The sequence below is a fragment of the Vanellus vanellus genome (assembly GCF_965231255.1).
Source record: "Vanellus vanellus genome assembly, contig: HAP1_SCAFFOLD_47, whole genome shotgun sequence".
Classification (NCBI taxonomy): domain Eukaryota; kingdom Metazoa; phylum Chordata; class Aves; order Charadriiformes; family Charadriidae; genus Vanellus; species Vanellus vanellus.
The window spans coordinates 284935-356012 of NW_028127064.1; the positions used below are offsets into that span (position 1 = coordinate 284935).

At 47.5% G+C, this 71078-nt stretch overlaps 2 protein-coding genes across 3 annotated transcripts; both read right to left on the reverse strand.

Moving 5' to 3' along the window:
* Positions 1-11455: 11455 nt before the first annotated feature.
* LOC309685546 (E3 ubiquitin-protein ligase RBBP6-like) lies at positions 11456-23013 on the reverse strand (the record flags this gene model as incomplete). Its single annotated transcript, XM_082501293.1, has 8 exons — positions 11456-11596; positions 13083-13196; positions 13628-13731; positions 14430-14602; positions 15515-15654; positions 16413-16509; positions 16629-16711; positions 22966-23013. 8 exons carry the CDS (start codon positions 23011-23013, stop codon positions 11456-11458), a joined length of 900 nt encoding a protein of 299 aa, XP_082357419.1.
* Positions 23014-32719: 9706 nt separating this feature from the next.
* On the reverse strand, positions 32720-33997 carry LOC309685544 (tubulin beta-5 chain-like; the record flags this gene model as incomplete). Of its 2 annotated transcripts, XM_082501291.1 has the most annotated exons (2): positions 32720-33713; positions 33825-33997. In XM_082501291.1, 2 exons carry the CDS (start codon positions 33995-33997, stop codon positions 32720-32722), a joined length of 1167 nt encoding a protein of 388 aa, XP_082357417.1. The 2 variants fall into 2 exon arrangements, with proteins under 2 accessions (XP_082357417.1, XP_082357416.1); XM_082501290.1 differs by having other exon boundaries at positions 32720-33997.
* Between the last annotated feature and the right edge of the window lie 37081 nt (positions 33998-71078).

The following is a 71078-nucleotide window of genomic DNA, read 5'->3' on the forward strand; positions in this document are numbered from 1 at the left end:
TATGCGTCTGGCAAGATCGAGGACAGTGGTGCCAGCACGTACTAGAGGGAGAGCCGCAAGACTCCCTTCAGACATTGGAGCTCTCTGCAGTAGTGTGGGCCTTAACTATATGGTTGACAGTACTTTTAAATGTAGTGACAGATTCCCTGTATGTAGCCGGAGTAGTTCCACGACTAGAAGATGCCCTAATAAGTCATTACTGGGCCGCTCTCCATCATCTTTGAAAGGTCCTGGAGAACAGGTGAGGTGTCTGAGGACTGGAGGAGAGCCAATGTCACTCCAGTCTTCAAAAAGGGCAAGAAGGGTGACCCAGGAAATTACAGGCTGGTCAGCCTCACCTCCATCCCTGATGATGGAACAGAAGTCATTACTGGGCTGCTCTCCATCATCTTTGAAAGGTCCTGGAGAACAGGTGAGGTGCCTGAGGACTGGAGGAGAGCCAATGTCACTCCAGTCTTCAAAAAGGGCAAGAAGGGTGACCCAGGAAATTACAGGCTGGTCAGCTTCACCTCCATCCCTGATGATGGAACAGCTTGTTCCGGGCATCATCTCCAAGTATCTGTAGGAAAAGAAGGTTATCAGAAGTAGTCAACATGGATTCACCAAGAGGAAGTCACATCTGACTAATCTGATAGCCTTCTACGATGGTGTGACTGGATGGGTGGATGAGGGGGAGGGCAGTGGATGTTGTCTACCTTGACTTCGGCAAGGCTTTTGACACTGTCTCCTACATCATCCTCACAGGCAAGCTTAGGAAGTGTGGGTTAGACGAATGGACAGTGGGGTGGATTGAACAGTGGCTGGCAGGTAGAGCTCAGAGGGTTGGGGTTAGTGGTGTGCAGAGTCTGGTTGGAGGTCGGTAACGAGTGGTGTCCTTCAGGGGTCAGTACTGGGTCCAGTCCTGTTCAATATATTTATCAATGACCTGGATGAAGGGATAGAGTGTACCATCAGCAAGTTTGCTGATGACATAAAACTGGGAGGGGTGGCTGACACGCTGGAAGGCTGTGCCACCATACAGTGTGACCTGGCCAGGCTGGAGAGTTGGGCAAAGAAACCTTATGAAATTCAACAAGGGCAAGTGTGGGGTACTGCATCTGGGGAGGAATAACCCCCTGCACCAGTACAGGTTGGGGGCTGACCTCCTGGAGAGCAGCTCTGTGGAAAGGGATCTGGGAGTCCTGGGGAACAATGGGATCACCATGAGGCAGCAATGTGCCCTGGTGGCCAAGAAGGTCAATGGCATCCTGGGGGGCATCAGGAAGAGTGTGGCCAGCAGGTGGAGGGAGGTCATCCTCCCCCTCTGCTCTGCCCTGGTGAGGCCACATCAGGAGCGCTGGGTCAAGAAGGGCAGGGAACTGCTGGAGAGGTTCCAGCAAAGGGCTACGGAGATGATGAGGGGACTGGAGCATCTTTCTCATGAGGAAAGACTGAGGGACTTGGGGCTTTTTAGTCTAGAGAAAAGAAGATTCAGGGCGGATCTCATTAATGCTTACAAACACTTAAAGGGAGGGTGCCAGGGGGATGGGAACAGTCTTTTTTTTCAGTGGTGCCCAGGGATAGGACAAGAGGGAACGAGCACAAACTTGAACATAGGAAGTTCCATCTCAACATGAAGAGGGACTTCTTTCCTTTGTGGGTGGCAGAGCGCTGGCACAGGCTGCCCAGAGAGGTGGGGGAGTCTCCCACTCTGGAGCCATTCCAAACCCACCTGGACGTGTCCTGTGCCACTGCTGTAAGTGCCCCTGCTCTGTCACAGGGGTTGGAACTGGATAGATGATCTCCAGAGGTCCCTTCCAGCCCCGACCATTCTGTGATTCTGTGAAATGAATAAACTTCAGACTCAGTGTTCCTCTTTTAACAGATGCCACCCAAATGGGAGGCCTGAGTATGCTGCTTTGAGCAGGGGAACGTGCCCTGGCTGCGTAAGAGGTGAGGAACTCTCTGCTCTCCCTTACCGGCAGACCTCCATTTAAAGAGAGCTCTGGAGAGGAATATTTGACCAGTGGGAAATGAAATTACAGTCACTTACCTCAGGTGGGACTGAAGTGAGAGCCCTGTGGTATGGGTCCTGTATCCCAAGAGTGAACATAGAGGTTGGGCTCCGTTTTTATATTGGTTCAGGATTGACTCGGCTGAAGGAACCTTTGATGAGAACAGGCAAGTCTGCCCCGAGAGGAGATTGTCACAGGGGGAAGGGTTGCAATCCAGGGACTGTGTAAAGGAACAGGTGGTTTGCAAACTCTTTTGGGCAAGGATTTCAGATGCTTTTGCAATGCCTCACACAACTGTGGCCTGGACACTCATGGAAAACAGATACCTGATCATTTCCATCCCATCAGTGTCAGTGTGTGTGCCTTCTGAAACCATGCACGTGCCAACAAGCAATCGGATTTGGGTGAGTGACGTGTACATGGAGTGAATATGAACGACAAATTCATACCATTGAGATGGCAGGATGTCAAAAGTTTCAAGCAAAGTCCTTACTGTCACCAATGCTGAGTTTATTTTTTCTAAACTAAGAATAACCTAGAGCTTCCTTGTTTTAAATACATCCCCTCTGTCCCCCCTTCCACTCTTCCTTGCCCAGCAAGACTGCAACCTGCTGCCTCCTGTTCTGCGGGTCGTGAGCCATCCATTGCAGAACGGCCTCGAACACGGCCTCTTCTCTCCCGTGGAGCTCCTCCTTCTGCAGGACACGCTGGAGCTCGTTGACAGAGAGCTCCAGAAACTCTCTCGACACCCTGATCATCTCCTCCAAGTGATGGAGGACGAACGCATGGGCTGTTTCTCGCAGGTCAGGGCAGCAGTAATACTCGGTGAATTTCCAGATGCCGATGCAGTTCTCCAAGCACAGCTGGGACTTTAAGAACTCGCAGCACAGTCTGACGATGCCCATGACGTTGAACTGGTCGGCCGCTATCAGCAAATGTTCAACGTTGTCGGCTGTGACTGGTACTGTGCCGGTGTAGGCATACTCGATAATGAGCCGCATCATTTTGGGTGACGTGCCGGGGATTTTATAGATGACCTTTCCGGCGTTGCTCCAGCTGGTGGAAAACAAAGCCCTGGAAAAAGCAAAGCAGTGCTGGGGGAAAAGCAGCTTTGCTGCGTTAAACCCAGATCCCGTTATCCCGTGCCTCCTTCCCGGGGCACCAATTTGGGCACGCACAGTAGCCACGCTAGGAGGCCGTGGGGTTTATTAATTCATGTGTTACGAGCCGGTTGTATAACAAGGAGTCACTGCCTCCGGCTGTGCACAGAGAGCCACATGGCCAGTGCCCCCCTTGCTTCAACAAGACCACCAGAGAATGGCGGTGTGTGGGGAAGGAACACCTCCCGCCCCACGGCAGACAAGCCCGGCTGGCCACGCTCCAGCCCTGCACCGCATCTGGGGGTTCGTCAGACACCGCTTCCAGCGCTGCTGTGAGATCTTGGGTTGGGGATGAATTCTGGTGTCCAGGGAGGCCCAGGACTATGGGGAAGTGCTGGAGGAGAGTTTTCGGGCTGAGGGAAGTGCTGGAGAGACACCAAGGCAGCGTGACACAGCCTGGGAAATGCTGTGTGTCCCCATCCCCTCTTGTTCCAAGCACTGACCTGAAGTATTGACTGCAGCTACAGAGGATGTTCTTGTGAGCACTGAACTCAATGCCACCCACGCTGATAACCACATCGCAGAGTCTCTCCTCCAGGCAAAGCTCACTGCAGGTGGTGCAAAGCACAGCACTCATCTTCCTCTCCCTGGGTGAGGATGAGTGTCGCTGGGAGCCAAGCTATCGCCCACGTCAGAGCCTGCGGCAGTGGAAGGTGCTTCTCTCGGAGGTGCTACAGCTTTTTGTCCGTGCCCTCCCTCCAACACCGTCTCCCAACCCCTGCCTGGCTGGTGGCTCTGGAACGTGCTGCATAATGACATCACATCCCTGTAATGACATCACGGATGCAGGGGTGACCCAGGACCGGCTGTGCACCCCTTCACAGCCACTGGGGTCATGGTCCTCCTGGCTCTCTTGCCTCGGGGATGCTCTCAGCCTTCGCTTCACCACAGCTCAGAGTGCATTTCCAAAGGGAGTTCTGTCTTACCCCGTCCTTGTTCGCCATGGGGTACAGACGCTGTGTAACGCACATTACTGCTGTTATCGAGAGCACATTGGCTGCTTTTGCATTAATTGCAGACTGTTATGCTGCAGCCTTCAAACCAGGGTTAGCAAGAACTTGAGTTGCAGCTAAGCCAGTTTCTCATCTGCTCTGTCAGCCTTGTGTTCTGTTCAATGGCATCGTGCGCTGTACGCTTGGTTCCTTCTTCCGTTGTGGGTGGGGGGAAGTAGGACTACATGTGCTCTGCAGGCGTGCAGAGTCGGGTACGGTGTCTGCGTGAGTCAGCACAGGCAGGAGGCAGGAGCGACCACAAAACCACAGATAAAATGCAACGAGTAAATTTATTGTCATTAACTCGCCAACCGGGGATTGCTGAAGCAGGACCTGGGCAGAGGCACACAAGCGGGGGTGCGGGCACCGCGCAGCTCGGGCCGTGCTCAAGCGTCACCAAACCTGCTGTTTTCGCCTGTTTTCAGGGATTCACGCAGGAGTAGTTTACCACTGTGGCTGGACCTTCCCCGTAGCAGGGCAGGAATCTCAAGCACGTTGCATAGGGGGCCTCTAAGTCTATCACAGGCTGATGTTATCTAAGCACAGATGTTCTCCTTGTCAAGCACACAGCAATTAACAACAATTAGAATGTTATATTTATTTTTCTACCCCCCAGCTGCAAGTCACTCAAACACATTCACAAACCTCCTCGCCGATCTTCTGCTATTTTCCCTCAAGAAACATCTTGTTTTATACGTATTTTATTTATAGGTATTGTTTTATTTCTATGTATTTTATTAGACCACAGGCCATACTCTCCAAAGTAGTTTGGGAAGTGTGAGAATTTGATCTTATTCTCCTTGCTATCAGACCAAAACAAGTTTTCAATGATGATGGAAACATGGATTCAGAGCACAATCCCGCAAATGCAGACTCCTCCCTCCCGGCTACCTACTGCAGCAGCTTGCAGGAATTAAGTCCTCAAGCCACCAGTTAGGAATGGACGGCAGCGTTTATTGAGAAGGAATTCTGAAGGGTGGTTGGTCCACAAGTAACAGGAGTAACTCTTATCTTGGTCCTTTTTTGGGATATGGAATTATATTATGCCACAAGCAGCAGTTAAGCTTCCACCAGTGAAACATTCTCAGAAAGACACTGGAATCAGTGCTTATTCCATCTTCAGTTGTTCAAAAATGGAGAGTAAAATTTCACAATGCCAACTGAACAGCTCTCCTCGCAAGGTCACTAAACGGATCGGAAGAGATATTAAAACCCTTCCTTGGAAAAAGCTCTTCTCCTTTATTACTGAATGTAGTGGAAGAAGCCAAGGGAGTAGTTTTAGCAGACTCGGGGAAAAATATCTCCATGCAGAAGATGTATGTAGATTGCAACCTCCCTTCAGTGAATCATTCCTTCTCTCTGTGTTTAGGAAAGCACACACAACATTACGGTATTAAGAACTATAAAGTTCTTGAGAATGTGCCTTTGGAGAGGAACACCCAGGTCTGGGAACAGAGAACTTCCTTTCATTGCAAGTCTCACCAGAATATTCAAGTTTCCCTCTCCTCAGAACATTTTGTGCCGAGTTCTGTGGAAAAGAAAGCCTGATCAAGTATTTTGAAGCTTCATGCTCCATAGGCCACTCTTTTTCACATGTGGAAAACCAGTCCTATGTTCTCTCGTGGCAGGCACAGCCTTTCCCATTTTGTGGTTTCTCAGGCACAAACCAGACATCAGGAAAGCTCTCGATTGGAGTATTATTCAGTAATACTGAAGTATACTGAAGTATTCCCTCCAGTCAGTCAAGCAGAAACAACATGTCCATGACACTTGTATAGAACCCTAAGATAATACTGCAGAATAATAATAAAATAAAATCAAAACCAAACCAAAAACCAAACAACCCCAAAACCCCAAAAGCCCCCCAAAACCAGAATCAACAGTCAGTGTATTAAATCCCATTTAAACAGAAGACTAAACAGAAACTGGCACAAAGTAAGGGGGAAAGGGGACAGAAAAGAGGAGGGGAAGGGGAAGGTCACTGCTGGGTGCTACAGTTACTTCACGGTGGTTTCCTAAAACCCAATAACTTGACTAAACTACAGATTCAGCCAGGAAAGATGACAGTTGTGCTTGATGGCGATGCAGCAATGGGCACGGCTCTCTGCATTTCTGCAGCCTCTCAGGACACAGACCAACTAGAGGTCCGTGCAGTTACTGCCGTGGTTACACTAAAACAAAACGCATCCGCTTTCTTGCTTTGGTGGTAGTAATCGCAGGAGAGCAGCGCAGATTTGCAAGCGTGCAATGACAGCTAACGTAAGAGCAGCAAGACAATGAAGAAATAGTCAAATGATGAGTTTTTGTGCATCCTCTTGAAAAAATTCTGAACTGATTTTAATTTTGCTGCTTTCCTGTTCAACAATACTTGGCAAGCTTCCCCGTGATTTATTCCTGCCACACGAAGATCCAGGTTCTGCTTTGAAACAGGTACAGAAATGAGTGGATTTAAAACAAAAAAAAAAAAGGCGAAGAGAAGAAACCCCCCCCACTTCAGACCAAGCCCTGAGCTAGCTTTAAGAATTAAGCGGATTGTGTCTCCACCACGAGAAGCACCTGCAGCCGCAGTGCTTTTACAGGGGGGGAGAGAGAGAGGAACGTACAGAGTGACGCAAGGCTTCCGCCCTCCCTGTGGCTGCCCACAGCCCACACCAGGTGCTGTCACAGCAAACAAGAAGGGAATGGGTTTGCTTTGTCTTTCATTTACTTTGATTAGTTCTCACTAACACTAAGTCTTCTCTCCCACTCCAGCATTTCTCCCTTTTTCTTTTTTTTTGAGACACCTGTCAGCTGATGGTAAGGTGCTGCTTAGAAATGTAATATGGACACAACAGGGAACACACGAGGCTACAAGACCGTTAACTTTATTGATGAACATGGGATTTGTGCTTACGCACGTGGTAGCAAACAAGAGAAAATTAACTGTTTTCAAGAAATAAAAATTCATCTGAACTAGGTCAAGCGCTTCTGCTATGTTACCTGAAGACGAGTAATATGTTACAACATTACGCCGAGGCTGATAAGGTAATGCTCTTCTGTCTTCCCACACTGGGGACTACTCTTTAAATGATGGTATCAAAATAGCTTCATCCTTTCAAGAGGAAGATGTTTTAACACTGCCTGTCTTTGGCAACTCCTTTTTCACCTTTTTCACAGGAGGTTCCTTTCGCGGAGATTATTCAGGATCAGTGTCGACCTTCTCTTGGGAAGCCTTTGATGGTTTTATAATACTGTCTTTCTTAGGAGGAACGGCTGCTTCTACTTTCCGCTTTTCAATTTTTGCTTTGGGCTTATACTCCTCTTTTTTCTCCTTTTCAGACACCAGTTTGAAAGCAATTGAATGTTTTTGATGTTTATGTCCTTTGTTATCTCCCACTTGATTGTCTTTCAATTTTGTAGGCTCTCTGATGCCATGGCTCTCCCTTCCAGAAGGTTTTTCAGGGTAATTTCCAGCTCTATGATGACTTCGGTGGCTCTGCCCACCAGGGTAGTCCTCCCTATGTCCTCGAGCATATGGTGAATGTTCTCGTCTGCTCCCAGGTGGACCAAACCTCTCTGGAGAATATGTGTCTCTGCTTGCTGGAGGTCGAGGATGAGCACCACCAGCACAGTCCTTGTAATACTTTCCACACCGTCCTCTATAGTCCCTTTCACTTTCTCTGTGTCTTTCCTTTTCAAATGGATCTCGAAAGTCAACCGATCTGCCGTAGTAAGCTTCCCTGTCATATGCTGGAACTTCCCTTTGCCCCTTCCCTTTGTCTCTTCTTGGACACGGTGGTGATCGCGAATAGGCACGAGAATGGGAACGACTAAATGATGGAGAGCGGGAGAGGGAGCGAGAGCGGCAAGAACCTGGTCTTGATGTGGAGTAGGTATATGAACGGCGGTAAGATAAAGCACTATAGGGAGTCTTGGACCTTTAAAAAAACACAACACAAAAGCAATAAATGAAAGTAATTTTGTTTCCTCACCAATTTGGTTTGTTCCTTTTTCCCTCTCCGTATGCTTATGTCAAAACTCCTTTTGGCTGCTGACAGCACTACTGCCAATTGAAGAACTTGATGGCATGTAAAAGTTTCTGCTTCCAAGACAGAACAGCTGCTGCTTTGTTAGGGTAAAAGCATACGGGAAGGGGAAGTCTGTTTCCACTCACTTCTAGCACATCAACTACCACAGCCATTGATTGCTATAAGGTGGTGTATACTGGCCTCTACTGGTGCGCGAACGCACACGTTTCACTACTCGGCAACTCCATGCAGTGCAAACCATTTTTGTTGCAGTAAGATGCAAAAAGAGCAAGTCTTAATGTCTACAGCACACCGTGAAACATCGGGAAAACACGATTCAGACAGTAAAGCTCAGTTTTAAAATGCCAGCTTTGTCATTTTAACTTCACAAATTTGGCAATTTGTACAGGATGCAAACTACATGTCCTGCAGTCCTACACACAGGACTGTTTAACCAACACTTCTGGCCTGATGGCCTACCAAAATTTTGCCCATAATAGCTCTCACCAAGGATAGTGACAGCATTTCAAGAAAAGTCCTGTCTAAAAGCTTCTAAACTCAGCCTCTGGCACTATGACGCAATGCCATTCCTCTAGGAGAGATTCTGGCAGCATTACTAAGAGCCGCCTATTCCCACTCCTGCCCAAGTGACTTTTAGGCATAGAAGACATCAGCTACTTTGAGTCTTTTCTTCACAAGTTTGTCTTTCATTAGTTTTTGAAGAACCCTTTCAAAGTATTCCTCATATGTTCGTTGGCATCATTCCTCCTCTCAAAGTCCTTCACCAGTGTAAAGTTTCCTGACAAACAAGTCTGATCTTTCAATTCCAAAGAAAACAATTGTCCTGGTTCCGGCAAGGATGGGGTTAATTTCCAAGGAGCCGGCAGGGGAGGCACGTATTCCATACCACGTGACCCATGCCCCGCTATAAAAGGAGCTAGCCGGGGCGGGGAAGTTAGTCGCCACTCGGGGGTGGGTTGCAGCGGTGTGGCCCCCGTCGTTGTGGCCCCCGTCGTTGTGGCCCCCGTCGTTGTGGGCCCCGTCGGTGCACTTCGCGGCACTTCGCGGCGTTACTGTAATCGTGTTCTTGTATTCCTTTACCGGTGTTATTGTTTTTCTTTCTTTCTTTTTCCCTTTGTCTGTTCTGTTAAATTATAATATTTCAACCCACGAGTTTTGCCCTTTTCTGCTGATTTTTCCCACGGCTGTGGGAGTCGAGCGAGTGGCTGCGTGGTTCTCTGTTGCTGGCTGAGGCCAAACCACGACAACAATGTCAACCAAATACTAGCCAAAGCCACCAGTTTTCAGCCCAGGTAAATATCTCTACGTGTATCCACATGTGATAAGGAAAAGAGGAAATAAAGACACCTTCTCTCCTTGTCCCCTTCAAAGCGCTTCGAGGTAACGCTTACAATCAAAACAGGGAGACGCAGAAAATCCTGCAATGACACCTATTCAGCTTCTGGCCTCGTCACCGCTGTCAGGAGGTGAAGGATGCCATTACAGTGAAGCTTTAGTAACGGAGTCACCTGCTCCTGAACAACTGCTGCCCAATTCTAACGATGGCTCTGCTGTAACCTCTGCCGTATGTGAGCTAGTACCCTACGTAGGAAACTCCTGTCAGGGTGATCCCTTGAATCATCCAACCCCTGTAATGACAGGGGGTGGAGCGGAACTCCTCCTGATTCTTCTAGACAACCTGCTTCTCCAGTACGGACATGTCAAACAGTCATCTGGGCTTTTTTTGCCTATGCTCATTTGAATCCTTTAGAATAGTTTTGCATGTTTACTGTCTCCAATGAAAACGTAGATTGGAAAGAGCACTACGTCATTTTTGCTTATGTCAGATGCACTTTAGTGTAACTGCAGTCCGGTCTGCTCTCAAAATGCAGAAGTGAAGAGCAACACAACTTCATTGAGCCAACTACTTACTCCTCTTTCAGACTCTGTTGTTCCCTGTAAAACTCCTCCCGAGATACAGGAGGTGCGTGTGTCGTGGGGATGGTACTGCTCTTGCTATCCAAGCTGATGACATGTTTGCAGGAGCTGGGGCATACCCTGGAGCGGGGGGACAGTGTACGCAGCAGATGGAAGTTGAGCAGGCGGAAACTGAGGAAGAAAACTGTGGAAGAGTGGAAGTGCTTGGGGTGGTGGAAGGGCGGTGGAAAGGGGAAGTGCTTGGGGTGGTGGAGGATACAAGGGAGGTGGAGGCACAGGCACAAAGACTGGTGTTGATGTTGGTAGCGTTGGGCTTGAGCCCTTCTTTGGGAACATTCGCTGTGCGGGAATCCTCGATTTGAACTTCTAAAGAGACCCCAAGACATGTGTCACTGTTTGTAACGCTCTGCCCTGATTTTACAGAGGAAAGAGAACAAAGCGGGAGCATGGTGGCTTCTTGTTCTCAACGTAAGCATATTGCTCCCTGCTTCCTGGTCATTTGAGACTACGCTCATTTCTTGATCCTCTCACTTGCCTTCCACACCCTCACCCCCAACAGTTCCCGCAGTCTTCTCTCCTCTTCTCGCCTTGCGACTGTGGGTGGAGGCTGCCCGTGCTTAAGAGAGACTCCCATCTCCCATGTGCTGAGCGCCCACCGCTCCTCTGCCGCTCCGTGAGACACTTAATACTTCCGATGTTGTCGCCTCACCATGATGTATTTGGCCTGTTCCTGTCCCTGAATTGTTCTTTTCTTGCTTACTGAACTTGAGATTTTTAGATAATCTGTGGAATGGATCCTGGTTTCTGGTTTTATTGCTCATAACATTTTATAAACACACTGTGCCCTTACAATCTATCTAGAACAAATATATACCAAAAGGAAGGACCAGCTTGACACTGCAATGATGGATAAAACAGTCTCTGCTCTCTCCAAATGAGAGAAAGCAGCTTGGCTGTTGGACATGAACGCATTGAAGAAATTCAGAATTGTCATAAAATGACAGCACTGACTTTTCCAAGGATTTGCTCAATTAGTATCAACTAAAATTTTTAGAAAAAAGAATGTTGGAGGCTGATTTCTATGGGGAAATCAATTTTTCCAGCTCTATTCAGCCAGTAATCTAAAGGGTGGCTTTCCATCTGATCCTTTAATTCTCTTTAGGTTTTACATGGAATTATGGTTTCCTCAAAAAGCATTCATTTTTCAGAGTCCTCTTTTCAATCCTGTACTGGGCTTTTATTTTAAATCATCTTACTGCAAGCGCAGATCCCCTCTGCTAAGGCCAATTCAAATTAAGGCATTTAAAATTTAGTTACCACTTGTATTCTCCACAACTATCTGTGCAGACTTTTTTCATTATAAATCAGCTGTTGTGTAAGTTATGTGGTACGGCCTCGTTTAGCAGGTTACAAGTAGGAACATATTGAATTTCGGTAGGACACTTACAGTTCGCAGCCCGGTCTGCCACCTGCTGAGCGAGGCGCAGTGCCTCCCATTGGGCGACCTGTTGGAGTGGGGAGAGGACAAAGAGCAAAATCCCATTGAGTTTGTCTGAAGGTCATTTTTTTAAACGAAATTCTGAAGTTATCGTTCCTTACCAGTTGTGGGTATCGGTTGTCCCTGGGGGCCCGGAAGAGTTGGGAACGCTGGTTGTCGCAGCACAGGAACCTGACAGGTCTTGTGAGTAAATGCAAACAGTTGGAAAATAAGCTCTACTAAAATACAAGAATCCTTGCCTATGTTGACAGCAAACTTACCTTCTCTTCCAACAAACTGCTGATTGACAGAGAGGAAGATTGAGGAGGTTCAGCAGCCGTCAGCAGAGCAGCAAGAGGTATAACGCTATCGGCACCACTACAAAAAAACCCACACTTTTATTAATCAAACAGCATTTTGGAATGCTGCTTGAAATATAAAGTCTAAGGTGAGAAAAGGCTGACTACTGGAAATGGAGAAAAAAAATATAAATAAGAGAAACAACTTCAGATTTACAAATGTGAAGTTGGCCGATTCCAAATGAAGCCCTGTCGAGAAGTCCCTATGGACTACTGGCATTGAAAGAGAAATCTCACGGGAAAAATAGTTTATTAAGCTGGCTGCACATGAAAGGATCAGAGTACGTGTAACCCACACGCTCAATCTCAGTGTGGGAAGATGGAAGAGCTGCAATTCTATTGGGAAATGTCGATGTGATCATTCAGAGACTGCCCGAGAGGTTCTTTTGAACTGTGATCCGGTGCATTCAACGGTACGGCCGAGCCCGACAGTCTGCTGGGCAGAGCGGCTGTTTGCATTCAGCGCATGAAGTCGAAAGGGTATAAGCCCTAAACAATAGCACAGATTTCTCATGTATTTTCATATGACTTCACTGGGTTGCAAACTTAGACTGTCATGTTTGTAAATACTTCGGATTTACAGTGTTTCAACGTTTATTATCCAATCTGTATGTGGCACTGACTACACTGTGTATTGCTGAGGATGACTCTGACTTATCATAGTATCGATGATATCAAGACTGTAGAAAAAAGTAATGTGAAAACACCTGGCCAATTTTACCTATAATTGTACTTTTACACTTTTCATGAAAATATTATTTCCCCAGTCCTAAAGAGAAATTGATGCACTCAAGAAGATTTGACATAACTAAATGGTTCCTTTAGGAACTGTGAGCCACATGCAATCAAAGGGCTTCTGGGGAAAAAACGTTCCTCTCTCAGGGTAAACCTTTACTGAACGACTGATAAGGCAACCAAGCAAGAAACAGGTCTGAGAAAATTCTTGCATGAGGCACACTTCCAACTTATCAATGTGTCCTCATTCGAAGTAAAGACAAAACCCAGAAATTCCACAGTTATCTGGAACTGTCACTAATGATGCATAAATCGCCAGCGGAGAAGCTCAAGAAGAAGAATCTGACTGCAGCATTTTGGTGTCTTTCATATTCATGTTGATCTACAGATTTCCTACCGAAAAGGTCCAGGAGGTAAAACAGGCATGAGCGGTGGTGGAGGTGGTGGTGGTGGTGGTGGCGGCGGCTGCTGCTGCTGAATCTGCTGACGGAGCCTTTTTGCGTAACCAGTTCCATTGTTGAAGTTGTTCACAGCCTAGAGGCAGAAAAACGTTTACAAAAAGGTAGTATGAAACTTCAGTAGATACACGAAGAAAAGGCTCCACAGAGTAATGTTACTTGTGTGCTCCTGCAAACGTTATCAATCCTAAAATGAATCAACACACAGATGTATGAACACATCGCATTAAACACTGATATTGATGACGAGTGACTCAGAGTATCTGTATTTAAAGCACTTCAGTGTTAACACCAAATTGGAAAACAAAAGTGTGCCCTGAAGTGGCCCCATTGTCTCTAAAGAGTTGTAAGCTTCTGTAGCAGCAGATGATGTATTTAGAAAGTAAACGTGGCCTTATTATGCAATTTAGCCTTGCTTAAGGAGACGTAAATTATTATTTTCTTCCCTTTCACCTTTTACTAACAGACTTTTCTTACAAACAGTTTGCGTAGAAGTCATCACGTTACCTTGCGCAGGAACTGGTTGGCAATGAGAGCATCAGGAGAAACATCTGTCTGATGACACGTTGGGCATGTGTGTTCCTCAGACTCCAGTAATGCCGTTCTAATACCTGTGTGTCAATAGAGTCATCACAGAAGGTTTAGCCAAAGGACGGCAATGTTGGGGGTTCTAATAAAAAGACATATATGACTGATGGGGGAATATGGCTTTAATTGAGAGCGTGAAGCTGTAAATGTTCAATAGTGTAAAACATTTCTAGTATGCAGCATTTATTTCTGGTATACAGTTTTGATATTTCACCAGTGTAACACTTGATGGTTCGACCAGTCTCTTGTCCACTATCCGCTGCAGTGAGATGTCACCAACCTCACAGTTAATGAATAAAACACACCTCAACAAAACATTAGTAGGTTTGAGTTCTGAAGGATTCCACCAACTCTCCCCTGGAGAAGAATGCAGATTAAATGCCCAACGACCTGTTTGTTGCAGAGCACACAATTATGTGTGAGAGAAAGGGCTGTGAAAAAACTAAATGCATTTGATATCCAATACTGCAATGCACTGCGCAGTTATGCACTCTTCTCATACGCCTCCTTCCGCATGGAAAGAGGATTTAACCGGATACATGAAAGGAAAAAAAGCTTTCTGCCTTTTTTTTTCCTTTATACAAAAAGAGCCCTTTCCTATTCAGGGGATACATTAGTATGAAATAGAACGGGCAACAACGTAATTTCGCCGTCTCCTATTTCTGCTCTCAGAAAATCAGAGGTGATGTTTTGAATTAACAAACACGGGAAGAATACGTACATTTGTCACAATAACTGTTTCCACAGCAGGGAATAACAGCGGCATCAGTCATTATCTCTTTACAAATGACACACAAAAACTCAGCTGGAATAGGGTCTTCTGAGGACGAGGGGGAGGACGGCTCCTCTGGTAAAAAGGGAGGCTTTTCCTTCTTTCCTCCAGCATAAGCTTCCCTGGAGGGTGGGGTGGGGAAGGAAGAAGAAAAAAGTTACAGATGGGTAAAGGAAAACTGTTCGAAGCTTTGGATATCACCAGAGGAAGATAATAGATGGAATTCTCATTTCACATTTGCCTTCTGAGACGCAGACATTTAGTTTAAACCACTTTGCAATAGTCACAATATGAGAAGAGGGAGGTGGGAACAATCTTCCTTCTGCAGAACTTTCCCATTCATTGGATCAACTAAGAAATTAGCTCAGACTAGAAACATCATTTGTTGACAGCCAGAAATCAGGTGCAATGAATCCCACCTCTCCTGGGCCAGAGGGTACATGCAAATTGTAGGCTCAGGATAAAGTTTGTCTCCGAGTAAGTGCATTTTATAGATGGAAGAGGTCTATGTTACAGCTTCTACAAAAGGAGATGCGTGACAGAAGAACAGAAGTGCCACCAAGTGCATTTTGAAACAGCCACTCCTGCCAGCACACAGTACTATTGTCTTAGTTTATAGCAACAGGAAAATCTCAATGGGTTTCCCACATGGGATTTGATAAAAGTCAGAGCAGGGGAGGAAATCTCAGTCCAAGAGCTATTTGTTAAATTTTACAAGAAGCCTTTGGAACATAAAACAGAAGCAAAATGAGCTTTCCAAGAGAACAACTCCACATTAAACACGACAGAAATGTTTTGCAGAACTACAGATTCTTAGCGCACTGCAAGTTTAACCAAGTTCCAGAGGCACGAACAGTAGGACCACCCCATTTTAATACTAGCAAGTATCACAGTTGTTAAGGTGACGATGCAATGCCAGTGCTTCCTCCCCCGTAATGACCGACGCTGGCCAACTCGGTTGCATCGTCCCTCAGGCATTTACGCATGGTTTGTCTCCTTCACTTTTTGGTCCATCCAATTAACTCCATACTTACGCATTAATAATCGGTAGTGCACATTTTCCAGTGTTTTTCAGCATAGCACCCTTTCTATTGGGATCTTTCACGTCCATCACGAAACTCCTTGGTATTTCTGTGCTCTTTTTAATTCTGGGAAAAGGCTTAAAATTTTTGTCCTGTTAAAAAAAGAAATGCAGACATATCTCATCTTAAGACCCATACTTAGAATGACATTTCAATGATTATTTTAAGCAGCAAAAGCCCTTAATCCTCTCCTTTTACCTAGCGCAAGGGTTTCTCGACTAAAATACTTATTTTCCTAAATTAATAGAGCCAATACGTTTCAAAGACTTGAGCAGCGTATTGAACTCAATCGACGTTCTTTTGCTTAACTTCAGGTTCCATAAGGGTAACATATCTCTGAGCTCACCACCCACTCAGAAAAGAGACGCAATCGCATATGGCTCCAAAGCGCAGTCCAGAGTGAGAGCTGAACTCAGTGCTCGGAATCGGCCACTGCAGAAACTTACTTTCACCACCTATATACATGAAGGCTGCACATGCATTCAGCGACTGATGTTACCTGGCATGAGTACTCAGCCAGAGACTTGTGTCATTAAAACACGCAAATACTCAATAGGTGGGGTCAACAGAAACATCAATAGTATTGAAATATATGTAAATACACATGAAAGTTCCCAGAGAAAGATCTATGGGCATATTTAATGTCTATGACGTAGAAAAAAGAAAATGTCACATTTTTAATTCTAGGTTTCCCTTGAATTTTGAAGGCTTTTGCAACATTGCCATATAACATCTGTCTGTCACCCCAAGAGAAACACTTCCGAATAAGAGCGTTCCCGTGTTTGTTACGTAACTGCCAAGGTAAAAATAAGAAAAGCTAAGTAACACCAGAAGTCCCCCACAATCTTACCCCATTGGTTGGGCAGTGCTTTATATAGTGGCCAGGTTTTCCGCAACGAAAGCAAATGTATGATGGTGGAGGTGGAGCCAAGGGTTTCTTCATGGAACTAACAATTTTTTGGGAAAAGAAGAAAAAGGTATGCATTTGTCTCTCTTGTTAAAAGAACCCACCTCTACAATCTTTCCATAATCTTCAAAGAAGAGATGTGACATTAGCAACACTTACTTCATTGGATCGTATTTACAGCACGACTGGATCATCGTAGCTTTCGTTATATCTTCTTCGGAAGCACCGGCCAGGTCGTCACTCTGTGTAACAGGGAAGGATTTGATGCACACGTTAGAGACACGTTCAAGCCCACACAGCCCAAGACAGCACCGCTCACCCCATCCTGGAAAGAGCAGCACAACGCCAGCTGAGGTTGCGTGAAAACAGCTGCTTCGATCAAATACAGTTGTCCTGAACGTGTTCTGGGGAGTCCATATGCCATCGCGTGATGTTTATGTGCCCGTTCACCCCCCTGAAAAGAGCATTCTCGGGCACTCAGAACCTTCAGCTCTGTTTGTATCTCACAGAAAGACTGCTGTGAACAATCCAGTTTTCTTCCAAGTGGACTGAAGCTATGTGCAGAAAAAAATATACTATCCCGTATTTTTAAAGGGATTTTTAAGCTCCGGACCATTAGAAGGACAAGCTATCCACTGTTCATTTAATGGGGAAAGATGCATGCAACTATCAGTATTTATATTTTGCAGCATTAAAAGGACACTCAAGAGTCGGGGAAGTTGTTCCAAAACCAAAGCTAAGCAATACAATGTGAAAAAGGAAAAAAATACCCTCTAAAGAATTTTCATTGCAGGAAACAAAAAGCACGCAACAACCCATACAAACATACGTATCACAAGCTACGGACAGACAGAGGTAGAACACGGCACCAAGTTCAGCTGTGCAAACCTTGAACCTGCATGATCTAAAACCCACCATACATTATCTGTACAACATAAAGTCGTACAGGAAATTTTCCAGCATATTCACTATGAAATACAATGCATTACTGGGCACAAATACCGATATTCGCATGAGAACTGCGCAAATGATGGCATTACTCACTTTTTGCTATGCTGAATTCAATACATTGTATTTGCCACAAAGACTACATTTTACTGGAAAATAGATTAAGTCAATGTTTGGAAAATTAATACAAGGCGACATTGTTTAGAATTAAGTGCAGTGTGTAGAAAAACCTTTGAGACTGTTTTTACATACTGCTTTTGATGTTCCACTCGTAGGCCCAGTTCGACTTCTAGGAGAAGAAAGAAAGGGGATCAGAACTTCAAATAAAGCACTTGTACCCAACATAAAGCAGTGAAAACACATTCGAAAACCCGAACATCAAAACATTATGTTCTGACAATCTAGTGAACGGGGAAGTTCCTTTGTATACATAACCTGTTCTCTCCTGGTACTGAAAAAACCCAAACCCCAAATCACAGTTCTCCTTGGTCACAAAGCACTCTGAGACTGACAGATAGAGAACACGGCAGTGCAAGAGGAAGTCCTCAGATATTTTATCTCGGCTCTGTAAGTACCAAAAAAATGAAGCCTGTGCTACAGTTTTGTGTTCTTGAAGAATCAGCCACCAAAGCATAGAGGTAACTTCAGCCAATCTGTGGGTCCCTGGTATTACAAATGGGTACCAGATAGAGCAGTTTAGTTTCTAAGAAGGAACAGTCATAATTTTGATGCTTCAAAGTGCAAGTTTACTTCCGTGAAACAAATCAGTAGTCTGACAAAGAAATAACAAAAATCTCAGCAGCACAGTCTGTAGAACAGTGTTTCTCTGTGGAAGCCCACACACTGTCTTCAGGTATCCACCACGCTTAGCCATGAAGGTGTCAAAATACTAAACGTGTTCCATATGCTAAATGGACTAAAAATAGTAGTAGCAATGACACCTGAAAGCATTTTGTGTGATTTAGGAGTCTGGTGACCAAAATAAAAGATACATTAAAATCTGCCCCATGACAACAAAAGGTCAGAGCAGCTTTAACAAGAGAGGTACAATCTCAATGCCTCTGTAAACTAATACCCATAAAAAAAGCTAACACACTGAAACCTGAACAAAGAATACAACGCTTTATGGACACTTACATAACTGATGGTTTGCTGCTAGCTTTAACTCCTCCAGCAGGGATTCTTCCAACAATTACCCATGAGTTCTTAGGAGTCGGGGCATTGTCATCTGCGTATTCTGAAAACAACATAAATACAGAAAAGAATATCAATCAGTTTTTAAGAATATATGTTACTATGTACTTACACAACACTTCAGAAAATTCTTTCACAGATTTAAAGGCAAAATTTTCTGTGTAACATTGTGCTGTTATCGCCTCAACACTCTAACAGTACATTTCAAGAAGTCTTCAGGTTTCATCATCAAACCCAAGCAGCAAAATCTTCAATTTTTAAAATAGTTTGAATGCCAACAGCAAAATGCTCTCAAAGGTCACTACAGGAGAGTCTGACAATGCGTGAGGTTCTTTCCTGATCTAGCCTAAGCTGCTTTGGCTTCTGTGAGGCTACAAATGGAATTGGATTATTACTGGTTCATTAAATGAACTAATACAGATTGTTTTCAGTCGTGCCACTTGGTCAAGAATGAAGTAGAAACATATTAAGGGAGGTAAATATTTATTAGCTTGTCTTCCTTGGACCTTAATTATGTTGGATAAAGCCCAACATTCAAAACAACATGGAACTCTTTTGGTACTATCTTTTACGAGACACTTCAAGGGGGTACTTATTTCTTCTAAATTTAGTTCTATAAAAGTTTGGTGTATGGCTGCATCTAATCCTCTAGACAGCCAAGAGAGCCAGCAGAGAGCGCGGCGCCATCTCACCTGTCTTTGGCACTGTCTTATGATCCAATAAACAGCCCCCAAAGAGTGCCCGTCTCTCTCCATGTCCAACAGTGAGCCCACATGTGAAATCTAAACTACATTCCTAACCTTAGGGTGGTTAAACTTAGACTACATAGATCTTGATCGCAAAGAAAAAGTCTATGAAAGACCTATGTTGTGTATCTCAGGAACGTACGCGTAGGGTTAACAGCCCATTTCCACCTTTTCCATTTACAGTCGTCTGATGCAGGGAGTCACCACGCGTGTGACAGTATAAATATATATGGGGAAAAAGGAATGAAGGATTTTTATGCTCTTTGTAATATGCTATCTTTTATCGTCACTAAATTAAAAAAGCGGGGAGGACGGGAAACTATGTCATCGTTTCTCCCTGTAACAGTAATTTGAAAACTGGTAAACATTGTCCGAGAAGACGGAAAGTACTTGCCTTTCTGCAAGCGTCGCTTGGTAGCTTCCAAGGGTAATAGCTCATTTTCCCAACGCAAAGACGCGGTTTTTGTTGATCGGTGTTTGTGAGGGTACTGAATCCTGTAATACTCGCCTAAATATATCCCAAGAGGGAAAAAAACCACCGGAGTTTACTATATTGGCAGTGCTGCTGTTTAGGAAAGAGTGACTAATTCTGTATTTACCAGATATATAGCACACTTCCTTTATTGCTCTTTCCTCTTCAATATCTGCAGCAGTCTTAGGCACCCATTCAGAAACATCTGTAGGAAACAGTTTTAAAAGATTTTTAGGTATCTATACAAAGACCTTCAACAATTCTTAATAATCAAATCCCATAATGAATTTCATTTCGGTCATGGCTGTTTCTTTTCTGACTGTAGCCTCTGCTTCGGGACAGAAAAAGGGTTCCTTAATATTAGGCATTGCCAAGTGCAATGGAATTGCACTCACAACACATATTAAGCTAACGTTTGGTGATTTAAAATGATTCAAAAGCATCTTCAGTACTCCTTTGCAAAATAATCCTTCATTTACACCCAAAAGGAAATCTCCTGACTAAACACGTCACTGGGGAGTGTGTGTCACCAAACCTCTGCCTAAAGTCACCATCACGTGACGTCTGCCGGCAGAGCTGGTGAAGTGAGCGCTCCTTATCTGTCCCAGTTCAGGTATGTGGTTTATACCACTGCTGACATCTACAGCCAGGCATTTCACAGGAGTTAGAAAACGTTGCCTCACTCCCATCTGGGGACTACCAGTTCCAAAATTTGAAGATTAGCTGGAAACTATTTCCAAAAATTGTCAACAACTCTTCTCTAAAAAAAAAATTCTAATACATCAGTTGTGAAGTACATTGCAAGGGTCCAAAACCCCCACTCTACTTCATTGAAAAAGAAAGACAAAAACTTTTTACAGTTCTCTTTCTCTTCATCGTCCTCTTCGTCATCTTCGTCATTGAGGTTTATAATCACTGGAGGGTGAACCGGTAGTAAAATATTCTTATGAGTTCTGAGCGATTGTTGACGATGGGCCGGAGGCAGAATCCCTTCTCCTACACCCTGTGGCAATGGGGCATCTGCAGATAAGAACATTATATGTATTTTATTAGGAGGGAACTAGAACATCAAGTCCAGGTTCAGACCAGCAGGTACAGTTTTTAAATCATTATCATATTGAAGGAATCATTAAATAGAGAGATTGTGCATTGTAGAAAAAATCTGCAGAGGTTGACATCTTCCAACCACCAGAGAGTAGGAGAGACACTCTCTTCCAAGAGCACCTTCCAACTACAGAGAGTAGGAAGAATCATGGGCACTTGCTTCTCTGAATGGGCAGATGAGGCAGTGCTGAAGAAAGCCTTTTGCAAAGAGGAACACAGTTATCATTCTACGCTATTTAAAAAAGGACGAGGGGGTATGGTATTGCCTTGCACACTGTATTTCAATAGCCTGCGTCCAATGTTCACGCCTGAACAATTTATTCCAAATGATGAATGGAAAGACACCTGCACGCACTGCACTGTAGTCTGACGTTATCTATCCGAGGGGGGTCTCATCCATCTCACATGTTGTGCTCTATCAACAGATATTGCTACCGGTGGCCCTACCAACCTCCTCCCCCACCACACACACTACTCATTTCTCTTACATCATTACCTGCCTACTCACCGCTTTCACTACTGGAGAGATTTAATCTAGCAAATACCCAAGTAAAGCAACACTTTTACTCTGTGGACCCTGGCAACCTAAATTGCCATTTGTGAGTTCATCTTTCATGTCACTCATAGTTAGGAAGACCTGTAATGTGACAGCTGAAAAAAATCATGTGGCAGACCCTATTCAAACGCCAATACAATTCCTTTCTTTGCCTTCAACTTGCTGGGGCAGCAGATCATACCCGAGTGATTTGTAACAGTGCGTTTCTTGACCTTAATACATACTATGTAAGCACGGGAAGTAAGCACTGGGAGGGCGTTTTCCTGTATCTACTTACTCTCATGAACAAATGGTTGAGAATATATTTTTACTCACTGTTACTAGGCGGCAAAAAAGGCCCATTCATGTAACGAGGTTTGCTGTGATGGAAGGCACAACTGACGCTCAAACAGCCTGAGGGTTGTCTTTCCCAGCAACAGGAGGTGTTGCTGTACTTTTGCTGCAGGAGAAAACAGTTTTCAGGTACTGTAAATACAACAATAAAAATGGACTAAATGGATTAATACGGGGTGTGCTGCTGTGAACACAGCGACAGAATCTGCACCCGGAACCCACATGAGGACAATGACTTTGTGGGTAAGTCACGCTACATTCCCGTACGCTAGTGGTTGCCTCAAAAGTGAATCTCCTCTTTTAAAACTCTTCGGTTTTAATTAATAATACAGTAGTCCAGGTATAACAGCATTATGGTGACAAATATAAACTCGGGTTTATATCCTGGGTATGAACGACATCCCAGCTGACAGCTGGAAATGCCAGGTTGCCGGTTATTTCTTAACCAGTTTCTGAGTGATTTTTTAGAGGAAAACAAAGTCACACTTGAAAATATCGGAGCATTTGAAGGTCAGTTTCACTCAGTTCCAGACACCAGTAGCTGGGTCTAGGAGCAGCATCTCAAACCCACGCCACTGTTGGACTGTAGTCAGTACGACTGGGCCATCCCCTGAGACACGCTGGGGGCTGGAGCCAAAGCCCATCGCCCCGGCATTAACGCCTAAGTCCCCCGGGATGAAACGGATGCAATGACAAAGAGCCCTACAGCCGCCCCCGGATTTTCACCAGGTGGAATATAAATATTTCTTGGAAGAACAAACCCCTTTTGAAGGACTTTGCTTTAAAGAACTGGTTTTGCAAAATTCAGGGAGTTGCTATAAGCAGAAGTTGCAAACATGGCCTATTTATTCAGAATATAATGTTGGTTCAACAGGACAGTGATGAGTGATCTCTATGCGCGGTTTTTAACTTGTGTATTCTCTGAGTATCCGAGCCCAGTTCCCAGGAAAAATTGTCCATAGTTTAGATGATCAGTAGCTCTTCTCAGCACTTCTGAAGATCAGATATCTCATCTACAGATGCTGCCATAACCCAGCCAGCGTGACATAGCAACTTCAAACTTTACATAACAAACCTCCCTTTCAACATGGACATCTCAAGAAAATCAACAATACAAACCACTCTAAAATCTACTGCATTTACCTGTGCAGAGTCGGAATAAAAATAGTCGTCATTCCCAGCAGTGGCCATTTTCACCTTTTGTGCTTCTCCTCCACTGCCAGAACATACATGAAAACGTTAAAGCTATCAATAGTCAGGCAAATCGTATTCTTACCCTGAAAGCAGTCATTTTCTTTCAAAAACTAGACCGTCAGAACCTTACCTCTGATTCTTTCTTGAAACACAACTACAACTGACAGTGAAATACACACACAAACGAAGAGGTGGTACCCGCTCCAGGCTTGCTGGACCAACAAAGGCAGTTGCCAGCCAGTACAGAATGTTATGCTTCCGAGGCTCCACGGTTGCCAGCCGCTCCTCCAGCTCATGAAATGATAAAGATGGTGCTTTGGGACCTGTCCGGCATGAATGTCTTCCTTTATCTCCATTGCTTCAGAGTAAAGTGTGGAAAATTGGACCGTTTCAAAGAGTCTCCCATTCCACCGTTTCCTCAACGTAAATGGAACAAACCCATTTGGTGGGGCTTAAATAGTACCCAGCTTCTTGCTGTAGGAAGTGTGGTCTTAGAAACAAATCTAAGACAAACCTTATTCTTTGGCTGGTTTTTAGCCAAAATCCTTGTGATCAGTGTGTTTCTTACTGTACCTTTTTCTTGGGATGGAGAAACTTGCTGCTTCCTGTTAGTCCCCTGTTAGCCGTTACCTGCTCACACTGCTGGGCTTCATTGCTTTTTCTTGCTGCCGTGGTGTCCACTGCCACAGCTCAAGCAGAAAGAACAGCATATGCCCGTGCCCCCAGTTAACACCTCTGTTCCCATTCAGGTCCCAGGCTGCCCTGAACAAAAACTATCTAGCACTGTTAGACCAAAACTGGGGAACTTAGGAGTAAAGCATAACAGGAAGCACCGAAAGGAAAAGGAGCTGTGACCTCAAAAGAGAAGGATGCCGCCACTTGACGAGTACGAAGGATACAGATGAAGCCAAAAAAGAAGGGAGGTAGATACAAGGCAGAATTCAAGCCAGAGGCCTAGAAGTGCATGTGACTGCTGGTTTCTTGGGAAAAAAAAACCAACAAAACCGCCACCACTGGGCTGGACGGACTAATCACTGGAGCACACCTGTACTGTATGCCATGGGTCTGCCAGCGGGAAGGGTGACAGGCGCGTACATGACAAGCAGGTGCCAGTGACTCCATGGGCACAAACGGTCCGAGGCTCAGTGGTAGTGACACCCAAGTTGGGGAAGAAGTACGAAGGCATTGAAACAACTTCTTGTCTCTCGAGGAGCCCATCAACTTGTCTGTAACTCGAGTATCAGCGGATACTGCGGATAACTGTGAAGGAGAATACTGCACACCTGAACACGGGGACTTTGGCACTGGAATAAAGAGATTTCTGCAAGGATGGATCCACCTGAGCACAGAAGGGGACCAAGGTGGGGAGTGCAAGCGAGAGCTGTGAACAGAGACACGATATGAGAAGACTCCCACAGTTCCATAAGCCCGACATCTGACTGGGGCACACGGGGCAAGGAAAGCTCCAGAAAGCAGATGAGGACCATGAATAATGAACTGTCAGTGGGCAGCATCAGCAGAGTAAGAAAGTGCTAATGCTGCCAAGAGCGATCCAAACAGGGGCTCTTTGTAGCTGTATAGCTGTGCCCAAATGAGGCAGAAAACGAGAAGAATGAATTCTCTACTGGGTTTGCCTGGCAAGGGTCTGGTAGTGGGAGGGCTAGAGGGGGAAATTCTGTGAGAAGCTGCTAGAAGCTTCCCCCATGTCTGACAGAGCTCCAGGACAGACCCACCGCTGGCCAAGGCTGAGCCCATCAGTGACGGTGGGAGCGTCTCTGGGAGAACAGATTTACGAAGGGGGAAAAACTGCTGGGCAAGAGCAGCCAGAGAGAGGAGTGAGGAAATGTGAGAGACCTGGATGAGGGGACAGAGTGTATCCTCAGCAAGTTTGCTGACGATACCAAACTGGGAGGGGTGGCTGACACTCCAGAGGGCCGTGCTGCCATCCAGCGTGGCCTGGACAGGCTGGAGAGCTGGGCAGAGAAGAACCTGATGAGGTTCAACAAGTGCAAGTGCACAGTCCTGCACCTGGGGAGGAAGAATGCAAAGAACCAGTATAGGTTAGGGGTAGACCTGCTGGGAAGCCATTCTGAGGAGAAGGATCTGGGGGTCCTGGTAGATAGTAAAGTATCTATGAGCCAGCAATGTGCCCTTGTTGCCAAAAAGGCCAATGGAATCCTGGGCTGCATAGGGAAGAGTGTGGCCAGTAGGTCAAGGGAGGTCATTCTCCCCCTCTACTCTGAAATGCTGAGGCCACAACTGGAATACTGTGTCCAGTTCTGGGTTCCCCACTTCAAGAGAGACAGGGAACTGCTGGAGCGAGTCCAGCAAAGGGCAGCTAAGATGACTGAGGGATTGGAGCATCTCCCTTACAAGGAAAGGCTGAGAGCGCTGGGACTCTTTAGTCTGGAGAAGAAAAGGCTGAGGGGAGGCCTTATTATGGCGTACAAGTACCTAAAGGGTGGGTTGAGGGAGGATGGAGCCAGACTCTTTTCAGTGGTTCCCAGTGACAGGACGAGGGGTAATGGGCACAAGTTGGAACATAGGAATTTCCATTCAAATACACAGAAAAACTTCTTTAACTGTGAAGAAGGGTACCAGAGCACTGGCACAGGCTGCCCAGGGAGGTTGTGGAGTCCCCTTCTCTGGAGATTTTCAAGACCCGCCTGGATGCAGTCCTGAGTCATGTGCTCTGGGCAATCCTGCTTTAGCAGGGGAGTTGGACTAGATGATCTCTAGAGGTCCCTTCCAACTCTGAAAATTTCTGTGATTCTGAGATTCTGTGAAGCTGATCTCAGGAAGGAAGAGATGATGCTGAGAGTGTCCTTGGTGTGGACAGCGTGTGATTCAGGCCAACTGTGAAAATAATTGGCCTGATCCATAATTGTATCATCAAGGGAATGGTTAAACACTGGAGGAGAGAAGAACCTTTTCAAGTTAGAGAGTGAAGGAACACGAGTGAAGACCCTGGTGTGATGTGTTTGCTGTTCGGGCACTGCCCAGTATCTACTGGAGAGAGAAGGGAGAGAGCTCAAACCACTGCAGGGGTGGGATTCAGTCACTGGCCCAAAGGCACCCACTCTCTCTGAGATGCCCTGGGTGATGCCTGTCACACAGCCAGGCTGGATGGGGACGGGGTTCCTGTACAGGACCTCTGCTGTCCCTGTCAGGCGCATGCAGTTGTGCTGGAGAGCCCTGGCACCTCCCCTACCACTACAGGACGGAATTTGTAAACTAAATTGAAGTTCAGCTGCCCTGAATTAGGTTAGGCAAGGAAGGGATGCACATGAGACACCTGCCATTGTACTCCAGCGACATGTGGAAATGAGAGCTGATTGAGAAGAGGAAGAGAGACTTAGCTCTGCCTATGCCACATGACTTCGTTCAACATCTTTGTCAGCGACATGGACAGTGGGGTTGAGTGCACCCTCAGCAAGTTTGCCAATGATACCAAGCTGTTTGGCAAGGTAGACACACGGGAGGGGAGGGATGCCATCCAGAGGTACCTGTGCAGAGGTGGGCCTGTGCAAACCTCATGCAGTTCAACAAGGCCAAGTGCAAGGTCCTACATCTGGGTCGGGGCAATCCCAAGCACAAATACAGGCTCGGCAGGGAATGCCTGGAGAGAAGCCCCGAGGACAAGGACCTGGGGGTGCTGATTGACAAGCTCATCATGAGCCAGCAGTGTGCGATCACAGCCCAGAAGGCCAACCGTATCCTGGGCTGCATCAAAAGAAGTGTGGCCATGAGGTCAAAGGAGGTGATTCTGTCCCTTTACTCCACTCTTGTGAGACCCCACCTGGAGTACTACATCCAGCTGGAGTCCCCAGCAGAAGAAGGACATTGACCTGCTGGAGCTTGTCCAGAGGAGAGCCACGAGGATGATTCGAGGGCTGAAGCACCTCTCCTATGAGGAGAGGCTGAAAGAGTTGGGGCTGTTCATCCTGGAGAAAAGAAGGCTCCGGGGAGATCTAATTGCAGCCTTCCAGTACCTATAGGGGGCCTACAGGAGAGCTGGCGAAGGACTTTTACTAGGGCATGTAGCGATAGGCTGAGGGGGAATGGCTTTAAACTGGAAGAGGTTAGGTTCAGATTAAACATTAGGAAGAAATTTTTCACTTTGAGGGTGGTAAGGCACTTGAACAGGTTGCCCAGAGAGGTTGTTGAGGCCCTAGCCCTGGAGGTGTCCAAGGCCAGGCTGGACGTGGCCTTGGGCAACCTGGTCTAGTGAGAGGTGTCCCTGCCTATGGCAGGGGGGTTGGAACTCGATGATCTTCAAGGTCCTTTCCAACCTAAACCATTCTATGATTCTATGACTCCATTTGGTCAGCTGAATCCCTCCATGGGCTGCCCTGGACAGAAGGAAGAGTTACGACATCGCCATGCTGGAATTGGACCAGCCTGTCCAGTGCAGCTCCTCCATACAGCTTGCCTGTGTGCCCGACGCCTTGCTGAGAGTGTCAGAGCTGAGAACCTGATACACCAGTGGCTGGGGTTCCAAGAGCGCAAGATGTGAGTTCTCAAAAAGTACTGGTGTCCTGAGTGCAAGCTTGGATCACTGGGGAGATGGGTTGGGCTTCCCGAGAGCAGAGCTGACAGCCAGATCCAGGCTGCAGGGACGTATGTCTCCAGAGAGATGGGCCTGACCCATGCCCAACATGAGACAGAAGGGAAACCCCAGTGCAATGCCCTCAGGAGGCAAAGGAAATCCCTAGGGAAGGGCTTCACCCAGACAGGGAAGGAGAACTGGCAACAACGAGCTGCTGCGTGTTCATTCCTTTCTGAGCTCACAGCAGGAGCATCAACCGATGTTCTGCAGGAGGCCAAGGTGTGCCTCAGTGATGTTGAGCTCTAACACCAGCCGGCAGTACGCAGAGGACATCCACAGCCACAACCTGTGTGCTGGCTATCCGCAGGGTGGCACCGACACCTGCCAGGTAGGATATGCTACAAGTTCAGCCCCAGCAGCACAGGCTGCCCTGTCACAATGCCCAAACAGACCCTGGCATGTGCTTTGCCTGGCAAGTCACCCTCCCACCGCTGGGTCCCCACTGCTGTTGGGGCTCACCTTCCCTGCCCCATCTGCAGCTCCTTGCCCAGTGCACCTCAGTCCCCCCGAGGCCGGGGACTCTGCCCAGAAAGCCCATTCAGTGCTCTTGGCAGCTCATAGGTCCAGATCCCAGTCCCGGAACATCTGTCTTCCACGCATCCAGGATCACTGTGCAGGGATGAGAGATAGCCCAACCTTACAGGCCCACCACCCCCTCCCAGGCAAGGCTCTGCAGGCTCCAGCACCTGAGCAGAGCCGTTCTGTGCCATGAGTACAGCTCTGGCAGGTGCTGTGAGAGAGAAGGAGCCGGCCGGAGTGCGGACAGCGGCCACCCGACACCACCTTCATCCTCTCTCCTCCCCTGCAGGGTGACAGCGGTGGTCCTCTCGTCTGCAAAGACAGCAATGCTGACCACTTCTGGCTTGCTGGAGTGACCAGCTGGGGGAAGGGCTGTGCGAGAGCAAACCAGCCCAGAGTCTACACCTCCGCGCAGCACTTTTACAACTGGATCTTGGTACAGATGGACTGCACCCAGCAGTAACGGCTACTCCAACGCCACAGCCAGTCCTCACCTCAACCCCCTTGAGAGGCCAAGGCCAATACCAACGCAAGCGGGCAGGTTTATGCCCTGTCCATCTCCATGCCAGAGATGGGTGCTAGGTGGTAATCCACAAACTAGCACAGCAGCCTACAAAATCTTTGGAATACTTATACAGTTCAAGACACAGAAATACACACCCTTAATTATAATTATTGCTTAGTAAGTTATCTTAATGACTTCTATTGGTTAGTACAGGCTCTCGCTTTCATTTGAAACTACAGTGTCCTTTAACTGATCTGCGCATGCTCCAGTACGGTGGGGGGGTAATTCTTTTCAGTCTCTAATTGAGTCGGTGGTCGTGATCTCCCACTGCCGCCTTTACCTTTCCCCCAGTTACTGCTTATCTTTGATGGCTTTGGGCCTCTTTCAGCAGCTGTACAGTTCTCAGCGGTTTTGGCACTTTCTGCTTAAGGATATTCCCATGTTATCATCCCTCTTTTGTTCTTCGAGGGTACTTTCATGAGCAAGGCATGTATTGGTTATACGAAGTGTCTTGTTTGATAGAGCCTTGTAACCTTTTTACAGCTTTTTGTTCTTGCTTAGTGAGAAATTCTACCTTTGAAAATGCATTCTACCTTTTAAAAGTAAATTTTACCCTTTCAAAGTACATCACTAAGGCTGGCCACGTGCAGTTAGCCTCCGTGGGCTGTCCAGTGCCGCTGAGGAAGACCCCTCGGCTGGCCTGTCGCCCTGGGGAGAGGAACCATCCCTCCTGCCCCGCTCCTGCCTACTGCCTGCCTCTGCCTCCTCCTGCAGCCCCCAGAGCGGCCCTCGGAGGAGCGGTGTGTGGCTGTGGTGGGCACATCTGTCAGTGAGAGCAGCTCAGCAGAGGGGCCCCTTCCACCCCACGGTGCTCTGGGAAGCAGAATTTCCACAGGCAGGGCTTGATTTCGCCTCGCCTCGAGATCTTGAGCCAAAACACCTCTCCAAGCTCTCTGTGCCAGTGCCACCACAGGAGCCATTCAACCCCGCGCCAGGAGCCCAGCTCAGGCTGACCCCGTGGGGTCAGAGGGCGGGAATGCGCAGAGCATGCTGGGAGACAGCTCACCCCGGGGCATGCTGGGAGCTTTAGTCCCAGTGCATGCTGGGAGCTGTAGTCCTGGGACATGCTGGGAGCCAGCACACCCCGGGGCATGCTGGGAGCTGTAGTCCGGGGGCACAGGGCTGCCCGGCAGCCATGTTGTGTCGGGTGCAGCAGTCTCTGCTCCAGCCACGGCCCGGCTGAGGGGAGGAGAGCTGAGGAGACGAAGGCAGGAAGGGGCAGGGAGGCAGAGACAGAACTGCCTGAAACGTAACGTTGCTGGCAGCGCAGAGAGCGTGAGCTGCAGTGAGCCCCAGGCCTTTGGGGCCACATCACCCCTCTGCTGCCTCCCAGCCCCTCTCTGCCCTCCTCCCATTTCCCTCTCTGTCGTTTTTCTCACTTCCCTGTACCTCTCCTAGTTTTGTGTGTACCGCTCCCTATCCCTCTCTTCTCCAAGTTCCTCTTTCTCTGTCGCTCTGCCCACCCCTGTCTTTTTCTTGCTGTCCCTCTCTCCTGCTCCCTGTCCCTCTTTTTTTCTTCCTCTCTCTGCCCTGCAGCCCATTGCTGTTGTTTCCTTCCCTGTCTCTTTGTGCTGATCTGCATCCCTCCCTGTTTTTCAGTCTCTCTGGCCTGTGCCCTCTCCTTCTGTGTCTCTGCCTGTACGTCACGCTCCCTGTCCTTGTCTTCCCCTCTCCCTCCTTCCTTCCGCTTCTCTTTCTCTCTCTGTCGCTCTGTCCTGCTCGCTGTTGCTGTGTTTTTTCATTCTGTATCCCACGGTCCCTGTCCTTCTCCCTGTCCATCTCCTCTCTCTCTTGCCCTCTTTGCTGCTCCCTGACCGTTCCCCCCCCCTCCCCTGCAGGGCTCCTGATACCTCTCTTTCTTTCTCCATCCCCCTGTGCTGCTCACCGTCCCTGTTCTTCTCTTTCTCTTTGTTGTTATTCTCGCTCTTTTCCTCTGTGCTCTACACATTGCTGCTTTTTTTCCCCTTCCTTCTCAGTCTCGTCATCAGGATCTGACCCTCTTTGTTTCTCGGTCCCTTTGTTCTCCTCCCTGTCCTTCCTTTTTCTCTCTCCATCTGTACATCCTGCTCCCTGTCCCTGTCTTTCTCTATCCCACCTTCCTTCTTCTTCCCTGCCCCCATCTCTGTCTCTCTGTCTTCCTCCTCAACCCAACTTTTTCTTCCTCCATGTCTCTGCAGGTCTCCTCATCCCTGTTTGCCTTGATTTCTCCATCTCTCTAGCCTTTTTCCTTGCACCTTTCTTTCTTGGCTCCTCTGTCTTTTCTTTCATCATGTTTTTCTCTTTCTAGTCCTCTGCCCTTCTCCCCATCAACTTAAACTGAATGACCCGGTGTCCCTGTGCTCTGGTATTTCCTTAGCATTGCCCTGAGGAAGATGTGTGGTTTTAGGGATCATTTAGGGGCTGGTGTCCGTATGTGGACAGTGGAGCGAGGTGTAGTTAAAGCAGAGGTTGTTCTCAGCTGGTGCTCTATGCATCTTGTTCAAACAGCCAGCTGGGGGCCTTATTTTGAAGGAAGGTTTCTTGTTCTGCACTTATTGCTTCTCGGGATGCTGCACAGGAGCAGTGTTGGGGTCTGGAGACATGGAGTGGACCTGCTGTCAGTCCTAGTAATCATGAACTTATCTGGACTGGAATGAAACCAGACTGACCGTGTATGGGTTTCTTCCCAGCTCCAATTCCAACCTACATGCTCGGTGCTAATGAACAAGAGACGCTCTGCTATTTTGAAATTGTCAGTGGCTGCAGATGAGCAGAGAACATTGCTCAGCCAACAGGGCAGGTGGTCTGTGATAAAGGATGTGTCCCTGCATGGCGGTGCTTTCATGAATGTTTTCATGTCTTGTGACTTCAAAGCCCTTCCTTTTTGTGAAATTTTTAAGAAGGTATTTCTTATTCTGGGGTTTTGCCTGGAGTTGGGCTTCAAGTTGAATGGCTGATAGAATGGGCTTCATAAAACAGAAGACAGAACCCTGCTTTTGTGTTCTTATTTTCTAATGGTCTCTGAACTTCGGTACGCAAAGGGAAGAGTGGTTGAAAGAGTCTGATTTTTGAGAGTAACATATTCCTGTCGCATGCCTGTCTCTACATACCTGAAGTATGATTTGGCTCAGCTGTGAGGCTGTAATGGTGTAGCAACAGGAAGAAGTGTCATCTTTAAAGGTAATGAATCTGTAGCAAAACTAGGGGGAAAAGCTAGTTTCTTCCTTGAATGCTGCCTGACAAACACAGTAGCAAGGAAAGGCACTTGCAATTGGCTTTTTTATGCAGTCTTCATAGGGAGCTTTTCGTATTGATTGATTTCTGGGAAGCAAGGCGGCATTGAGGAAAAAAACCTGGGGCTTGTCTAAATGGCGTCTTCACCATAGACAGCGTTCAAGCCCTTGTGCTCAAACAGGTCTTTATTGCAGTTTATGAAGGCAGAAGATGAGCTGTGTGTAAGGAAAGTTTCGGCAGAAGAAAGGCTAGATTTGCTAAATTGGGTCTTCTGTATGTGATGCAAATATGAGAAGACTTGGCAGTGTTTACATCTTAAGTGCGTGCCGGTGTGTTAATGCAGTTATCGAGGTCTTTTCGGGGGTACTTTTGGACTGCAGGTCACGTGTCTGGGTGGTACCGAGCCCGAGAATGAGCCAGCACCTGCTGATGGTTTTAGCTCACAGGATGTGACAGAGTGGAAAACCTCTTTGTGGTGGGCTTCAAACATCAAAGGTGAGGATATGTTGCTGACGCCCGCCCCGTCCTGGAGATGTGGGGAGTTTTGCTAAGAGTCCGGTAAAGATTCTGCTTTAGAATCATAGAATCGTAGACTCATAGAATGGTTTGGGTTGGAAGGGACCTTAAAGATCATCCAGTTCCACCCCCCTGCCCTGGGCAGGGACACCTCCCACTAGCCCAGGTTGCTCCAAGCCCTGTCCAACCTGGCCTTGAACACCTCCAGGGATGGGGCAGCCAGAGCTTCTCTGGGCAACCTGGGCCAGTGCCTCACCACCCTTACAGTCAAGAATTTCTTGCTAGTACTGCTGGTACTCGGAGACGAGGTCGTTCATGTTGCTCTCGGCCTCGGTGAACTCCATCTCGTCCATGCCCTCGCCCGTGTACCAGTGGAGGAAGGTCTTACGCCGGAACATGGCCGTGAACTGCTCCGAGATCCTCTTGAAGAGCTCCTGGATGGCCGTGCTGTTGCCGATGAAGGTGACGGCCATCTTGAGGCCCCGCGGCGGGATGTCACACACGGCCGTCTTCACGTTGTTGGGGATCCACTCCACGAAGTAAGAGCTGTTCTTGTTCTGGACGTTGAGCATCTGCTCGTCCACCTCCTTCATGGACATGCGGCCTCGGAAGACGGCGGCCACCGTGAGGTAACGGCCGTGACGCGGGTCGCAGGCGGCCATCATGTTTTTGGCATCGAAGACCTGCTGGGTGAGCTCGGGGACGGTGAGGGCGCGGTACTGCTGGCTGCCGCGTGACGTCAAGGGGGCGAAGCCGGGCATGAAGAAGTGGAGGCGAGGGAAGGGCACCATGTTGACGGCCAACTTGCGGAGATCGGCGTTGAGTTGACCGGGGAAACGCAAGCAGGTGGTGACGCCGCTCATGGTGGCCGAGACGAGGTGGTTGAGGTCACCGTAGGTGGGGGTGGTCAGCTTCAGGGTGCGGAAGCAGATGTCGTAGAGGGCTTCGTTGTCGATGCAGTAGGTCTTGTCCGTGTTCTCCACCAGCTGGTGGACAGACAGGGTGGCGTTGTAGGGTTCCACCACCGTGTCGGACACCTTGGGGGACGGGACGACGCTGAAGGTGTTCATGATGCGGTCAGGGTATTCCTCCCGGATTTTGGAGATGAGGAGGGTCCCCATGCCGGAGCCGGTGCCACCGCCCAGCGAGTGGGTCAACTGGAAGCCCTGGAGGCAGTCGCAGCTCTCCGCCTCCTTCCTCACCACGTCCAGGACCGAGTCCACCAGTTCGGCCCCCTCCGTGTAGTGGCCTTTGGCCCAGTTGTTGCCTGCGCCGCTCTGGCCAAAAACGAAGTTGTCCGGCCGGAAGATCTGCCCGAAGGGTCCTGAGCGCACCGAGTCCATGGTGCCCGGCTCCAGGTCCACCAAGATGGCCCTTGGCACATACTTACCCCCGGTGGCCTCGTTGTAGTAGATGCTGATGCGGTCGAGCTGGAGGTCGCTGTCGCCGTGGTAGGTGCCGGTGGGGTCGATGCTGTGTTCGTCGCTGATCACCTCCCAAAACTTGGCCCCGATCTGGTTGCCACACTGGCCTGCCTGGATGTGGACGATCTCCCTCATGGTGGCGGCGCGGGTCGGGCTGGACGCGGTGTCGGTGCAGTGGGCTCCACCCGGTCTTGCTGGGCGATTCGATGGCGCGGCCCCTTTAAGGCGGGAGCGCTGTTGCGCTCTAGTATCTAATCTAAAAACCTCCTTTCAGTTTAAAACCATTACGCCTTGTCCTATTGCTACCCTCCCTGATAAAGAGTCCTTCCCCAGCTTTCCTGTAGCCCCTTTAGGTACTTTAAGGGGCTTTAAGGTCTCCTCGGGGCCTTCTCCTGTCCAGGCTGAAAAACCGCAACTCTTTCAGGCTGTCCTCATAGGAGAGGTGCTCCATCTTTGTCGCCCTCCTCTGGACTCACTCCAACAGGTCCATGTCTTTCCTATGTTGGGGGCCCCAGAGCTTGACGCAGGCCTCTGATCATCTTTCTGGCCTCCTCTGGACCCACTCCGACAGGTCCATGTCCTTCATATGTTGGAGTCTCCAGAGCTGGACGCAGTACTCCAAGTGGCGTCTCACGAGAGCAGAGTAGAAGGGCAGAATGACTGCAGCCCAGGAGTAGAGCAGAGTAGAAGGGCAGAATGACTGCAGCCCAGGATGCAGTTGACTGTCTGGGCTGTGAGTGGACATTGCCGGCTCATGTTGAGCTTCTCATCCACCAACACCCCCAAGCCAGGGCTGCTCTTGATCGATTCTCTGCCCAGCCTGGATTTGTGTTTGGGATTTCCCCGACCCAGATGTAGGACCTTGCACTTGGTCTTGTTGAACTTCACGAGGTTTGCACAGGCCCACCTCTCCAGCCTGTCCAGGTCCCTCTGGATGGCATCCATTCCCTCAGGCAAGTTGACTGTGCCACACAGCTTGATGTCATCAGCAAAGTAGCTGAGGGTGCACTCCATCCCAACATCCATGTCACCAGCAGAGGTGCTGAACAGCACTGGTGCCAGCACTGACCCCTGAGTAACACCACTTGTCACTGGCTTCCACTGGGACATTGAGCTGTCGACGATAACTTTTTGAGTGTGGCATCCAGCCAGTTCCTTACCCACCAAGTGCTCCATCTGTCAAATTGCTTTCTCTCCAGTTTAGAGACCAGGATGTCATGCGGAACGGTGTCCAGCTTCGCACAAGTCCAGGTAGATGATGTCAGTTGCTCTTCCCTTATCCACCAATGATGTACCTCAGCCATAGAAGGCCACCAAATTTGTCAGGCATGACTTGTGCTCAGGGAAGCCCTGTTGGCTCTCACCCATCACCTCCTTATTTTCCATGTGCCTTAGCAGAGTTCCCAGGAGGATCTGCTCCATGATCTTGCCAGGCACAGAGGTGAGACTGACCGGCCTGTAATTCCCCGGGTCCTCCTTTTTTCCCTTGGTGAGGAGCGACACCAACTGTTTTCCTGCCCAGTTCCTGTCCTGTTGCACCATACCACTTGCTGCATATCTTAAAATTACAAAGGCAGATTGTTTTCCAGTAGTGTTAAAAAGGAAAAAAACCACTCTCATTGATTATAGCAAGAAGAAGAGAATTTTTAAAACTGCCACAATTAGAGGAAAATTTGGAGAGCAGTACTGAGCAGTGAGTGAGCAATTACCGTGAAGGGAATGTAGTTTCATGACTTTCTGGAATAGTGTGCATTAGTAGAGTTATATTTTTATTTTGAACTAACAGGAACAAGAGGAAATAGCAAAGAAGCATGAGGAAAACCTTAGAGTTCAACACCAGAAGCTAAATTTGCATTCTGACAATTCCCTTAATAAATTCAAAGAAACTGCTTTGGTGAGTTGTGTGTATCATCTGTGGGATTAGAGAAGTTGTTCCCAAGTTTTTAAAATTGTTGGTCAGAAGAACAGTTTTGCAGTCAAAAGTAAGTACTAAGTGATGACAGAAAAAAAGAAATGGACCGTTGATAAAGAATTACTGTACTATTCTTGAGAGAATTGGCAAGAGATGGATTAGAGATGAAGTGTGAAAAACCAAAGTTACCACCTCAGTATATATGGGCATTTTTCCTATCCTCCTAATTTATGGAGACTTCTAGGAGAGGGAGCTATATTTTGTTTTCTGTTCTTTTCATTCAATACGTGGTTAAGTTAAATTGATCCATTTCAATGCAGAATTCCTCTTGGCGCTTTATAGGATGAAACCTGTATTTAACTGGTTATTCTGTGGATCATTAGATACATAAAGCTCTTTTCAAAATGCATTGCTAATGCTTACCTTTGATTTAAAGCTTAAAGTGTTTCTCACATACATTTGTTCTGTTATACAGGAGTTAACGAAAAGGTTTTCTTTATCACCTTCCAACAGCAAGGATTTTCTCCACTTAGCTGAAATGGAGCAAACTGTAGCAGAACAGGATCATTATCTTCCTTCACTTGTTGGAAAATTAAAGACAACATCATCTCAATTGGAGAAACAAAACTAATTGCTTTAATGAACATCCAAGAGTATCAGACTATCAGACCCCAGTAAGTTTTTAGACTGTTAACATAAGTCACAACAGGATTGGATCAAGTCAGTTATGTGTTGCTGCTATAGGATTGGTCTATCAGATTGAACATCTTTTTGCTGAATTTAAGATTTGGCTGGAAAAACTAACTCAAAAGAGTCACTACAGTTGGTAATTGTAAATTATTTTTAATCTGTAGCCCTTCATTGAAGCTAATACTGAAAAACTGTGGTTTAGAAAAAACTGCCTTTCTGTTGTTAGCTTTGTGCCATTCAGGGAAAAAGAAAATCGTCAACGGGTCTCGGTACGAGAGTTGTCCTGAAGCTACTGTGATATTTGGTAGTTTATGTTTTGTTTATTTTCTTTTTTCTCCTGAAAAAAGCTCCGTTTGGGCTTGCTGCCTAACAAGCTTAAACTCACAAAAAAATAACCCTTGTTTAAAAGGGAAAAGGCGTGCTGCTGTCTTTTCCTGTTAGGGCCAGGAACTAGAATGAACCATGCCCCCATCTCATTTTGCTGATCTTCTTGAGTAATTTTCTTATTAGATGGAGGATGCCTTTGTTGAGTCAGTGTTTTTTGCTCTTTCCAAGTCTGTGTGTCATTGCTTTAACAATAATAAAATCTATAAAATCATTATTTATTTGGAGTTTGCTAACTTAATTATCGCAGTGTGCCCTATTAATGCTTATTTTTTTCTTAGGCTTCAGGAAGAGCACACAGTTGATGTGGAACAACTTAAAAGATGAAGCAAATGAATTGAGGAACATCTTATCTCAGGTGGAGAAGGAATTAGCAAATGTAAAGGCTGATCTAGAGATCCCAAAAAGAAGAAAATAATAGAGCACTCACAGCAACGCTGAAAAACCTGGTGGAACAGTGGAAGAGCCAGTTAGGCAAAAAAGAGAAGCAGCAGAAAGTTAGTCAACAAAAATTAATCCCTATGTCACATAAATGTTTCATGTTGCTTAATGCTTCAGACTCCGTGTACAGTACAGCAGGGTGTAGAATGTAATTGCATAATATAAGAGAGTAAAATATAACTGGCTTTTCTTGTTTAGTAATGTTCATATTAGCAGCTTCTTCACTTACTAGAACTTGAATTTCTTATTTTCAGGCTTTGAGTGAAGCACTTCTGGACCTCCGAGCAGAAACGACTGCTGATGCTGAACAGCAGACTATTTCTGCTGCAACACAAATAGAACGTCCAGGAGACTATTGACAAACAAAGGGCTGACAGTGAGTACTGGGTAACATATCGTTGTATTGCATTGTTGTATTGTTGATAGTCCTGATTTCGGGGGGTTGCTGGTTGGTTGGCTGGTTGGTTGGTTGGTTGGTTGGTTTGTTTTCTTCCAGACACAGATAGAGAAAGTAAAATATCCGATTACAAAATTTACAGATAACCTTAAAATAAGGAAAAGCAGGGAAAGTTCTTTGTCAGATGAAAGGCCTGAGCTGAACCAAGAACTCCAGAGAAAACAAAAAGCGTTTGCTAAATTGCTGAGAGAAAAACATGAAGTGGAAAAAGAAGATGAAGAACTGAGGAAAGGAGTCAGGAGGCTGAGCAGCAGCATTGAGGTAGAAGTGATTTTTAAAATCATGTTTGATGTTGGTCAAGTTTCTGCATCGATGTGCTGGGTTTGGGGGGAAACATTAAGTCCTCTTGGCAGGCATTGAGACTTACACTTGATTTTAAAATTTACGTTTGCTCACCAGCTGGGTTACCTGTGAGCTGTTAGCTTTGCTGTTGGAAGATTCCTCAAACAACAGGAAGAGCCTGAAAAAATACTTGCTCCTTGAAATAAGTTTGAAGGAGTGTGAGGAGTTGAATTACCACTTTTAAGGCTTCTTTGGAAAATGGAACTTGGTGGTCTTCCTGGCTGTTCTTTTTTTCTCCTTGCAGAAGAAAAGTAAAGGATTTACAGTAGAATCATCGTGTTTTTTTTTGTTTTTTGTTTTTGTTTTTTTTTTAATTCAGCTACTTGATGGTGGTTATTCACTTTAGAATGTAAACTAATTCTGCCAATAGGAAGTCCTTATTTTTTGAGTGGAGAAAAATGCTTAGGTAGTGGTCATTAAACTTTATGTTTGTGAAAGCGTGTAATTTTTCAGAGCAAAGCTGATGAACAAAATCTGATAGCTGCACTTCAGAAAAAAATTAAATAGTTGGAAAGCGAACTTGAGAAGAAATGTGAAGAAACAACCAAAAAAAAGATGTAAGAGAAGACAAGGAATGTGTTACTTAGACCGTGGCTTTGAAAGACATCATCAGCCTCGGTGCAGGCAGGCCAACTCTCCCTATTGCCTCTAAAAAAACCCGCCCACCCAACCAAACCTGACCAGAAGAAAAGCAGTTTCGTGACTGTAACTTCTTCACGTTCCCCATGCTCTTTGTTGCTGCTCCTGTTGCTCAGTACTGCTATATTAATGCTTCCTGACCTTTTTGTACAATTAAAGATCCCTTACCAATCATAAAGTATACGGGGATATTATAGCATGCTTGTATAATGACATTCAGACTATTTAGGACATTAAATATTACTCTAGGCCAGCACTTACGCTTCCAATTAATTTGAGGCTTTTAAAATACCTGTTGCTTAATGTCTAGAGATATTTTTCTCAAATTGTGCTTGTTTTTTCCTTTTTCCGTGATTTTGCTTTCTGTCTGCCCCTTAGTAGCAGCAGTTGTTTTGAATGAAGGCAGAAAAGAAAGTACAGGGCCAAACCGGAGAAGTCCAATTAAAAAGACCCAAAATTGCTTACAGGAATATTGACTGTGATTTTTTCAGTAGCCATTCATGATCACATAGGTGTCTTAAAAAAAGACATATGTGCAAACCCTCTGCAAATGTTCCGTTTACTTCAGTACCGTAATGGCAGGGTTTGACTGCTAAAAGATGCAGAAGAGAAAGGAAACGGTGACGGTGGTTGTAGCTGTTGTTAGATTGTGGTCTGAAACGGCTTCAAAATGGCATTTATTCTTAGCAAGTCTCTCATGAATTTCATGTAGAACACAGCCATGATCAGCACGTGGTTTATGACATTATTTTTTCCAGGTTTGGGGCTGGTTTTTTTTTTTTTTCGGTAAAGCTATACTGTCTACAAGGTAACCATAATAAACAGAGAAGGGGGTGTGATTCAGTAAGGAAATAAATTGCAAATGCGGATTCTTTAAGACATAAAATCATTTCTCCTAAAGGAAGCAAGTTAGCAAATAAAGTTTTCAATGTAAATTTACTGGATGTTGCGGGCCTGAGAAAGAGAAAATTGCTCTACAGCAAAAACTGAGAAGTACCAGTGTCGCTGTTGACTGTGCTGTTGGAGTAAGAGCCTCCAAGACTGAAAAAGAACTGGAAGAACTAAGAAAACAGAATCTAGATTTTGAAAACAAAGTTGCTCACATGAGGTGAGAGGCATTCCAAAAGAATCTGTAAAAACTAAAAAAAATCTAAATGAGACAAAAAATCTGTGGAAAGAGATAGATAGTCTCTGTTAGGCCAACTGATGCAGTAAGGACAGGGCAAGACTCTTTTCAGCGGTGCCCAGTGACCGGGCAAGGGGCGACGGGCACAAACTGGAACACGGGAAATTCCATCTCAACATGAGGAAGAACTTCTTTACTTTGAGGGAGCCAGAGCGCTGGAACAGGTTGTCCAGAGAGGTTGTGGAGTCTCCCTTTCTAGAGAGATTCAAAACCCACCTGGATGCATTCCTGTCCAACCTGCTGTAGGCGATCCTGCTCTGGTGGGGGGGTTGGACTAGATGATCTCCGGAGGTCCCTTCCAACCCCTGTCAGCCCGTGATTCTGTGAAAAAAAAAAAAAGGTGGGAATTTCAAAAACCCGTGGAGTCTGTGATGAGCAAACTTAAAGCTGCTTGAGGTATTTTGAGAAAACAGTTGGCTTATTCATTTTCATTGACTAAACTGTTAGATGATTTAGCGCTACCTACCTAGTTAACTTCTGTTCTCAGGGTCAAACATGGTCAGTACATGTTTGGACTGGGCTATCAACAAAGATCATTTATTTAATCTTGTCTTCCATCCTCCAGTCTCCTGCAATATGTCAAATTTTGAGTAATAGCCCAACATTATTGTTTATGTTTGTTTTTTCACGTTTAGGAATTCACACTTCAGACCCCAAAGTAAAACCACATCACCAACAAAGGGGTCGACGTAAGGATGGTGAAAGTGCTGCTTCTATGCCTTATGTGAGAGAAACTGGAAGAAAGACATTTCAGTTCTTCAGAACCTCGAAGCGCAGCATGTGTGGTCCACCGTACTGTCACTGTCACCCAAGAACCAAAGCTCAATGGATCTACAGGTGGGTTCCTGCTTACACGAGGTTCTTAACATGCCTCAAATATACCCGTCTGTATTGTGCTGCTTTTGGTTTTGTCCCCGCGGGTGACTATTAAGTTATTTCTGCCTAAATACAGGCAAGAGTAAATTTGATCCAGCATAATTTTCAGAAGTAGATTGGGGCGGTATGCATAGGGAGAAATGTAAAGCTTTATAAAGCTTTACAATTAGTCAGACAGAATATTAACGAAGAGTAATTTAGCTACCTCCATAGCAGGAATTAATTTCTCTGCCAACAAAGAGGGATGAATGCAATAATGTGCCAATGTGCAGTAACATACACATCCCCACTTTTTACACCCTCTTTTATGTGATTTATTCTTTTGAAATATGTAATAAACTGTGGATTAGTCCACCTTTGACTTCTCATTTTCATTGATATTTAAATATTGATAGCAATAGTATCAGTTTTGCAGTAAAATTTCAGTTTTCTCTCAAGAAGAGTTTCATGTTCAGATGTTTCCTCCCAGCAGGGGATGAAAGAATGACCTCGCTTTGCATGGTGTTTTTCCACAACTAGGATTTCACTGGAGGTTTATGATGGATTTATGATTTTTTTCATTATTTAGGATTATTTTTCATGTTGGATAAACATGGGCTTGGGTCTTGTTCAGATTTCTGTTATTGATTTAAATGTACTCTAACTTTTTGTGATTTATATTGTTATTTTTTGCATGTGATTTTTGTGGGACAGATGACTGAATTCACTCTTCCTGCCATTTGTGCAGGATGATATTTTCCTTCATCTTTTTTCCATCTTTGAAATACGCTACTGTCACCTTCATAACACATACTGTGTCATAAATTTGACAAGAAGCCTGCAGGTGGCTTCTGAGTCTTGCATCTTTCTTTTTGGTAATCTGTTTCAGATGTAACAATCATTTTACATATTTCACTTTATTTTTACCTTGCCAATAAAGCCGCGTGCAGTCTAGTACCGTACGTCATTGGCATTTTATTTGCCAATGGTAGTACTTACATGTTGCGTATAAACTGCAAATTTGGGGATTATTGTGCAATTAGTAATTGGAATGAACGGAATTAGTCTGCAATGCCCAGAAAACCAGAGTATTAATAATAAAGATTTTTAACCAAGTGTTACAGAACGTGGTCAGTCATTAGGCAGCGTGCTCTGATGCAAAATCCCTGCCCAGCACAAACCGTAATACTGCCCGGCCGCTCCTGCCTTCGCAAGCAGAGATAAAGGAGGAGACTGCACTATGGAGTCATCAGATCCAAAAGCAGTTGATGCCTTTGGGAAGGTTTTCAGCACAGGAACATTCCCTTTGTTCAGGTCACGGGTGTCTGTGGCAGAATCGCCTCATTTGGAAGATCCTGTGAGGCTGACGCAAACGCTGCGAGTTACAAATGGTCTTTAAAATGCCAGAGAGAAAGTCTGTATTTAACAGCAGCTTGTAGGGCAGAGACGGTGTACGATTCGCCTGATGCCTTCACTGACACTTCAGCTGCTGTCGCTGACAATTCACTGCTCAGACTGAGAGAGTCTTTCCTGAAATTGTAGCTGGAATTAGGAAACAATGTCTGTGTTTTTTCTAGAGACAAATATCCTTCAGGATCATCTAATGCACCAACTTGGGGGAAAAGAAGTCCACGTGCGAAACCATCATCTAAGAATAAAACAACCATTCAGGTCACTGTTTCATAGAATCATAGAATCAGTGAGGTTGGAAGGGACCTTTAAGATCATCAAGTCCAACCATTAACCCACCCTGATAAAAACACCACCACTTCTAAACCATGTCCCTAAGCACCTCATCTACCCTTTTCCTAAACGCCTCCAGGGATGGTGAATCCACCACCTCTCTGGGCAGCTTATTCCAATGTTTAATAACCCTTTCAGTGAAAAAATGCTTCCTAATATCCAATCTAAACCTGCCCTGACATAACTTGAACCCGTTTCCTCTTGTCCTATCACTTGTCGCCAGGGAGAAGAGGTCAGCTCCCATCTCTCTAAAACCTCCTTTCAGGTGGTTGTAGAGGGTGATAAGGTCTCCCCTCAGCCTCCTCTTCTCCAGGCTAAACAACCTCAGTTTGATATAAATTGTTACAGTTCAGTCCTTTTGGAAAAAGCAATGTGTCTCTCCCCACCTTGGAAATGTAAAAGAGCGCTTCAAACTTCCCCAACCAAAGTCCCGCAGGATTCTAAGCAACGCTGAGCAGTTTTGTTTATGTGCAGACATGTACTTCTGCCTGTATGACTGTCCTGGTTTGAGGTAAAACAGAATCAATTTTGTTCAGTAACTTCGCTGCTTAGCGGGGCCTCTTCTAACTACTAAAATAACTGCATATTGTGCAGACAGTGTTCACTCTCTCAGAGAGATCAGACCAATGTTTACAGCTGATGCCCAGGCATGGGATGCAGAGAGGCTCCTGCTTATACTCATTGCCATAACCCCCACGGCCAAACAACTTTGTGATTTGCCCCGTTGGAGGGTCGGAAGCGGAAAAGCATAGTGGGGTCCCACCTGGAGGGAGGAGCGGACAGGACAGGTGACCCAAAACTGACCAACAGGGTATTCCATCCCATCTCCCTCATGCTCAGTAGAAAAGCTGAGGGATCAAAGGGTCACGGGTTCTTCCTTCAATGGCCGACGTCTGAGGAGGACTCTGTCTGCCTGTGATCCCAATCCTGACTCCAGATCCGGAATCCAGTTCCCGTCCGTCACTGAGTCCAGCCTGGGACTGCCCCAGTGCCAGCCGGTGACGTGATTGTCATCTCGGGAGCTTGATACAGTTTTGTATATATTTTTCATTATTTCTTTTTATTTTATTATTAATATTTCATTAAAGTAGTTTAGTTTCTTCTAAACTCGTAAGTCTCTTTTTCCTCCTCTGCCTCTCTCTTTGTAGAGGGGTAGAGGGGAGCATCTGTCGGTCCCGCCTGGGGTCCCTCGGGTCCCCAGTGGTGGATTTGGCCTAAACCACGACAGATTAATTGGCGCCCAACGTGGGGCCCGAACAGTGCTCCACCAGAGCTGTGATAAATTGTCCAAATAGTTTGAATTCCAACTTGCTCAGAGATTAGAACAGACAGCTTGCATCATGTCGTTCATAGACGAAATCGTGTATCATGCCTTTAAACAGCTTTGTTGGACCTTAATGCAGTCAGCTTGGTCTAACCTGCCAAAGGTGTTGCAAATTTCATTTATTCTTTGTCTTTTTATGCGAAGATTTAAAGGTGCCGTTTTGGTGTGGTTCGCAATTCAGATGTATAACACGATGAGTTGGGTAACGGCTCTACCTGTATATCTCGGGCATCAGGTGATGGATTCTGTTATTAATTATACTTTCGGTTCTACCTGGGGGATGTTTACTTCGCCCTTTGATACTTATGCTGATGTGACACCCTCAGAGCTGGGGCATGGAAGCCTTTTGGGCTCTGAGGATAAGGACTGGTACCTTGTTAAGATCGTGATTTTGTTGTTGGGGCTCCTGAATGTGGTGCAGGGGTGGTTTCATGTGAAACATCTGTGCAGGGGGAGCTGGAGGGGACCGTGCGCTGCCGCCACTCAGACCCGCGCAGCCGCTCGGCGATCTGCAGCGGCGCGAACCGCGGCCCCGCCCGGCCCGGCCGCAGCCGCCCCCCCCGGAGCAACGGCACCACCGGCAGCCGCCCCCCCCACCGCAACGGCACAGGCGCCTCCTCCTCCGCCGCCGCCGCCTGCACCGGCACCGGCACCACCGCCGCCGCCCCCCCCACCGCAACAACACCGGCCCCTCCGCCGCCTGTCCCGGCATGGGGGCTCGTCCGGGCTGGGGTCCCTCGGGTCCCCAGTGGTGGATTTGGCCTAAACCACGACAAGTGGGAACATCCCCCGGGCAGGAGGAGGGACAGGAGCCGGGGGAGGGGGGAGGGGGGGGGAGGTGGGGGGAGGTGGCGGTGCCAGCGCCGGCCCTGGGGGCTGCGACACCACGTTTTTGTCCTCTACTGCAAAGTGTTCTGTGAAAAACAACCAACCAAATCCCACCCACCGACAACATCAAAAAACAAAGAGAAATCTCTCCAGCTCACACGAGCCTGAGCTGCTCTCCGCTGCTCTCTTTCCAGTGTCTCGGGGGGGTCACGGCCGAGCTGAGATTGGGGGTGGTGGTGGTGGGAGTTTGCCCCATGGCTGTGATGGGGGGAGAAGGGGTGGGTGAGGAGTGGAGGATGTGGTGTGGGGTTTTTTTTTGGGGTGGTGGTGTTTTTTTGCCAGGTGTCGCTTTACCCAGTGGCTCGGGGAGGCGTTGGCATCAGGAAGCCTGTGCTAAAGCGGGGTGGGGGCCTCGCCGCAGTTGGTTAGCAAAGCCAAAGTCGTTCTTAATGGTTATTAATGGTGCACTAATTACGCCCTTCTAACGGGGAAGCTCAGATGCCCCCTAAGCACCCCCCCGGTGCTTCTCTAGCCAGGCGAGCGCTGGGCGTCCCCCCCGCAGGAGAGGAGAGCACCTCCGGGGTGGGTGGAAGGGCATCACCCAACGGGGAGAGGACCAAGATGGGGCTTGGGTGTCCCTTGGGGTGGCCGGGTGGCGGGGTAGGGCTGCTGGGGGCTGCCACGATGAGGGACACCCCCACACCTTTCTCCATGGCTCCCAGAGCTCTGCTCCCTCCCTCCCTCCCACCCATCCAGTTCCACCGGAGAGATGGTGTCCCCCCTCCCGGGGCGGGCAGGGGCTGTGCCACCCCATCTAACACCTCAGCGCACCAAAGCACCTCACTGGGGGAGGGACTCTGCGCCTGGTAGCCCCGTGCTCCCCAGCACTGTAAGGATGGGGCTGAGCCCCCACCACGGCCACCCTGTGCAAACCAAAGACCCCCCCAAACACCCCCCCCCCCATTCCCCACAGTGCTGCGAGGATGCACAGCCGAGGGGTACGGGGAGGGCTCTCTCCATCCCACAGCCTCCCCCTTCCTCCTCCCTCGCCTCCCGACGCTGTCCCTTTAGTTGGACTAACACAGGCAGAGAGAAAGAGAAAGAGAGGTTTTATTATTCTTTTGTTTTTATTTTTTATTTCCTAAAAGCCACCGGTTTTTCATCCCAGGCATGGCCAGAGGAGCTCACCCAGCGTTGAGGGGGGGAGGTTGGGCTGCGGCACACAGCGCAGCGGCTCATCAGTTTTTAGAATTAATGTAACGATAACAAAACTAACGGCGATTTTTAAGTTTTGTAAGGATTTTAATTATTTACTTATTTATTTCATTTCAGAGGGGGTGGGGGCGGGAGGGGGATGTTTGTTTTTTAGCACAAGCCGGCTTTTCTAGAGGTTAAAGAAAGGCCGTGCTCGGCCGTAAACGCTTTGGGGAAAGATCCCGGTTGCAAGGAGAGAAGGTGGGAAAAGAGGGGCAGGGGGGGAAAACAGATTTCCAAGAGGTTGTCAGCCCAGGGCTGGGAAAAAAAAAAACCAAAACACTAGCAAAATTATTATTTTTTTTTTTATTTCAAAAATAAAACACACACAACCCCCAACCCCAAATGACACACACACATCCACACACAAAAACTACCTCAGGTTTTCATACCTCAGCACATTGCGCTTCTGTTTCCCTTTTAGAGATTTTCTATGCCTTGTAAAACTGATAGCTGGAGCATTATTTTTATTTATTTTCTTAATAAAAAAAAAAAACGAGTTGGAAAACACACTCTTACTGAGTGCGAGGCGGGAGAAGGAAAGCAATCCCACGGGTGCCAGAGCTCTTCCATAGTCTCCTTCTGCTGGCTGAGAGCCAGGGGCCGTTCCTTCAGAGAAAGCTTGAGAGATGTTTGAAAAGAGAAAAAGAAAAAAACCAAAAGAAAAAAATGGGGGGAGAAAAAAAAAAAGAGGGGAAAGAAGAACAAAGAGAAAAAGGAGATAAAAGGGGGGGAAGAAAAAAGGGGGAAAAAGAAAAAAAGGGAAAATGAAAAAAGGAGAGGGAAGAGGAAAAAAAAAGGAAAAGGAAACAAAACCCCCAAATATAAAAAAAGAAAGGTAAAAAGGAAAAAAAAAACCAACCAAACCAAGCAAGGAAAGTGGTGAAAGCCATCGGGCAAGAGAAGGGACGAGAGCCGGGGGTGAGGTGGCGGTGCCAGCGCCGGCCCTGGGGGCTGCGACACCACACTGCAAAGTGTTCTGTGCAAAACAACCAACCAAAACCCACCCAACGACAACATCAAAAAACAAAGAGAAATCTCTCCAGCTCACACGAGCCTGAGCTGCTCTCCGTTGCTTTCGTTCCAGTGTCTCGGGGGGGTCACGGCCGAGCTGAGATTGGGGTGGTGGTGGTGGGAGTTTGCCCCATGGCTGTGATGGGGGGAGAAGGGGTGGGTGGGGAGTGGGGGATGTGCTGTGGGGTTTTTTTTGGGGTGGTGGTGGTGGTTTTTTTGCCAGGTGTCGCTTTACCCAGTGGCTCGGGGAGTGTGACAAAACGGGAAAAAGGGCTTCACTGAGAGGTTCAAATTAACAATTTCTTTGGACTTCGCTCACGGGTCCAATACGTCACTATTGCAAGTTCTGTGTGTGCGATGGCGATTACACTATTGCAATTTAAAAGAAATTAGCGGGATCCACTATTGCGAGCTACAAATGCCCCCGACAAGTAGCAACACAAACCACAAGGGCGCTAGATATTAATGCCTTAAAAGAGTGCACCAGTCACAAACTCAATCGCATGCCCTATACCGTACGGATGTTTCTTAGTCACTTACCCTCTCTCTCTCAGGTGAGGTCGCTCCATCCCGGGGAAGTTACCCTGTACGGCGTCCTGGATGGGGGGGACGGATCTCTGAGGGGCCAGCTGTATCCTTGGAGGATTCCCCATTTGTCTCCCCAGACCCTGACGTTTATATTTCCTGACTCGGTGAGGGTGCAGGATTATGCCTGAGTGGATTACACTGTCTGGGATATTTCCCTCTGGTGGGGCGATAGCGAAGTCCCTGTTGCCAATTTGTGATGTCCGGCGCTCAACGTCACGGGAAGAGTGGTGGGATGGGACTCGGGGCATTTTGTTTGTTAAGGGCCATTTGGTTTTGGTTGTTCTGTGCCATCTTGAGATAAGCCCGGGCTGAGCTGTTTTGCAGCTGCCCCCAAGTTCTCTCTGCACAGCCACGGCACGGCGGAGATGGAGCTGAGTGGGATGGCAGCTCCCTGCCTCTCACCTCTTGTGCTCTGAAACCGGCTTGGCTGGCTGCTCCCACACAGTGTGTTACTGGCTTGCCCAGCAGGTAAAGAACCCAGATTTGGGACGCCACTAGGGTGTCCGTAAGGGGTCCTGGGCGGCCCTTATGTGGTCTGGGGGGGGGGGGGGTCTCTTGCAGGCCAGAGGGAGTCTGGGGCGGCCCTTCAAGGATCTGGAGGTCCCCTCTGGTGCCTCTGGGGAGGGTTTTGTGGCTGGGGAGGGCGGAGATGGTTTCAAGAGGTGCTTCCTCCCTTTCTCCAGCCCACCCAGCTCCCCCGACACCACCACCCCCCCAGGTTGGTGGGTGCCAGCAGTGCCAGCCTGTCCCACTGGGTCGGGCACTGAGGGGGGCACAGCCCCAGCCGCGGGATGGGAGGAGGAACCACAGCACCAGGGATAGAGACCAACATTTTATTTCTTTAACATTTCCCATGGGGGGCACCCCAGGGTTGCGCGGCTGCACCGCAGCTGGTGCCAGGAGGGACTCCAACGTCCCCCCCACAGCTCACCTGGCTCCGCTCGTGATGCTTTTGATGGGGCTCAGCGCGGTCTCTTCTGTGCTACGGACCAAGCGGCTCCAGGTAGGCGACTGCTGCACCGCACTGTGCCGCAGCGTGGGGTGGGGTGGGGGGCTGCGGCGCAGGGCTGGGAGCTGCTCCCGTCTCACCCAGCTCCCGGGGTCCTGCAGAGGGACTGGAAGAAGCCAAAGCAAGGGACGACAGACGCGAGAGCCCGCCCAGAGGAGCAGAGCGGTGAGTGGCCCTGGCACCGAGCACCATGCAAACAGCCCACACCCCACGGCAGCCCTGAGCCGGGGCTGTGCCGGGGGCTGCCGGCCGCTCACTCCGTCCCCTCCCTCAGCAGCTTCTTGACTAGCAGATGAAGGATGGGAGCTCAAATCGATGCAGGAGAAGCAGGGAGTGTGGGGGAGACCCCCAGATCCTGCCCCAGACCCTCAGCCCGTGCCCTGCCCTGCCTGCACTGGGCAGCCCTGCCCGCCTGCTGAGGAGGGGGTGCTGCCCGCGGGCTCCAGCGGAGGAGACGGGGTGCAGCGGGCTCTCTTCTCTCCCCTCCTCTGCAGGGCAACCGAGGAGGCAGCGAGGAGGCAGCACCGGGCCCCACAGGACCCACTGGGCTCCCTGCCAACCATATACCATCCGAGCAGAGATGCCTCTCTCTACCCCCTGTCCCCCCAAAGCCCCCAGGTCCCCCTGCCCTCCTCTCCCGCCTATAGGTCCTATCAGTGGGGACAGCTCCTTCTGGTCCAGGCACCCCCCGGGCTCCTGGGCCCCCCAAGGGCCACCGCAAGAGCCCCGGCAGCCTGTGCTCGCTGGCCAACTCGGAGGACTGCAGCAGCCTGTTGAGGAGCAGCTCCTCTTCCCAGAGCTCCCTCTACCACTTCCTGGAGCCCTGGCCCAGTCCAGCAACAGAGCCAGTGGTGCTCACACACTCAGGACACCCCCGCTCTCCCATGGCTGCTGGTGGGGCGGTGGGGAAACTGGGGCTGGTCCTCAACCAGGAGCCTCCACAGGAGCTGCCAGCAGGGACCGAGAAAGAGTGGGTTCCCCAGCAGGGGATGGACAGGACACAGAGGCCCACGGATGAGCACCTGTCCCCCGGAAGGCCCCCAGCCATGGACATGGACAAGGTGGTGTGGGAGATCACCTGCGCTTTCCAGGCCTTGAAGGCAAAGACAGAGGAGTCCTGCAAGACCACAGGCAGGGAGTGTGGCCAGGCAGACCCAGGGCTGTGCAGGGCAGGAAGATGCCCACGGCAGGGCTGCGCCTGGCTGTGGGGCTACCTGAAGGGCTGGTGGAGATGCCACTAGCCGTGTCTGCTTCTGCCAGCCCTGCAAGTGGTGACAGCGCCAGGCCCAGAAGACCAACAGTGCCCCGAATACTGAGCGGCTGTGGGGTGTGGGGCCGGGAACCCCTCTGGGGTACCCCCTATGTGAAACGTTAAAGAAATAAAATGTTTGTCTCTAGCCCTCGTGCTGTCCTCCCTCCTCCCATCCCACCGCTGCGGGGGCTCCCCCGAGGGAGCAGGCTGCAATCAGCAAGCACTGTGTGCTGAGCTCCCCTGCTCACAGCCATGCTCCGCCTGAAGGCGGCGAGGCAGGAGCAGTCCCCAGCCAACTTGGGCACAAAAAGGTTCATCTGACTCAGCGGGTGAGGAAGGGCCCGTTTCAACTCCGTACCTTTGGTATTCTCAGGTCGGAGGATTTGATGGAGCCAACTGAGAGCGGCAGCGTACGCTGTGGGGCTCTGAGCTGCTGCGTGGTGCCAGGTCTATCCAACGTCAGGCAGTACGTTCACAGGAGATGTCACCACTAACAACTCTTCTGAGGAAGTGGGGTCGTTTCTGTAGTCGTAGCCTGCCTGGAGAAACAGCCCCACGGAGTTAATAGTCTGCTGAGCAGCAAGGGAGCAGAGTCGCTGACTCTCAACCAAGGACTGAAACACAGCAACCCACTCTACTGCCTTCCCCCTACGCCCGCTGCCTCCCACAGTTTAGAAGAACCAGGGGGCTCCAAGTGAGGGGACCCCTCCCCCACTCCCCCAAATCTGCTCAACATCCCCAAACCTCCCTCAAGACACGGGACTCCTCCCACACACCTCCACTCCCCACACCGACAACCCTCCCCCTCCCCCAACGCTCCAAAAAGCAGCAGTCCTTAGGGCAGACTCCTTAAGCTCACTCCACAGCTACGGCTCCCCGTCGGCTCTGGGGGAGACAAGGGGGCGCCGGGGGTCTCCGTGGGCTTTAAGGGGGTCCCAGGGCTGCCCACGGGCTCCCAGCAATGCCCGTGCCCACCACCCACCCCCGCTTCAGGGGGCCCAGCGCTGACAAACCCCGGCCCATCTCGGGGGTACCTGGGGGGACTCGGCCGTGGGCTGGAGGCGGGCGAAGGGGGCACGGCCGGGCTGACCTGCCGGGGGCGTGGCGGGGCTGAGAGCGGAGCCCAGAGCGGAGCCAAGTGCCCGGCCAGGCCAGCCCCGGGCACCCTGCGCTGCGGCCGGGGCTGCCGCCACCTGCGGGGAGCGAGCGGGGGGTGAGGGGGCGGCAGCGGGGGACGGGGGCCTGAATCGGCCCTGTTTCCCCCGGGGACCCCCCACTCGGCTCTGCCCCCCCCAAACAGTCCCAGACCGCCCCCCGAGTCCCCCAGCCCGGTCCCGCCACCCCACAAACCCCCCGAACTGGCCCTGCACACCTCCGCGCCGCCGCCACGCCGCCCCACCCCGCCCGCCCGCTCCCGCCCTCCTCGGCTCCGGTACCCCCGTCTCCCCCGGTACCGACCGTCGCAGCTCCCGCCCGACGCCGTACACCGGAAGTGCTCCCCCTCACGTCCGCCCACCCGCGCATGTGCCGAGGCGAAAACCCGGGCCACGCCCCCCTGCGTCGCCGCGGCAAACGCGAGCGAGGGGGCGGGGCCGCGCCGAGGAGAACGAGCCCCGCACCACAGCTTCTCTCCGCGTCGGGCAATGCGAGGCCGAAACCATCCCAGCCCTCCCCAGAATGAGCCGGACATCCGCTTGCAGAGCTCCGCCAGCCCCCCCGACGGACATCACGGGGATGGGGGGGAAGAAAACAACCAGAAAGGTACTGAAAATAGCTTGGAGATGGGGCTTAGAGATCCTTCTGAGAGGCAAAACCCGGCCTTTGTTCTCATTTTTGATCACGGGGTTTCGCAGTGCTTCGCGGGCAGTGGTTATCCAGGGGCATCAGCTATCCCGGGAAGCGAAAGTTCCCATCCCACGTGGAAAAAAATCCACTCACATGAATAACTTAGACAAAACTAGCTCTCAAAAGGACAAGAGGCGCGTTTGGTCACCTTTTCCTTGAAGCTTCGCGAAAACTGTATACTCAGATTGGCCCTGTCCTGCAGTTCTTTCCCAGAGTTTTGCCCCCAAACCCACGCTTCCGGCCCCGGTCCCCAAGCCCTCCCTCAGGGCCCACCACCTTTCCCCAGCCCGGCCTGTCCTTAAAGCTTTTCTTTCCACACACAGCCCTTTCCACTCACCTCCCTCCGGGGCCTCCTCTCTCACAGACACCTCACAGCCCTGCAAACCTCCCTCTCCCGAAAACCCATTCCCCCCTCACTCCCCCCTCACACAACACCTACTCCCCTCACACCCTCGCTCCCACACCCCCCCCCATCTCTCGCCCCCCCTTCCCCTCTCCTCCCATTCAAAATGGCGCCGCCCTTCCCTTCCCTTCCCTTCCCTTCCCCTCTCGCCCTTTCCTGCCACAGCCGCCGCCTCCCGCTCAGGTGACACCGCACACAGCCGCCATGAGGCGCGGCGGGGAGGGCCGGGGCTGTGAGAGGCGATGGCGGTGAGGGAACTCTTGGCTTTGCTCCTCTTCTTTTCATCTCCTCAGGCTTCGGGCAGCCCCACGTGGGCGGCTGGAGATCCCCCCCTCCCCTTCCAGGAGTGGCCCCGGCCCTGGGGCGGCCCCCGCCTCCCTCCTCCCCACAGGCTCTCCTCAGGGAGAGCCCCCAAATCTGTCCCCCGGGCGGCCCCACAGCCTCCTGTGAGGCTGGAAGCAGCAATTCCCTCAGGGAGAGTCTCCAAACCCGTTCCCGGGGTGTCCCCACAGCCTCCTGCGTGGCTGGGAATGGGGTTTCCCTCAGGGAGAGGCCCCAAATCCGTCTCTGTCGTTGCCCTACAGCCTCCTGCATGGCTGGGAGCAGTGTTTCCCTCAGGGATAGATCCCCCCTCATCCCCAAACCTATCCCCAGGGTGGCCCCACAGCCTCCTGCATGGCTGGGAGCAGTGTTTCCCTCAGGGAGAGCCCCCAAATCCATCCCCAGGGTGGTCCCGCAGCCTCCTGTGTGGCCAGGAATGGCGTTTCCCCTATGTATGGAGCCCTCTCCTTCCCCTGACTCCACTCCTGGGCAGCCTTTTCCTCCCTCCCACCTTCTCCCCACAGCCTCTTCCAGGGCTGGGAAAACACTCCTGCCCTTTCTCTTCCTGCGGGTTTTGACAAGAAGAGCCCCCCCGTCTGCCCAGCCCACACGTGGGGTGTGGGCAGCTCCACGCCTTGTGTGTGAACCGGGAATTGGGATATTTCAGTTTTCTTCTGCGATCAGGCCTGGTTGTGAAAGGGCCAGTTGTAGTGGTTAGGCTTTGGTGGGTGAGTAACAGCAAATCTTATTTAAATTTTCCTTTTCTTTAGATTTTGTGTAAGGGGCTCGTTGTCCTCACGCCCTCGAGTTCTGCTCCAGGTCAAGCGAAGCCCCATGGAACTGGCCCTAAGGGCGGCGGCAGCCATGGACCCCTTTGGCGTCCAGAACGTGGTTTATTTTGAGTTGAATCTCCCTGTTTTTCTTGAAAAGCGGGGGTCTGGTTTGTAGCGAGGCTTAAAACCCCGGGTTGTGCCTAAACGTGGGTCTGATTTCAACCTCAGGGGCTGTGACTCCGTCCAGCTCCGACTCACAGCCCTGGCAGCACCGTCAGCGCGCCGGGCTCGGCATTCTCTTGTATTTTGAAGGGTTTCTTACGGATCGGCAGCAGCCGGGGATATTTAGCAGCTGTGTATTGGTGGTGGAATCCGTGTGGTGAAAAGATCTTTGGGGTAAGGAGGTGAATAAGTGGGGTTTTCTTTGCGCCTCGAAAATGTTTCTTGATGCCGTGTACCTGTAAAAAGAGGTTCAGATCTTTAAGGCTGAAGAAGATGGTAACAATCATAACCCCTCTGTTTCGCAGGAATTTCACTTCTGTCCTATTTTCATAAAATTACCCCCTAGACAGGAATATGTTTTGTGGTTGGTTTGGGTTTTTTTTATGAGTCCTTTCAACCTGCTCTCCAGCTGGAAGTGGGAAATGCAAAGGCATTACAATGATAGATTTGCTAAATCTGTTGCCAAGGTCTCTATTACTGGCTTTCCCTGAAGCGGGGAAAAGACGTCCTGTTTAGTTCTATTTTGAATTTGAAATTCTCTGTGAAATGGATTAAGCAGAGAGGGCTTCTTTTTGTGGGTCTGCCCTTGGAAGGAGAGCGCCTTTAGGAAAAGGCTTTTCTGGAGGGGACAGAGAACTTAATTGCTGATGGCTATAAAAGCGCGCCCTGTTTGGGTGGCCTGAAAACAAAACCCGTGAAAATCCATGACTGAAAAATGAGACTTTCTCCTCATGACTGGGGCTGGTGTTTCTACTGATTTGCCAGTTTGTAACGGCTCGTTCCTTACTCGTGGCTGGGGACCCTGGAATTGTTTCCCAAAGCCTAATCCAGCGGGAAGTGCTGGGGATTGCGACAGAGACCAACTTGCTGCGTGGCTAATAAAGTTACTTAAGTGAATAAAGCCTGAGATGTACATAAGCACTCATATACTGAAGAATGAACATAAGCATGAAATAAGCAGGAATGTACTGAAGTTTAGAATCTGGTAGTTTCTCCCCCGTTAATTTGCTTTTGATGGTTATGCTTTGCTGTTCCCATATTTTGACTTTCTTTCCCTTAGTGCTCTGGCTGAGGTTGCTCCAGGAAAGAAAGTGCTGCATATCCCATACAAGGACTCGGTCCTGACGAAACTCCTGCAGTCCGCTCTGGGGGGAAACAGCCGGACCATCATGGTAAACTGATTCTAATTCTGATCGCATGGCTCTAACAGTGGTGAAAGTGCGTGTAGATAAAAAGATAAAAGATTGCTTTCTATGCAACATAAAGGTGAGAACCCTTCTGCTGGTCACAAGTTTCTTGCCACTAGGAAACGCATTACTCAAATGGAGAGCACTTCTGTTTTCAGAACAAAAATCTCTCTCTCTCTCTTTCTACATTAGCCATTCAAACCCCATTTCTTCTGCAAGAGTTTTCTGCATATTTGTAAAAACTTATCTAAATAGAGAGAAATGTAGGTATAACACTCATAAGCAGCCCCCCTTTATTTAGAAAAGCCATGCTCTTTCCATAAAATGAAGCAGTATTATGAAGCAACTATATTTTTTTCCTGAAATCTGAGATTATCGTTTGGGCTGTGCACAAGATGTTGCATTCCTAAATAAGATGAAACTGCCAAAGGATCGCCTTTGTCTCAGGGAACTAACGGTGTACTCCAGCATCTCTGAAGAGGTATTTTTTCTTAAAGAAAGGACTATCAGTAGAGAGATGGAGGAATACAAATAGAAAAAGTGCATCTGTGAAAACATTGACTAAATGCTGACAGCCTTGAAACAGCTTACCTGAGTTTCTTCACATGCTAAAGGAGTTAATTTATAGCCAGGTTGCTAAGACACTAGGATTCTCCTTTTATGTTTATGGACTTAATCCCTATCTGATTTTTGGTAGTGTTTAACACTGCTTTAAAAAAAAATCTCCTTCAAAGTCTAATGTCAGTTGATACTTTTCATACGCTTCCAGATTGCGGCCGTGAGTCCGGCAGACCTCTCTTACAAAGGAACGTTGTCAGCCTTACGCTATGCTGAAAGGTACGCTTTCATAATTTTTCCTGTTCTGTTCCTGCTGCAAATTGCAGTCAGGTGCTGGGCAAAAGGACAAAAGATTCCCCTTCAAAGTGATTGACAACTCCGGATGAAGAAAGAGCGAATCTGTCAATAAGCAAAGGCAGCAGATTAAGAGCTTATTCTGTGTTCGTATTAGCAGAGGGCATATATTTTCACAACTGAGTTGTGGGACAGAGGTGACTGTTTTTCCTGAGAATTCTGGGTCTCTCTCCTACGTGTGACTTAATTCCGCTTCTTTCCTTCCTTTTCCCTCCCAGTGATGCAGCATGGAGTTGAAACGTAGAACCTACAGATGATCCCTGCTGCCAGGTGTTTGTCACCTCTGCTTCCCAGCGCCAGATCCCAGCGACAGTGCCACACAGAGCTATTCCTGCCTGCCCAGGAGCAGCTCGCTTCCCAGTCTGTTGGGTCCTTCTGGAGGAGAAGGTTCCCCCCTCTCCTCCCCTTTGCTCTCCTCCTGCCCTTTCTGGGGCTCAGGACTGAACGCCGCTCTCTTTGTGGTCCTTTCAGTCAGGCTTTTGCTGGGACTCCAGCACGACTTATTCCTTCTTATTCCAGACATTCAAAACCCGCTGGACGCCGTCCTGTGCAACCTGCTGTAGGTGATCCTGCTCGGGCAGGGGGGCATTGGACTAGATGATCTCCAGAGGTCCCTTCCAACCCTGACCATTCTGCGATTCTGTGATCTTGACCTGTTGTTCAACAAAGTGGATGCTGTTTTTCCCAAAAGAACTTAGTTTTCTTTCCATTTCTTCTTCTTTGGCTTCTTCCCACTCTTTGTCCTGTTTCCTTAGAAAATGTGATCTGAGTAGAGGCACACAATGTCGTCCCTTCTCTGATCACCAAGTACCACTTCCCTGAAATGACTTTGGCTTCCCCCTCTGGCTGAAGGAAGGAGCGACGCCTGTCAGCTGCAGCCTTTCTCAGTGAGACGGGGGGCCTCTCCGTGCAAGAGGGAGTTCTAAGTGGACCGACTGTGTCCTGGGTGGTGTCCTTTCTAAAAGCAAAGGGGTTTTTAGCTCTCCCTGCAAACGGAGTGTGGTGTTCACCCATGCCTGAGCTAGCATACCGGCTTACTGCCACAAAACGCACACGGACAAATTCCCTCTCCTTCTTCCCAACGCGTTGTCCTGCCCCCTTCCTTGTGCCGCCTTTTACACTTGCGAGTTCTCTCTGCAAGCCAGTTGCACTCTCTAACCTGGTGGAACACTGTCTCCTTTTCTGGCTTATTTGCCTGTCTGCTTAGGGAGGTAAGTTGGCTCCCAAAGTGCTCTAAGAAGTGTTCAAGGCAGCGCAAGGTAAGCCCACAGGAGTACAGTCGTAGAAGAAAGGGGCAGATGGAGAGATGGGAGGCGGCAGCAAGGCCTCTCTTTTGGTGGCAGCGCAGTCAACATGGTTTGTGAAATCCTCTCTTCAGCTTGGAAACTTGTGCCTGTTACTGAGAAGCTTTTCCCAATAGGATTTTTCTCAGACCTCCTCTTACTCACCTGTGTGAGCAGCCTTGAACTCAGTGTACTGGGTTTTTTCCTGTTATTTATCTCATCCATACCTCTCTGTCACTTTTTGTTGGGGATCTCACGGGCATCAGAAAAGCAAAGGATTCTCCTTTGGCTCTGCTATGGGAGGAAAAACTGTCCTGAGTGCCCCTTTTTTAAGGAAAAGAGATACAGGTGATGCCTAGGAGATTTTTCCCTGCGTCTGATGAAACTAGTGTCAATCTCAAGAATATTTATGGCTGACATGAGTCTGTTTGGTCAATGTTTTTTTTTATTTACAGTGAAGAATGCCAGACCTGAGGGCTCACGTTACGAGCAGTCTGCTGCAGTTTCCAGAGGTGACTCTTGAGGCAGTTGGGGAAGAGGAGAGGAGCCGCAATTCTGTGCTGTGCGGGAAGTTTTCTAGAGGTGAGCATTTTCCTTTAAATTTGGACTTGGTATAAAGTTGTTATTGCCTGGAGGTTACCGGAAGCATCGGGTCATAGTATCAACTGTGCCAGGTCGGTGCTGTTAAGGTGCATCAGGCTTAGCGAGACCAAAAAGGATGCTTCAACGTATGCTAATATTAGAACATTGGTATAGTTAAACTTTGAAGTTATAACAACCTGCACCGATCTTGTGCAATTCAAATAGTTTACTTAAACATGCTGAGTCAGTGAGCCCTCCTCAATTTTTAATTACATAAGAAACAATTTTCAAAAAGGGAATAGTGGTGTTTTGGGCGGTATTTCTTTTCAGTGGCTCAAGCTCTATGACCATTGTAACATCGCGTGCAGAAATAGTTCTTCTAGGCTGTTACAGAGGCACCCCCCCTGCTTTTTCTTTTCTAGTCTGAATAAAAACAGAAGGAAGAGGATAACGCTGTTAAGCGCTGCAGCCATATTTCCAAAGTATCTACTAGGATGCAGATGAGTACCCCGGGAGAGCCGCTGAAAGCGGCTAAGCAGATTAGGTAGTGGACTTTGCAGGTGATCTGAAAGCAGAGCTGGGTGCCTGTCTGGATGTCTAGGATTCTGTTAAGAGCAGGTAGAATCTATGTACCTGACTGTAAAGGCTGTAATTGAGGCAACACTTCCTTGGAGCTTGAAGTAGTTCAGTGAAACAAAACACGTTGAATTCTTCGTGTGACCAGCACGTGTAAAAGTTTACATTTACTCATGCGGTGCCCGTTTTAAGAGAATGTCTTGTTGAGGTCCAAATCCCTGCCCAAAGTAGGCCTGTGTCAAGGACAATTAATCAACAAGGAATGAATTGGCTTAGATTTGTTATGTGGGAAGCCCGCCTGAAGATTTGCATTCCCATATGCATTTCGATGATTTCTAGCCAAACCAAGCCGAATGTGGTCTAAAGACTCTAGGTCAAGATATTGTAATCTTTATCCCAAACAATCCAGATTCTTCAGTGCAGGAATGACAGGTACAAATGCAAAAGAATAAATAAGGCTGTTAATTTTAAGAGGTATGGCTTGAGGATTTCAGTGGGTGATTTAAGGAAGTGACCAGAACGAGGTAAGTCGGTCTTCCTCTGTTAGGTCCTTTTAGGGAAGGAAAGGGGCAGCGACTGTGATTTTTCAGTTGTTTTCAGTCTTCTCTTGGACATTTGCTTTAGCCAACTTTCTTTTCTCTTCCAGGGAGGAATGGCCTAGCGTGGTTGGCGCGTGGTCCTCAGCTTGAGGTAGTGAACTCTGTGACAGCAGAGCGGCTCTCTGCGCACCGTTTCAGTGGAGTAAAGAAACAGCCTCCCACTGTTCGTGTGGTGAAGGAGTTTTCCTGGCAGAAGAGAACTGGACTACTGGTTGGGTTGGAAGAAGCAGAGGGAAGTGTTCTCTGTCTGTATGACCTTGGAACATCACGAGTGGTGAAATCGGTTGTTCTTCCTGGAATGGTACGTACTTTTTAATTGGAGAAGCGAAGCTTTTATGTTATTAGGTGCTGCATGACCCTGTCTCAGGACAAGCTTTGGAGCGCCTCTTTGTAGGGGGTATTTCTTGTCTAGTGCATTAACGTACTGTCACTTGAGAGTATCCAGCTGAGAGAGCCTTGAGGTAAAATCTTGGGCACAATGGTACTGTTATCTTTTGAGTTTAGGGATAGTAAACCAAGTTTTCTAGTTTCATCATAGAGCACAAAGTTACCTGATTCTCCACTTCCACAAAAGGGCATTGAAAAATACCTTTTTTTTGGCACGAGTGAAAAAATAAATCACTACCCCTTAACAGGTCTGTAACAGAAATTTCTGAAATGCTTTTTTCTGTCAGAATGAAATTTCTGTCAGGAATTCCGTCTTTCAAAGATCTCGGTCTTCCATAGTTGTGCTGTAAATGACTTGGACCCTTTCCCATGAATCTCAGCCTAGCAAGCAGGTGACTTTAGAGCAGACCACAGTTTCTGTTTTGCTTGTTTGTAATGCTACAGTGTGCTTACTCGTCTCAAGCACTTGTATTGCGGTACTTTCTAAAGCGAAGAGTTGGGTTGGTGCTCCACTGGGTGCGTTTGCCTACCGTCTGGGTAAATCTGAGAGTTGTAGCTGGAAAGACAAGTTGTGTGCTGGCATAGGCGTATAATCAATAAGTAAATTATGTGTGTGAAAAAGGACGTAGCTTTATTAAGTTTTATTTCTGAAATCTAAGCAAGCTGGGAAGAAGAACAGAAAAGGGGAAGAAGGAACATGTCATGTATTGAGTCTGTGTCTACAGAAGTGTTTTGAAACCAAATAGAGTTATAAGTCTCAGTTGTATCAGGGAGTCTTTCCATACCACAAAAAGAGTGGTTGAGGAGAAAATATGACGAAGCCTTGGGGGGACAAGTTGGCTGTTGTGTGATGAAGGTTGTGAATTTGGGAATAAAGCCAAAGCTTATCTGAGTTTCTGCTCTTATGGCCTGAATGCTCTTGATTACAAACCTGTCTGGTCTGTTGCTTTCATTTCGCTTCCTATCTTTTTGCTCTGAGGTTAGGTGAGCATAGGCAGGACACAGGTGTTGCTGGTTGGACTGTTGACTTCTGTGGACAACAAAGTTATCCAGGTTAACAGCAACTTCAAGTAATTCCGGACCGAGGTGTCAAGCCATGAGTGTATTAATACAGGGTATGTGTAGTGACTGTATGACTGTCTTTTAGTGGAAGAGTAGGTGTGTAGTTGCTCAGAGAGAAAAGGAATGACTTAGAAAACGGAACTTATAAGCTTAGAAAGAATTTTGGCTTTTTTTTTTTGGTCACGGCAACAGCTCTTTTTACCCTCTGGATGATATACATGTGAAATGCAGCAGAAAACTGAAAATGTTAAAGGAGTCTTATTGGAATTGGTTTCTAGTAAAAGCAACTCTGAATTAAAAACATTAGTTCTGTTAAATGGGTTTATAATGGTTGTATGTTTCAGAAGTATGGAATGGTAATTTCCCAAGTTTTCCTGGTTTGTATGAGGCAGAGGGGTAGCATTTGGATCCTGTGAGCTGAGAAAAGTTTTCTGAGTTCATTCCCAGAATGAGTCGGCATTAGTTTAGGAGCATATGAAAAGCCTGTGCAGAGCGCAGTGGAAAACTAGGCCGTTTCAGGAGCTTCTAGGTGGTAAATGGCAGTGTTAAAATCGGGAAACGTTGTTGGAAGACCGTATGTACAAATGGAGAAGATTCATTTGGCGCCAGTTGAACAACGGAAACAATCTTAGAAGAGAAAGAAGTTGGAAGCGACACTTGAACTTTGGCTAATTGTGCAGCAAGCTGTGTAGCGTATTTCTGCTTCCCTCATAACAGTCCTCAAGACTTGGAGCAGCAAGAATTGGAACAATCAAAGTGCTTGCGATAGTCCTTCGAGTAGGAGAGAAGACTGGAAATTTGATTTGATTTAGAGGGAATCTGAAACAGGAAATGACAGTGGTCTAAATTGCTCCGGGTGCTTCTAAGATTAGAATTCTCGTGAGCAAGATGAAAGGTAAATTGTGGAGCAGGTCGCCAGGCAGAGTAGTGGCAACAAGTGCTTGATAGGGGAGAGGAGAAACCTTTGGGGCTTTGGGGTTTGGTTATTTTTCCCCACCTCTGGGGGTAAAAATAGAAGATAAAAAATGGACTACCTTGTGAAGTTCACTCCCTTGCTTTATTTTCCTGTAACAGTTTGTTGTTGATGTAAAGCTTCCTGTTTGCATTGGGTTGCATTTTGTGAGAGGGCTAAACGATAGCCTGTGTCCTTCTGTTGTATAGCTTCAGTGCAGGAGTCTTCCTGTGCTTGTGCTCTGCTCTGGCAGTGGGTATTGTCCTGGGACGTGTTGCAACACGTGCTGAAAAATCTGTCCTCACCTTGTAATAGAGGTGCATGCCGACTGCTTGGCATGTTAGAGAGCAGCGCGCGCTTCTTCCTTCCATAGTTCATTATTTCTAAGTAGGAAATGGAAGTTGGTAAGCTGTAATAATAGACTGCACCTTTTCAGCTGAAGTTAATTCCGTGAAATAGCTGTAGGAAATACAGTAAAGGGAAGGCAATAAGAGATTTTTGTACAGGGCTGTTTTCTTTTTCTTTTTCCTTGATAGAATCGGAAACCATGCTTTGTTTTTAAGTCTTATGCTCCTGTATTTACTTTCTTGTTTGTGATGTGCCAGTTCTGGCTTCCCTTTTGAATGATTTCGACTTGGGTTGTCAAACAGCTGAAATATTAACTTGTAGTTTTCCTGCAGGTAACTGCTATAGAGCCCATAACGAGTCACGGAGGAGCCAGTGTGAGCACTCAGCACCTTCATCAGAGCCTGCAATGGCTCTTTGGAGTGGCAGCAGTGGCTACAGATGTTGGTCATCTACTTCTGGTTGACCTTTGTTTGGATGATTTGTCTTGCAGTGAGAACGATATCGAAGCATTGGGTAAGCTTCAGTTTTTAAACATGAATTGAGGTGTAAGAAAATGTGTGTCTTTTAAAGAAGCAGTATGCATCCCGCTTTGAAGATACTAGTGTGCAGACATTTGTGAGTACTGACTGCAGGTGGCGGTCTGACATTGTATAGTCCTGAACTGATTAAAGCTAGGAGTGGCTGATTACTCCTCCTAGTGTTATAAATGCCCCCTCCCACCGAGATCGCTGTGTCACTATGGTTCTTGCCAGTGAGGTGTGGGAGTTTTACCATCTGAGTCGGTGCAGCTGCCTGGTAGGAAGTTGTGTCGGAGGTGCCCTATTTCTTGGGAACGTTCTTTGGCTCGTCTTAAGTGACCTGGGGCAAATTCTAGGCTTGTTTTCTAAAAAAAATCCAACTTGTCAAAACCCCTGCATTTGGATGAATGAAATCTCTGATTGGTGTATTCAGATTGCATCCACTGTTTCAACTATTACAACAGTGGCTTCAGGAGTTGGTGTCACTTCAAATAGCTTCACTGTGAGGCCCAAACTCCTGATGTATGGAGTCCAAGAGGAATTTGTCTATGAAGGTTACGCTTCTACTTGATTTTTGCCTACGAGTGAGAATGCGTGTCCGATCAGAGAGTTCTTATGTTCTTTGAAGACGTACAAAATGGAAATGGCAAAAAAAGTGCTGCATAAATTGGTATTTTGCCTGGGACGGTCGACTTAGATTATGGGTTTTGTGACGTCAGCGTATAAAATGCACGCTAAATGGCATCACGCATTCCTTGTTTTGTGTGTGTAGATCTGGAAGTTGTCACTAGAAGTCCTGCTCAAGTCCCACAGAGGAGAGAAGCTGTGACCAGAGAAGGGAGACGTCTCTGTTTTTATTTAGAAAATCCTTCCGGAACAGCAGTGTCAACGCTGTGCTACATAAGCAGAAGCAATCAGCTCGCTGTGGGTTTTTCAGACGGCTACCTGTCACTGTGGAACATGAAGACTTTGAAGAGGGAGTAAGTAGGCCTTTACCCTTGGCCACGCCTGGAGGGGCAGCGGTCTCCATTTTTTGCCTAAGGAAGTATGTGAATTTAAAGAGGACTTTTTCAGGGACTGAACCCAGTATGAGTACAATCTTGGAATGTGTAGAAATCCTCTTCTGCAATACCTTTTAAGTCACACCTGCATTAAGTGGATGGCCTTCTCCTGCGTGCACTGGGATTGTTTTCCTTATTGTGCCTGTGGATTGAGGAATTGTAACCCAAAGAAGCATGCTTTCCACGTCAAGCAGCTGGGATGCGATAGAGCCGATTTTTATCAGACAGTCTGTTCTACCAGTAGTATTCAGTGAAACCGTTGTTTCCCTGTGTGCGTATTTTGATGAAACTGATTTGAGGAACTCTTTTTCAGATCCAGTAACTGCACCTAGGGCATACTTTGAAAGGCTGAAGTATGTTAGTGGTGTGATTTTGGTGATGCTAGTCGTTAAAATGTGCAGGAGGAAACAAGTGAGAGACGAAAAATCAGTAGCTGATCTGTGTCTGAAAATATATTCTTTCCTCCACGTCAGCTTTGGCTGAAATCAGAGATTGACCCATTCCGAGGCAACGATGCATGTGAATGAAAGTTTGCTTGCAACACTTGGCGGTGAGAATAAGGGAGGTGTAAATTTATAAGTAAGAAAAATTAAGAGGTGATTTAAGATCTGCCAAAGAGCAATCTCACTTGAAATATTTGGCCAGCTTCAGACAGGGATTCACTTCAGCACGTCTGCAGCGACTCACCAGAAGCTGTTGGATGCATAGCCAGTGGAGGAATAATTAGGTGGCAAGAATGGACTGTGAAGGTACCAATAAGATTCACAAGTCTGGAAGAAAAATGCTTTGTGTAGTCCAAGAAATGAGAAGCTACTTGTGTTTGGCACTGTTTTAAATTTGTTCAGAAGATATGCTGCATCTGAAGTTCAATATTGAAGTAGGCTACAACAGTAGGAGCAATCTTTTGCCTGGCTGCTGAAGTAATCCTTTATGATGTTCCTCCTCCTGAGGCAGAGGAGGACATAAGCCCAGGTTATTGCGTTTGCTGGACAGGAGTTTCCTCACCTCTTGACTGTTGCATATACAGTTGTCTCTTCCTTGACTCACTTGTTTGAGATGGAAGTATGACCTTCTGTACTTTGAGGATAAGCTCGTAAGGTCTTCTTTTCATGGAAGAAGCTGCTACCCTTCTACAAACAGTTAGGGCCGGTAGGCTCACCTTTTCTTTTTTCTTTTTCTTTTTTTCTTTTTCTTTTTTTTTTTTTTAACGTTGTAGGCACCACTCTCAGCTTGAAGGAGGAAGGATTCCTGTCTATGCTGTCACTTTACAAGAGCCTGAGAATGATCCTCTCAATTGTTGCTACTTGTGGGCTGTTCAGTCTACACAGGAAAGGTGAATAAACACTTCAGTGTCACTTCAGTGAGCCACTGAATTTTATTTTTTTTTTAATATGTTTGTCGGCATACAGTCGATACAGGTATATTTGTTTTGTTTCTTGAGCTATGCAGGAGATTCGGTCAGGTAGGGAAGGTTTTAAGCTGACAATGCCATTTTTACAGGCTTTAAGAGATGTGAAGAGGGACCCGGTAGTTCCCGCCTTCGGAAAGAAGGCAAAGCAACTGTGGCTGCATTTTTGCGCTTGCATTCTTAAATGATTTCCTTTTGTTTCTTGCTGACTGCTTCACGGTTTGTTTGATGCTCCCAGCATGGTATTAAAATACCGTTAAAAGCAGCTGAGGCTGCAGATCTAGAAGACTAAAGGTGCCGATACAACAGCCCGCTGCCCCTAAAGGAGGGCGGTGACAGTATTGGCGATTGCCTTGTGCCAGCTTCGGCAGTCGTGAGCCAGTGAGCCTTCGTGAGCCAGTTCAGCTCACCTGGAGGGAAGGATTCAGCAGAGAAGTCAACGGTTTCCTGCTGGATGACTGCATCACATCCGAATGCGGGAGGGTGCAGTGGGTGCAGGAGAGGGACCGGAACTTTGGTGGTAAGGGAAGGGGAGAAAGATCTCTCTCTCTTTCAGCATCATCTCAGCCATTCCGAGAGCGACAGTCTTTTTAAGTTTGACTTTAAAGCAGTTGTGATCGAGACCTCTTGGCTGTGAAGAAGTCTATCCAACAAGTTTTAGTCCATGCAACGTATTAAAGCTTTCAAAATGTATGGTTAGCATTTGCCCTTGGAGCTTTTAGTGCCAAAATGTCCTCTTATGTATTTTAGTGGCTAAATGTGGCCAGTTACCGTGTTTTGGGAAGCGGTGTTTTTCTTGTCAGCAAGAGCGTGCTATTAAGAAAACGTCGGTCTAGAACTAATGAAATGATTATGAGGATTATAAAGCATCTTTGTAATCTAATTTCCTCATTGATACCCTTTTCAGCGAAGGTGATGCGCTGAGTTTACATCTGTTGCAGTTAACATTTGGTGACAGAAAGTGCTTGGCATCAGGACAAGTCATGTATGAGGTAAGATGTGCACGCGTGTGAAAAGAAGAGTTATTTTCTGTGGGTGAGCATCAGCTGAGTTCGCAGGGCTAATATTGACCATCAAAATTCAGAGCTGACTGGAAAAAAAGTAGTCTTTTGCTGAGTCTTCTTGGGCCTGGCCTTTGTGCATGCTTTTTGAAAACAAGGCGTACAATTTTGTGCTGCAGTGTCGTGTGTTGCAACTAGATTCGTCTGCAAAGAGCCCCTATCAATTCAATTCCTGAAGAGGAAGCAGCTTTTACAAATAAAATTATTCTTAAACAGCAAATTGAGGGCATGTAGGAAGAAAAGACAGGGCCTCGAATAGCTTTGTTTAACCAACCTGCAGACTTGAATAAGCTTCCCTCTGTCTCCCTTTCTCCAAAGACGGTCATCTATACCTGTTTCTTCTTTGCTGATCTTTGGGTTTAGTTTCTTGGTTTCCTTTTGAGCTCTGTCAGCTGTACTTCACATGAAATGTACCTACAGCGTCTCTTACGTGTTGATGATCCTGAAACCTTGTAGCTGTAAAGATAACTTGTTCTTCTCTTTGGCTGGGTTACCTATTGAATCCACTCTCAGAGCCAGCAAAATATGTAAATACAGTAAACAGTGGGATGACTCGTTCAGAAGAGAATACAGCAATGTACAAGCTGGCTCCAAAGGTGGTGCGTTTAAAATGCAGGTGAGGTATCATTATATCTCTGGTATGTAACAGATATAGGGCGCATCTGTGTAATGTAGAATTCTATTCAGTAGTATGCTCGGAAGTCTTCCAAAACCTTTTTGAGGGGAAAGTAATCTTAATTCAGAGCAAGCCTTTCCTCCTATTTTGATCCTTTGTCTTGCATATTCTCAACAGGACAAACCCCAAAAGGTGCATTAGGCCAGGATCTGTACTCTACCGTGGGCACTTTTAGTCCCAGAACACTTCCTTGGAATCACAGCTTGGTCGGTACCACATGACTGTCTGCCTACACGGCTGTCTGAGACAAGTTTCTTTCCATCCTCGCTGGCAGAAAAGCGTCTACTTTCATATCGGAGTGTGACCAGTGCATCTCATTTGAAAACTCTCTTCCTGTTTTACTGGTCGATAAAGTCCCTCCTTCATCACTTCCATACAATGGAGTTCCTTAAGTGGGATTTGCTTGCCCCAGTGTGGGAAGTTTCAAATAGACTGCTTTGCTTCAGAAGTTGTCTTAGGCAGGAATTGTTTTGGTATTATTTTGCCCTTTCCCTCTGCGCCCTCTTTGTGGAGGACCGGCTCTTCATATATGAACGAAAGTCTAAATTTCTAGCTCTTAAAATTAGTCTCTGACAGGTTTCTGGAGTTTTAGTACTTTACCTGATGAAACTGTCTTTTGGAGTGGTGGATGTCTCGTTCAGGACAACATCTTTTATTAAAATTGGGTGTAGTGATCATTCATTCTGTACCAAAAATGAGGCTCTTTGCCTATGCTTCACATCAGTTTTTCAAAGAGATGGTTTTCATTTTCCTCATCTCCTCTGCACGTCTGTTATTTTTTTTAGGAGTGAAAACCATAATTTTTTGTAATTATTACTGGTTTTAGACAGCCTTGATATTTATTTGAAACATTTCCTGGAACTATGAAGAGAAAGCTTGCCTCTTCTCAGGTGAATTAGATGTATGTTATGAGATCATATGGGAATGTGTTGTTTCATGCTAATTTAGGAAAGTTTTAGGAAACTTGGGTAGAACGTGGTGTGATCCGTTTCTGGGTTGGCTTTTGTTTGGTGGTGGTGGATTTTTGTTGTTTTTTTGTTTGGTGTCCACAGTACGCCCAGTCTTGCACCGTACAGCAGACAGTTCGAAGCAATGCTGTGTTTGGAAAGACGGTTCATTTTAGTTAATGCTTACTTAGCAACTGGTGGCATCAGGGGTTGAACACAATCCTGCCGGGGTTTCAGTGTATCTCAAAGCAGTTTGCTTACTCTGTAGTGCTTTGTGATCCTAAATGCCTTGGCCACGTGCATCCCATGTCCTCTCTGTTTTCCTCTTTTGCTGTTGGCTGTGCTCGGTGAAGGACCTGAGGGCCATTCACCCATTTCACCCAATTCACCCATTAATCAGTCTCTGACAAGATGAGAAGAGGAGGTGGCAGGAGCTTATGTGGTTTGAAAGAAGATTGTTCATCAGTAAGAAGTTCTCGTAGTTCCCAGCGAGGGATGTGCGTTCGCTCTGGCGATGTGCCTCTAGATCATACCTCTCGACAGAGCTTTAGCTGCTGCGATGGCGTGACTTCTCTGATTTCATCAGTTCTGTGACCAAGACACGGAGGAAAGAGCTTTGTGTGCATGCGTGCTGCGTTATTTCAGATATCTCTTTGTAGATATATATTTAGGTTTATAAAGAAACCTTGACATTGCAAGGAAGTCTGCAAAACACATTTAGATCTGAATGATGTTAGGGAAATGCTAGAGTTTGAAAACGTGCCTGGTCTGTACCGCCAAACTTAGCTGTTGGGGTTTGACACTGAATTCTCTTGCATGTCATTTGTAGTTTCTATTTATTGTAACAAATAAGCTCATGGGAAATATACACGGTAAAATATGCTTATTATATGAGATATAGAGTGTCTTTCATATTTAGCTATAATGTATGTTTTTATCTCAAAATGACCCTTTGTCTCTTCTGTTGTTTCCCCAGGGTTTGAAAAACTGTGACGAGAGGTACACTTTAGATCTCACGGGAGGAGTCTTTCCCTTGAGAGGGCAGATCAGCAGTATTAAACTACTCAGCTGTCAGACCGTAGAAAAATTTCTCAGCCCTGTTGACAGAGAGGATAGCATTATTGAAGGTTTGTTCTGATGCCTGTGTTTGATTATTTTAAAATACATGGGTTTGGAATGTAAGCAATGGATGCTGTTCTGGCCACAGGGTCTGAAAGCCTTAAATATCTGTACAGACTGGATTGTTGGGATTATTGAAAAAGACAAACCGTGTGCTTAAGTTATGTGAGACTTCTTTAAGGTAAAAACTAGGTGAGTTTTCACGCTTGCTGACATGCTCTAGCGATGTATGGTGGGGTCATCTGTATACTGCTGGTCAGGCATTTTATTCCTTCAGCTGTCACCTTTGAACAATAAGATCATTCTCTCCACTGCTTTGGAATGTTATCTGAATCTCTTTTTGCCCTGTTCAAACCTGTTTGCGTGTCTACTTCCAGATGGTAGTCCCTCACAGGTGGTGTTCCCCAGGGCTCAGTACTGGGGCCTGATGTCTTTAATACCTACCTTTATTAATGATCTGGACAGGGGAATGGAGCGCACCCTCAAGAATTTTTCAGAGGACACCAAGCTGAGTGGGAGCCTTGATCCGCTTGAGGGTAGGAAGGCTCCACAGAGGGATGTGGACAGGCTGGCTGGCTGGACTGAGGCCAACGGTCTGAGGTCCAACAAAGGCCAAGTGCCAGATCCTACGCTTGTGTCATAACAACCCCATGCAACAGTACAAGCTTGGGGAAGAAGTTCTCAGGATCTCAGCCATCGAGGGAGAGAGAGCACTTCACAGCAAAGTTTCTAATTGATATCGAATGTGATGTTCGTTGTATGAAATCGACTTGTTGGCCAGGTCGGGTCAAGTGCCCGGGTGTCGCTCCTCTATGATTCTAAGAGTGGCTGGAAAGCTGCCTGGTGGAAAAGGACCTGGGGTGCTGGTCGACAGGCATCTGAATAGGAGCCGACAGTGTGCCCAGGTGGCCAAGAAGAGCAATAGCATCCTGGCATGTCTTAGAAATAGTGTGAGCGGCAGGAGTCGGGAAGGGATTGTCCTGCTGTACTCGGCACTGGTGAGGCCACAGCTTGAAGACCGTGTTCAGTTTTGGGCCCCTCCCTGGAAGAAAGACCTTGAGGTGCTGGAGCATGTCCAGAGAAGGGCAATGAAGCTGGTGAGAGGTGGAGAGCACAAGTCTTGCGATGAGCGGCTGAGGGAACCGGGGTTGTTTAGCCTGCAGAAAAGAAGGCTGAGGGGAGAGCTTCTTGCTCTCTTCAGCTACCTGAAAGGAGGCTGTAGTGAGGTGGGGGTCAGTCTCTTGTCCCAAGTAACAGGATGAGAGGAAATGAGCTCAAGTTGTGCCAGGTCTGGTTTAGAATGAGTATTAGAAACAAATTCTTCACGGGAAAGGTTGTAAAGCGTTGGAACAGGCTGCCCAGGGAAATGGTTGAGTCACCATCCCTGGAGGTACGTAAGAGACCTGTCGCTGTTAGGTTAATGGTTGGACTCAACGATCTTAAGGGGCTTTGATCTTAAGGGTCTTCATCTGAAATGCCTTTGGATTAAGAGAACTGGTGTTGTGTGTGTAAGTGTGGAGGTGTGAATGTTGTGAATAGTTTATGTTAAAATCTCTATTCCAATTTCTGGTTTGTCAGGGTTTCTTTGTTTATTTGGTGTGAGAATTGTGGTCTTTCGTTCGGAATATGCATGGAAAGGAGCTATTCTTAAAACTCGTCATTGAGTCAAAGCTGGAAATGAATAAAGCCAGCTGTGTGAGACAAGCATATACGACAATTATTTGTATGCTTTCTAAAAGTCGCAATGTATGTGTTCCTAGCATGCTTTTTTTGCTAAACTGTTCATCTAGCTAAACGTCTTGATCAGCTCTTCATGTACGGAGAACTTAATTAGCTAATAATTGTGTATTTGACTTTGCTTAGAACGGATGCAATTTGAACAAGCAAAAGGGGCAGTATGACTGAAACCTGTCGCAGAGATGTTTGCTGCTCTGTAATTTTTTTCACTACTCTTAGTAAGTTGTGTTTCATGAGTGATAGAACAAAATTAAGCCAAAATCGAAAGTGGTGTTTTAAAAATATCGGATCTACCCTATTTTCTGCAAATAAAACAATGTCTTCTCTTTTACAGCAATATATCCTGACGTCAGTGTAGCAGTCTTCAGTTGGCAAGTGCAAACATACGGTCAAGGCAAACCATCTACTTATTTGGGCGTATTTGACATTAACAGCTGGTATCATGCTCAAATGCCAGACTCGCTAAGGTAGATTTTTATTAAGTTGCTTTCAATATCCCTGCAAATAATTCATTTGAATGTCGGCGTTTAGCTGACACCCTTGTTTTCTTTAAGGCCAGAAGAGTTCCTTCATGATTGCCCCTATTTTGCTTTGTGGTCACTGGAGACTGTGACAAGCATGACTTCTCCCGAGCTCCTTTTGGATATTCTGGTACATGAGCGCAGTCTACGTCGGGAAGTTCCTCCTTTTTATCCACCACCGGAGCAGTTTTTTAATCCGAGTGCCTGTACTTTTGGTAGGTATTTCAGTGCTTTTAAGAGCGATAAGCTTAAAATGAGATGCTATTTCTCGGTTCTCTTGTTCATTGTCTGTCACACAAAAACCAAACCCAACCCCCCACACCCCCAACCCAACTCTGATGACGTTGTACTAACGAGGTATTTCCTCTTGTGAAATATATCTGGCAGTCTGCGGAGTTTTGCTGCTTTTGTGACGTAGCCTGTGAAGTGGTGCTGGTTATAGAAGGAAATGACTTGGACCTGAAGCTCAAAGTACTCAGTTCTATCTTTCCAGATACTGCTATGTAAACAATGTAAACTGGTCATAACATAACTGAGAGAGTCTGGAAGGTTGTCAAACGTTTGTTGTTTCTGCAGATGGCACGTGCTTGCTGAACTCCGGAGTTGTTCACATGACTTGCACCAGCTTCCAGAAGGAGGTGACCTTTTATTCTGTCTCTGTTGAGAATGTCACGAGGTGGACATTTTCTAAGCTTTCTGTTGCACTGCTTTCAGTGTCTGAGACCATTTAATGCTCCTCCTGCCCATCCACACGCGTAATTGCAATTGTAGCCTGTCACCAGATTTATGCAAATGCTC